General features: G+C 36.9%; 1 protein-coding gene across 1 annotated transcript; it reads right to left on the bottom strand.

Annotated features, from left to right (window-relative positions):
- Window positions 1-53,196: 53,196 nt before the first annotated feature.
- Window positions 53,197-54,696, bottom strand: LOC145117265 (uncharacterized). The gene is made up of 4 exons (XM_079053573.1): window positions 54,615-54,696; window positions 54,141-54,218; window positions 53,934-54,050; window positions 53,197-53,593 (listed from the first exon to the last, which is right to left on the bottom strand). Exons 2-4 carry the CDS (start codon window positions 54,186-54,188, stop codon window positions 53,447-53,449), a joined length of 312 nt encoding a protein of 103 aa, XP_078909699.1. The 5' UTR covers window positions 54,189-54,218; window positions 54,615-54,696; the 3' UTR covers window positions 53,197-53,446.
- Window positions 54,697-72,089: the final 17,393 nt, after the last annotated feature.

Genomic DNA, 72,089 nt, shown 5'->3' with positions numbered 1-72,089 from the left:
TCTTGGTAGTCGGATCTCCAAGGTGGTTGTAATGTATTACAATGAGCCCCCTTAATCAACATTGTTTGACTAGTGATTTCTCCACACGACGCTTCATCAGACGTCGAATAGTAAGTAATAAGAAAGTTAAAATGGCAGGATTGTATCTAGCAATCGCAGGTGGGGGTGTCAAACCCCGTGTATATATATATATATATATATATATATATATATATATATATATATATATATATATATATATATATATATCTTTATGGCTCTCGCAAGATGAACAAACACAGGTTCAAGGTAGCCGACTTTAATCAGGCTGAGGATGAATAATAACAGCTCACTAACGCATTAACCTTAGGCATTTTATCTTTTATCTTTCTTTATTAGTGATTACCTATAACTATCACAATATAAATCCTTTTACTTTTATATTTGATAATTATACCTTTTAGATCTCATAATTATCTAGTGTATATATATATATATATATATATATATATATATATATATATATATATATATATATATATATATATATATATACCCTAACTATGGTTAATTTGAAAACTGGATATTTGGACAGAGTAACGATTAGGAACAATGCATATCCTTATATTAGACCAGCATTACTTCTAGGTACTTTGTTATCGTAGTAAATTGGCCATTATAATATCTAGGTGATATCTCTTCCTAGATTATCAGACATCATAACTCTTAGGTATAATATCATAGCTTATAACTAGGTATAGTATCTATAGCTACATTATCCTAAGGTTTCATGCTTTATATAACGATTGATATTTATAGATATAAATGTATTTTAATATAGAACTTTGATAAACATGTATCCCTCCCCCCCCCCCCCCAAAAAAAAACTTTTAAAATAGTAAAATAGGGTTGTGAACTCACTCTAGTAGCGTAATCTGAAGCATCCATGCTACTGCACCCGAAGCTTTGCGCCATTGGGAGGACTTCCAAAATAGCTCGAGAGATAGAGAGAAAGAGTTTTGGGTGTGAATTAATCAGAAGGTGAGCACCTCTATTTATATTGATTGTGCATGCGACACTTCACACGCAACATGCACTCGACTTGTGGCTCCATCCAGAGTTTTCCACGTGTCACACTTCTGATGGTCCACGTCTCTCTAATCTCGACGAATCTGGGTGTCAGACGTGCGCATCGAGCATGGCGCGCACTTGGCGTGCACCTCTAAATCTTTTATAAAAAATCATATCTTCCTTATATGAATTTTGTTTCTTACCCTCTTTATATATTTGTGTACCTCTCTACTAGTTCTACAACTTTCCTTAAGGTTGTGTTATCAAATTTTAACTTTTATTTTTATCTCGTATTTTATATTTTTCTAAAAATCGTATCTTCATCACACGAACTCCGTTTTTGACATTTTTCTTTTTAAAGTTCTTTTCTCTCGAAGTACTACGGTTTTCCTTTTAGTAACGTTAGCCAAAACTCAACTGATTTCTTTATATCATTTTGACATTAATAACATTATTAACACGGTTGATTTTTGCTTTTTATAAAATCATAACTCCTCCAATCGGAGTCAGATTTTTACAACGTTTATATAATTGGGACCACTTTGTTGTGTACTTTCCAAGTACACTGATCATTATAAAAAGTGGTGTAACTTTTTGGTCACTCACTTTTGACCCTATCATTATTATCATATTTTTCCTGAAATATGAAAAACTCTATTATAATCATTTGTCGATGCTAAAATCTAATGAGGATCGATGACGGGAATTTCCTAATTGTCACATTCTCATCCTTTTTTAAGAATTTCGTCCCGAAATTCAGACCATAGGGTAACCTTATTAGCGGAGGCCGGTTTCTTAATCATGGATCGACCATTTACCTTTTTATTGGGACAACAAAATTTCCTTTTTAAATACTACTTCTAATTCTTCAACTTTATAATTAGAATCTAACATTTGTCTTTTGAAATTCTATTTGATTTTATCCTTATTTTTCACCAATAAGAAACCTAAACTTTTTATCTTTCTATTGGTGTGGATTTATGGAAGGATTTCTATGTTTATTTGCCTATTACTACTTGTACTCAAAATAGATCTTTATATATAATAATGATGAATGCAATTTCAAGGGTTTCCAATTCCCTTGTTAAACATTACATGATTATTTCTATGGGACTTTTCCCTAAATCTCTTATTCTAATATCCAGTATTCCTTTCACTGGCTTGGTTGATTCTTGAAAATGTTTGTGAGGTGGCCTGGTCTTCCGCAGTTGTTACACCTAAACTCCTCACATCTTCCCAGATGATGAAGTCTACAATTACTAAACAAGGGGAGTCTTCCCAAGCATCCCCTTGGTGGAGTGGGTGATCTCTTACGAGGCTTCATTTCCTCTTTTTCCTTCTACAAGTGTAACGCCTGTTTCCTGGTATGCATTTAAATTATTTATTTATTCATTTTTGAAGGGCTACTCGACGAGTTGGAGGCCCTAACTCGTCGAGTAGAAGGAAGAATATGCGCGGGTTTTAAGTGAGCTACTCGACGAGTCGAAGTCTTGACTCGATGAGTAGGAAAGTCTGGATGAAACCCTAATCTTTAGGGCTTGCACCTTATTTAAGCATCATATATGGCATCCACCCCAGCCTCCATCACCTCCAAACCCTAATCTCGAAACCCTAATCAACCTTGAGTGATCTTGAGCTATTTCTTGCAATTTTTGTGATTTAAAGCTAGAAGAAGGAAGCAAGGACTTGGAGTTGCAGAAGGAAGGCTGAAGATCCAGAGCTAGGGACTCAATTCTGTCTTGATAGAGGTATAAAGCTTATACATTGGCTTCTATTCACTTAGATCTTCATTTGATCTTGTATATTGTCACTTTTGGGCCATTTCCAAGGTCATTCTGAGATTTGAACTCTTGGGGATGTAAGGACTTCAGATCTGGGCACTCTTGAGCTTTAGGTACTAAAAGTTGCCACCTTTATTCAACCATGGCCCTATTCCATGACTTAGACCTCCATTTTAGCTTGTAGTGGGTGTTTTAGCTTCATAACACCATGCATGCACGTAAATTTAGCAACTTTACGTGTAATGCTAGTCTAAGGAGTCCAGATCTATGAGTTGGAAGCATTGGAACTGATTAGAATTGATTGTATGGATTTGGCATATGAGGGACTCGACGAGTTGTTCTTGTGACTCGGCAAGTCGGGTCAGGACCCCTAACCCTTTTCTAGTTTGAGCGAAACCGTTGAGTCTAGGAGATGACTCAGTGAGTTGGGCAAGATTAGGACTCGAAAACTGAAGAACTCGACGAGTCCAAGGAAGGACTCGACGAGTTAATACGTTTTGTCCTGATGTTATGACAGGAAGAACTCGACGAGTCTCGGAAGGGACGCGACAAGTTGACTCGGTTGACCACGAGTCTGAGTAGTACATGAACTCGCCGAGTTAGGAGATAACTCGACGAGTTGGGGTTGACTGGGACTTGACCTTGACTTTGAATTTGACCATGATGTTGACTTTGACCAAGGGTAAAATGGTCATTTTACCCTGAGAAGGATTATCAGATTTTGACTAAGTATTATTGTGATATTGATAGCCGAGGAGTCGTTGGAGCAGCTATCAGATATTCCTCACTGCGAGATTTTGCAGACAGCTTTGTGAGGTGAGTATTCTCCTGTAGGAACGGGTCTATGGCACCAAGGCCGGCCCGTTTAGATAGTAGTAGTTCCGGACCACGGTCCGATGCCGGGTGGGGCCTGAAGTAGGTTTATATGTTTTCCGGATTCTGATCCGATGTCGGGGCGGTCCCGAAGAATGCTTGTATGCTTGATGTCTTTGTGATTCTTGCATGTGTTTGTTATGTGTTATGTGTTCCGGGCTTAAGACCGATGTCGGGGCAAGCCCGAGGAATGTCTAGTTAATATGTTATGATAGTATGTTTCATACTCCGGTCCGATGCAGGGGCGGTTCCTGAGGAATGTTAGTATGTTTCCGGAGGGGCCCGAGGAATGTTTACATGTTAGTATTATGTGCTTATGTTATATGTTGGCTGATATGTTTATATGTATGCCGAGATCTGCTCGATGCCGGGCGGAGCTCGATGCCGGGCGGGGCCCGATGCCAGGATAGCCGATGCCAAGTTTGAGTCGATGTAGCAGGGGCGGGGCCCAAGATATGTTATGTGATATGTGTATGGTATGTGGTAGTTAGGGAGACTCACTAAGCTTCGTGCTTACAGTTTTCAGTTTTGGTTTCAGGTACTTCCACTAGCAAGGGGATGGGCTCGGGATTATCGCATGTCACACACCATTGTTTTTAGCGTGGGAGGATTCACTTTGATTTATGATATATGATTTTGATACATTGATAGATTTGATGATGTTTTGAGATACATGACTTGTGGTTTTATTATGATATGGATGGATTATGGTTTTTTATAAATGATTTTAAAAGAAATTTTTGGTCTATGTTTTTGGGATGTTTCAAGTTGTTATCAGATCCTTAGTTTGAGGGATTCGGGCACACTCTTGGGTGTGTCTGAACTCAAACTAAGGACATGGTATGAAAATTTTCAAAAGAAAATCATTTTTACAAAAAAAAATTTAAAAGAGAAAAGAACTTTGAAAAGAGAAAAAGGGTGTGGTGCATGCAATCAGCCGAGCTCAAGTAAGTACTCCCAAATTACCCATACAAGTTATGTTATGATATGTTTATGAGAATTGCATGCTAGATTAGGACTAAGGATCTAGGAAGAATGCCTTATGTGCGTATTATATGTGTAGCAGCTTTATGAGAATTGCATGCTAGATTAGGGCTAAGGATCTAGGAAGGATGCCTTATGTGCATGTTATGTGTATCTCAGATTTATGAACCGCATGCTAGTACAAATTAGTTAGTGATGGCTTGAATGTGATATGCTTGATTATGTGTACTCGATGCTCGAATGCTTCTTGCTTTGTGCTTTTAGGAGTTCTAGTTATCTCTTATTAACTAGTAAATGAATATGTTAAGTTACATATTGCGAGGATTAAATAATTTCAGAAGGTTAGGTTTAGCTCTATTGCGCAGCTCTTGTTTGAGTCCAACCGTTGTAGGGTAGGATCTCTCATTCGAAGAATTATCTAGTCTTAGTGATATGTAATAGTATTCACGAGCTAGTTAGGGGGAGGTAGAAGGGACTTCTTATGCATCTGATAGCGGAGAGTGGGTTGGTGATTACCCTAGGGCAATCCTAGGATGAGTTTAGCATGAGATCAACAGTAGCAGTAGAAGGGACTTGGTGGAGTTGAGGCGGTTCTCGAGGAAAGTACGGATAGATGTGGAAAGTAGTATGGGCCCGTACTACTGAAAGAAGAGGATCCGTACTCGAATCAAGGAAGGCTGAGATGAATCCAGGAAAACTGTAGTATGTTAGATCCCTCGAGATATGATGAGTATACTGATGTTTGTTATGGTGTATTTTCAGTATGGTGACGTTACGCACTAGGCCGATTGGCACTTCAAGCACTGGTGAGGGATCAGGCTCGGGCTCTGGAACTGAGCAGATGGATGAGTAGACGAGGGAGATTATTTCGTCTAAGATCACGCACAACACTTTAGAGTAGACTCCTGTGATCTTTGGTTCGGTCAAGGAGGGTATTCTGGAGCTTCTGGATGAGAAGCTGAGCGCTTTCCGCACGGAGGTGGCGGCCATGATGGGGTCGCGTACACTAACTTTCCGGGAGTTCAGGGCTTGTGGAGCTCCCGAATATCATGGGGCTCGGGACCCCATTGCTAGCACCAGATGGTTGGCGGATGTCGCTAATACATTCCGCACCAGAAGATGTCCCGAGGGGGACAAGGTTAGACTTGCGTCATGTCTTCTGAAGGACAGGACACGTGACTGGTGGGAGGAGGTTGGGAGAGCCATTGGGGATGATACAGTTCTAGATGCTATGACGTGGAGTGATTTCTCGGCCAGGTTCAGGGCCGAGTTTTCACCTGTGATTGAGGTGCAACAGCTAGCGAGGGAGTTCCATGATCTGGAGCAGACGACTGAGACTGTGGCGGAGATCACCGCCAAGTTTAGGGAAAAGGCCCTTCTTGTTCCGCAGTACGTGGTGGACGAGGAGATGAAGAAGGCCCGATATCATGAGATGTTGAAGAGCGACATACGACAGTTTGTGAGCCGTTCCAGCTGCAAGACGCTGGAAGATATGATTGCGAGAGCTCAGGAAAGGGAGCTAGACTTGGAGATGGAGAGGAACAGGAAACCCGAGGGAGTGCAGACAGTGAGCACGGGCAAGAAGCGCAAGGTGTCAAATCACAGATCGAGGAGCCAGCAGGGCCGCAGCCGGTGTGGCATGTGCAGCAAGATACACGAGGGGGCGTGCAGGGCGGGGAGTTCGGGCTGCTTCAAGTGTGGTCAAACTGGTCATATGGGTAGGGACTGTACAACTAAAACCACCACCACATCAGTTTTAGATTTGATTTGATTCCAGTGTAATCAGAGGGGCCACAAGAAGGCCCGATGTCAGAGTCTGGCAGCAGCAGGACAGGTAGCGGCACCCGCTCCTGCCACGTTGAGGATTACAGCTGGCCGTCAGGGTCAGGGCTGTGGAGAGGCGCCCACAGCAAGGAGCACGGATTTTCAGCTGACTGCAGAGGAGGCACGTGCGGCTCCCGATGTTATGACTGGTATGTATTCTCTCCTTATCTCTTTATTTATATTGATTGTCGCTCATGTTTATGTGTTTTATTATAGGGCCGTTCTTAGTGAATGGTATATCTGCTCTGGTATTGTTTGATTTGGGGGCTACCCGATCTTTTGTGTTGCTCGCACTTAGCAAGCGATTCGTTAGAGCTCTGGGGGAGCTAGAGTGTCCATTGGACGTCGAGATAGCAGATGATAGGACGGTTTGGGTCGCGGGGGTTTACCGCAGATGTACGCTACAGTTATTTGATGAGCAGTTTTCAGTGGACCTGGTTCCTATTCCCCTGCGAGGGAATAAGGTTATAGTTGGTATGGACTGGTTGAGCCCCAATGGGGCGGTGATCGACTGAGATCAGCAGCTAGTGAGGGTACGGACTCCTAGTGGGGGAGGATTAGTGATTTAGGGCGAGAGGCCGCAACATGGGTTGACACTATGTTCAACAGCGAGAGCTAGGCGCTACCTTCAACAGGAGTACGCAGGTTATATCGTCTATGTTATGGATACCCGGGATAAGGGTAAGGCAACAGTGGATGATGTACCGGTAGTGCGAGAATACCCGGACGTATTCCCGGAGGATCTGCCTGGGGTACCTCCGGAGAGGCAGGTCGAGTTCAGGATTAACCTAGTCCTTGGTGCGGCTCCGATAGCCAAGGCACCGTATCGGTTGGCTTCTCCCGAGATGCAGGAGTTGTCTACGCAGCTGCAGGAGCTGCTAGACAAGGGATTCATCAGACCGAGCAATTCGCCATGGGGAGCCCCGATCCTGTTCGTGAAGAAGAAGGACGGGTCACATCGCATGTGTATAGATTACCGGGAGCTGAACAAGGTGATGGTGAAGAACCGTTACCCACTTCTGAGGATAGATGATTTGTTTGACCAGCTTCAGGGAGCATCTTGGTTCTCCAAGATCGATCTACGGTCAGGTTATCACCATATGCGAGTCAGGGACGAGGATGTCCAAAAGACAACTTTTAGGACTCGCTATGGGCACTATGAGTTTGTGGTGATGTCGTTCGGGTTCACCAATGCTCCAGCCGCATTCATGACCTCATGAACAGGTGTACAGACCAATGCTGGACCGGTCTGTGATAGTTTTCATTGATGATATCTTGGTCTATTGCAAGACTCAGGAGCAGCATGAAGAGCACCTGAGGGAGGTGCTGGAGACACTGATGAGGGAGAGAGTTTTCGCGAAGTTCTCCAAGTGTGAGTTCTGGTTGCGCGAGGTGCAGTTTCTGGGGCATCTTGTCAACCGGAAGGGAATTCTGGTTGATCCGGACAAGATAGAGGCCGTGATGCAGTAGGAGGTTCTGTGGTCTCCAACTGAGATTCGGAGTTTTCTTGGTCTAGCGGGTTATTACAGGAGATTCATCTAGGTTTTTCCAAGATTGTTGTTCGTTTGACCCGACTGACCAAGAAGTCGGTGATATTCCGCTGGGGGCCTGAGCAGCAGGCGGCCTTCGAGACTCTCAGACAACGGTTGTGCGAGGCACTGATTTTGACTCTGCCCGAGGGAGTTGATGACTTCGTGGTTTATTGTGACGCATAGATTACGGTCATAGGTGCAGTTCTGATGCAGAGGGGTCATTTGATAGCTTACGCATCGAGGCAGCTGAAGCCTCACGAGACTAACTATCTGACGCATGATTTAGAGTCGGGGGCTGTGGTGTTCGCCCTCAAGATTTGGCGAAATTACCTCTATAGGGTCCGTTGTACCATTTACACAACCACAAGAGTTTGAGGTATCTCAGATCAGCCGAATCTGAACATGAGGCAGCGTCGGTGGTTAGATGTGGTAAAGGATTATGATTGTGAGATCCTTTACCACTCGGGCAAGGCCAATGTGGTGGCCGACGCCGTGAGCTGCAAGGCGGTAGCGGCTCCGATTAGAGATATATGTTTGAGGATGACAGTGATCACTCCACTGTTAGAGCAGATTAGAGAGGCGTAGGTTGAGGGCCTAAAGGAAGAGCGCCAAAAGTGTGAGAGGATTGTAGGCTGAGTGGCCTCATTTGATTATGATAGTCGAGAGTTGTTAACCGTGCATGGGAGGGTCTGGGTTCCGTACTTGGGCGGAGTACGACAGGTTCTGATGGATGAGGCCCATAAGTTGAGGTTCTTCATCCATCCTGGGGCGACGAAGATGTACCGGGATCTTCGTCCTGATTACTGGTGGCCCTGCATGAAGCAAGACGTAGCGTGGTATGTGGAGAGGTGCTTGACCTGCGGGAAGGTCAAGGCCGAGCACCAAATACCACACGACAAGATGCATCTCAGGACCGCACGTGGAGTAGATTCGATATGGGTCATCATGGATCGGTTGACCAAGAGCGCTCATTTTATCCCGATCCAGGAGAGCATATCGGCCGAGAGGTTGGCTGAGATATATGTGCGTGAGATAGTGGCACGGTATGTGGTGCCTGTCTTGGTGGTGTCAAACCGAGATGTCCGTTTCACTTCCAGATTTTCAAAGCGGTTTCACGAGGAGATGGGTACTCGTCTCCACTTCAGCACCGCTTTCCATCCTCAGACAGACAGAAAGAGCGAGAGGGCGATACAGACTCTCGAGGACAAACTTCGCGCATGTGTTTTGGATTTTGGGGGCAGTTGGGATACGTATCTTTCGTTAGCGGAATTTTCGTATAACAACAGTTACCACGCTTGCATAGACCGACCTCCCTTTGAGATGCTCTACGGGAGGAAGCATAGGACCCCAAACTGTTGGGATGAGGTCGGTCAGAGAGTCATGGGGAGTATTGAGGTAGTACTCAAGACTACAGAGCGGATCTAGCAGGTCCAGAGCAGGCTTCAGACTGCTTAGAGTCAGCAGAAGAGCTACGCCGACAAGAGGCGTTCAGATTTAGAGTTTCAGGTGGGTGACATGGTCCTCCTGAAGGTGTCACCCTGGAAGGGTGTCATTCGGTTCCGGAAACGGGGCAAGTTGGACCCCAGGTACATCGATCCGTTTAGGGTTTTGGCCTGGGTGGGTCGGGTTGCGTACCGGTTAGACCTTCCAGCACATCTCAGCCAGATCCACAACACCTTCCATGTTTCTCAGTTGCGGAAGTGCTTAGTGGATGATTCAGTAGTGGTACCCTTTGAGGATATTCAGGTTGACGACAGCCTGAACTACATTGAGCGACATGTAGCTGTCCTTGACAAGAAGTCGAAGGATTTGAGGAACAAGAGGGTGGAGATGGTAAAGGTGCAATGGCAGCACCGCAAGGGCTCGGAGTGGACTTGGGAGCCCGAGGAGGAGATGAGGGAGCTTGTGACAACCGTCAAAATTCGAGTCGGTTCTAGATTTGACTAAACTTAGTTGCACGTGTAGGCATGAAACATACTAGACTTAGTAACTAGAAGCTAAGTTATAATCTACTAGAAACTTGGAAACAATTAGAAACGATGGACAGTGTACTTAGGTTTCACATTGTTATGTGAATTCTACAACTACTTAACTGTAGTGAATATCCATATTCGGGTCACTCTTTGACTCAGACACCTTTTCATTAATCATATACACACATCATGCACTTGACCTAGTGGTATAAATTAGGTCCGAGTCTCGTAGGAACTTAAGTTAAAGTTGAAAACTAGGGCTAGTATACTTGATTCTTCAATTTCACTTGAATCTCGAAACCACTACATAGAATGCCAATAAACGGATAAAATAAATTACAAACATTATTTATAACTATAAAAGAGTTATAATACCATAAGATAAATTGAAGTCTCAAAGATTCTATTGATTTTGATATCTAAAGATTTATCAAACTCCAAAACCCTAAAAGCCCTAAAACCTAAATTTTATAAAATTTAACATCAAGAATTCTATAAAAATAGTTATGAAACTTATAATATTATCCTAAAATAATTAAATTTAGGGAAATATAATCAAGGAAAATAAAAATTTAAGTCATTAACATTCACCCTTAATTTAAAAGTCAAAAATCAAGGTTTCATGAATAAAAAGTAGGTTAGGGTGTATATTTTATAAAAAGTTTAATATTTTTATAAAAGAATTGAATTTTATATAAAAGTAAAAGAGAAAGAGGGTATTATACCTCAAAATTTTCGGACCTCTCTCCTATCTCTCTTACTTGAAAACCCTAATACTCTATTTCCCCAAAAATATAAATCATTTCTCCTTTTCTCCACACTTCATTTCCCTCTCACACTCTCACACACATTTTCTCTCTTCCTCCCCCTAAGAACCATGAAATTTTCCAGCAAACAAACCCAAGAACACTCCTCAAACTTGAAATCTTCATCATATTGTGGTGTTCTTGAAGGTAAAATCGATTTTTACTTCACTATTCCTTCAAGTTTTACTATTTCTTCTTCTCCATAAACACTTTTCTTTGAGATTATTCACATGCATGTTCATAACCACGATTTTTATGACTATGGTGATATTATTTCACCGAAAAACCAACATGCATGTGATGATCTTCAAGCTTAGAGGCTTGATCATCAAAGTTTGTTGTTAAAAAGCATTCAAATAGGTTCATAAAGGATTTATTCCCAAAGAAATATCTAAAACTTCTTTTCTGACCAAATCCGATTTTTTCCAGAATTCCATCAACAAAATGAGATGTTCTGCAAATTTTCAAAAAATAATTCATTATTCTCGAATTATTATAATTATTGTATGAAAATAGGGAAATAATTCATATAAAATACTTTCTGAGGTCTATAAATCATAGGTAAATTTGTGGATGACCACTAAAGTGAATGATGACATCTCAGTGAGTTTCATCGATCTTTGCTACTGGTTGCTATGGTTTTGAAATTTTTTTTTGTTTAATTCAAATAAATCATAAAACTACTTTAAAGAATTTGAAAAGTCTATCTAATAATTTTCGCAGCTCCTACCTAATGTGGAGTACTCAGAAAAGTATTTTCAGAATTTTTCATAATGCATTCCTATTTTTCCCCGATTTTTGTATTTATAATGGACTAATAATGGAAAAAATATTTGTACTCATCCAAAATTCATGAAAACTTACCAGAAGACCTTAAATTTAATTAGAACACTAAATACAAATTTTGATGATTTTTCTATTCCGTATACTATTTTTCTCCTATTTTCTAAGATTAAATACACTTAAATCCACAAAATCGGATTACACTGTAAATGAAGTTTACAAAATTTTTGGTAATTTAGTTTAACAGTTTGATAATTATTCACCAATTAATGATTATTCAAGAGAATAAAACAAAGAAAAAATAGAAAAACTAATTGAAAAATATCTTTTATATTTTTCACAGCTTATATGTGTATAACATCAGGGTTACAAGATGTTTGGGCAAGTTTGGAAAGTGTATTCTATTTATTTTCATTTTGTTTAGAAGAAATACCCAAAAAATAATAAAATTGGGTTAAACTGTTTAGAAACCCATTTTTATATTTTTTTTCCAGCTTAAGTATGTTTAATGGAAGTATTATAAAAAGTTTCGGAATTTTTATCATGTGGATACTATTTTTCACGAATTTATATTGTTATGAAGGCTTAAAAATTGGGAAAAATAGTTAATCACATCAAAAATTCAAAGGAAAATTTCTGAAAGACATCTACTGTATTTAGAATGAAAGTTTAAAGTTTGAGATTTTTTGGAAACTGTTTGATAATATTTTAGATTTTTAGGAGTTTAAAACACCTTTAAATGTATTGAAATACCCTCAATTAATATTACAAAAATCTGGAAAATAATATCCAAAATTATCTTAATCACATGAGTTATAAAATTTCACCATTTCAGAAAATATTTGTAACTTAACAATATTAAATTTTGACACAATATTGACATAATTCTATTGTAGTAGCAAGTATACTAGTATTAGCTTTCTATTAGAGACTCATTAGTGTGTAACATCGTGTAGGAATCGATAGTGGGACAAGGGGAATGTAGTTCAACTCATCATATGCAGCATCTCAAAGCATTGTGAGTATTCACCACTCCCCTATTTTCGGTTTTTAAATGTTTTGGGGTGGAAAAGCATGTCCTAAACTATTTATATTTGTTGTATTTATTTGACTCGTATAAACTTGGTTGCTATATTTTGCATTGTGAGTATTCACGACTCCCCCTATTTTCGGTTTTAAATGTTTTGGGGTGGAAAAGCATGTCCTAAACTATTTATGTTCGTTGTATTTAATTTGACTTGTATCAAACTTGGTTGCTATATTTTATTGTGTATGTGTTTGCTATTGTTAATTCATGAGGCCTTATTGCGTTTAAGTCCCTAGAATCAGTTCACACAACTCATTAACTCATTTGAGCCCATGGTTATTATGGATAGCGCTATTAGGAGGTAGACAACTCCTCACTCGCACGATTCGCTTAAGTGCATTTTACCATATTTCCCTATGTTAGCGATAAACATAGAAGAGGACACCCTCAGTCATTAGGCTTGGGTTGTGAACTCATGAATGGAATCTTTATTCACATACGAAACTTTTATTCTCATGTTAGCAACGAAACTTGTATACTCATTTTATCAACGAATCTTGTATACTTATGTTAGCAACAAAACTTATTTACTCATTTTAACAATATACTTTTATTTATGAAAACTTTTATCAAAACTTTGATTTCGATTCATGGAACCAATATTATTTTTTTTATCTATGAGTACTCACCAACTATTTTTATAGTTGACGCTCGTTTTACATGCTTTTTTAGGAATCATCGAGTAAGTGACACTTGGGGACACATCACTTTTAGGAGCATTCGCATGCGTTGTATTTCAATTTACATTGTAATTTCTTTTAAAAGTTGTTCAAACTCATTGTAAATTTGTAATGATTTTTAATACTATGGTTGGTGTTATCTTTAAACTTTTGCTATGAGACCCTTTATACTGCCACGCCTTGTGTTTCCGCTTTAGCGGGGTGTGACAGAAATGGTATCAGAGCCGAAGGTTATAAAGAATACCGGTTTTCCTTTGGAGAAGCACAACTATAGCCAAAAAATTTCAAAATGTTTTTAAAATACTAAACATACTCCTGGTATAACTAATGCGAGTACACATTATTAGACTTTAATTAAGTATAGCCTGGCCAACTATGCTTAATTAAGGAAATTTAATGTGAGGCTTGAGCGGTTATAGTAGAATTATGTTCAAAACAATTTTCAACTTAAACTTTTGAAAAACAAAATTTTTTGGTGTGCGTACAGGCATTGCATATTACAGGCATTCATCTAGATACACTTAGAAACTAAGTGCACGTTTATAACAATGCCATTATTCAGAAATATTCTTATCCCTTATCAAGTGCTAGGTTAACCACTTAGGTTATATCACTAGCCACTCTAGGAGCAATGCACTTAGTACTGAGAATGAGTATTCCTCAGTAGCTTTTGACTTTGGATGTAAGGTTAGCAGCTAGATACACACTAGTAATAATCTTAAGTCGAAACCTATACCACTTATACCTCAGTACCTCTTCATCGTCTTCATACTATAGTTACAACTAGGAAAGCGTTCCGATACCGACACTAATGAAAATTGGAGCATCACGTAAGGAGGTAGATGAGTCGCCACTAAGTAATCACTTGGATACCATTGGCAGGCATTCCAGGTTCGACTCACTAGGAGACACAGAGGTTTAACCCATACGTGAGACTTCTCTACTACGCTACGAATTTAAATTTAGGTTGTTTCCACCTTGAGCTTAAAACTTAACATAGGATATCCCTTTGACCTTTATAAAAGGTCGGAAATTGCATTGACACTTAAAAACGTTTTACAAACAATTTTTCTTGTCCTTTATTTTGGGGAAAAGACATCGTTACTCGCCTTAGTATTTAGGTACGATCAGCTACACTAATCTACCTGTTCCTTCTTAATCTTCCATCAAAAATATATTTCACTTCATCGGTTTTATTTAACTCACTAAAATCTTTTGACAACTTGCTTTAACTTAACACTTTTCTTCAAAACTCAATTTAACCAATATTGGTTTTAACCTTGCTATTTCAATTTCATTTCAAATACATTTCAATGGATAAATGTGCTTTTAAGGACATATAAACCATTTTCAACCTTGCTTACCATTTTATCATGTTTTCGAAAAACTTAGAAACATTTGCTTTTATAAAAGTGTTGAGACTTTATTCTATAAAACTTAAATATATGATATCGATGTTCATGACATGGGTAAAAGCTTCATTGGATCTTTAAACCACTTTTGTTTTGAGTTTTTGACCACTTTCTCATTTAGGCATTGTACTTTACTTAAATGTGTTTTCTTGAAACCCAACATGGTATTTTTACAACTTTCTAATTCAAAAATGTTTATAAGAAACCTCTAATTCCTACATTTCCAACATACCTCATTTGTTTATTTTATTTCAAATTAGTTTTATAATTTGTAAAGTTTCTAAAATTTAAAGAATTGCAAAACTTAGTGTTCACTTTTAAAATTCCAGTGACGCACTTTCGAGAATGCACAATTATTCATCTAAATATGTTAAGTCTTTACCTTATCTGTTTTAACCATTGTTGTACTCCAGTCAAAAAGGTCAAAACTGTCTGATTTTCAATTACAAGTTTTAGTGTTTCTTCTTTTTCACAAATGGAGTTTAACTTAATAGATAACTCATGATTTCTAGCAAACACTTTAAAACTTCCACATGTCTATTTAATCATCAACATACATCAATTATTGAAGATTGAAATATATCTCAACCTAAGTTTTAAATCTACATATAATTATTGATCTTAAAATTTTAACAATAGCAATCGTTGCTACTTCCTTCCTTTTCTCCCCCCCACACTTGATTTCTTGCTCTCCTTCTGATTTCAGATCTCGAACACCCAAAATAATAACATAATATATTGTCTAACTTTGTTTTTGTCTATTTTGCTTCTCTTGGTACCATGTTCTTACACATGCAGACTAGAAGTCTACCCATTCGTTTTGAGCAATTAATACGTGTATAGTCGTGAGACATAATTTTAATTTAGTCAACTTTGATATATTCAATTACGCCTTTTATCACATACATTTTATTTTATTTTTTATTATAAAATCTATAGTAAGTAAGTAATCTGTATTTACATTTGCTATTTCGTTCTAAATTTGGAAACTTGATTTAAAATAAAATTTTCATTGTATTTTTCCTTATAATTAATACACAAGATGAATACCCGTATGCTTATCATTTTCTAAAACCGGAAAGTATATGTGAAGGATAAATTTTCTTATTTTCTTCTTCTTAAAAACATAAATATATATTTTTATAAAATATTACGATTATCTATCCTTCATATGATCGTTTTTGATACAATCACTGAATTGAGAATGCATTATTTTCGATGATCGATATTCTTACTTACTTCTTAAAATAGCATTCTACTTTTCAATTTTCAATGAGTTCCTAAACTCTCAACCTTTTTTTCATAAATATTCTGACTCGTAAGCTTGAATTTGTCCTGACTTAGACAATTAGACAAATTTTCAAAAGAGTAATCAAAATATTTATGTATAAATTCCCTTATTGATGACTTAAATCTGTAACCTTAATTAATCTTCATATTATTTTACTACTTCGTTTGATCGCCACACATGTATGTTTATTATCTTGGAATTACTACACATTATGATCACAGTGAGATTAATTATTATTTCTAAATACTCAAAATGCTAACTACACAATGTGATTTAATTTATCATAAACTTTCACCGCCTTCATTAGAAACAATGACTCTCTAAATATATATATATATATATATATATATATATATATATATATATATATATATATATATATATATATATATATTCTTTGAATACGATTTTATTGTAGAGAGAGTACTAGTAGTAGTATATATAGCTTCAGAAATCTTTGGCCATTTCGTAATTTCTTTGGTAGACGACACTTAAATAGTCTTTACATTTGAGATGTAACAAAACTTCATTGCCTACCCTTAGTACGTATCTTTAGGAACTTATCCTAAATGGCTTCTCTTTCATTCGTGCTACCCTTTCTTATTTTGGAATATATCTTTTCCAGATTTAGTATCCAACCCGGAAGCGAACAAATTGTTCCTAATCTCTTCGTTATTAGGCGGAAAATTTACACGTAGCGATGATTTAGAATGCGACTTAAGGATCAATGCGGACTTAACACTTAATGTAGTTGGTGCTTCAGCAAAACTTATAGCACTCTCTTAAGTTAGAAAATATCTAACTAGATAATCTTTTTCGACTAGGTCGCCATGGTTGGGTCATGATTTCCATGATCCTAATTTCCCACAATCTAGACTGTAGAACTCGAATTAGGGGAACATTAATTTGATTATAGCTAAAGAGTTGGGCTCTTCCCTTGAGGAATTAACCATAAATAATCAAAGAGCTTTTCAAATCACCACCTCTCTAACTATACAATTGTATTCGTCTGAGTTCTAATAGGATTCGTCACGAATTGAATTTCGGGACGAAATTCTTTCAACCGGGGGAGACTGTGACAACCGTCAAAATTCGAGTCGGTTCTAGATTTGACTAAACTTAGTTGCACGTATAGGCACGAAACATACTAGACTTAGTAACTAGAAGCTAAGTTATAATCTACTAGAAACTTGGAAACAATTAGAAACGATGGACAGTGTACTTAGGTTTCATATTGTTATGTGAATTCTACAACTACTTAACGGTAGTGAATATCCATATTCAGGCCACTCTTTGTAACAAACCGCTATTCCAAACCTATGTAATAATGTAGGTCAATTTGTAGTTCTTTTTAAATAATAAAGAGAAATTTTAGCATAGTGTGTATATTTACATAATTGACCCTCAAAAATAAATTATTAAACAATCTCGATTGGGATGAACCAAGTGGTAGAGATTGTAACACGGTTTCCAAAAATATAAAGAACACTAAAATCCGAGTTATAACGAAGAAGTTATGACCAATCGAAGATCCGCGACAAAACCGACAAAACATTGTTCAGTGTAAAAACTGAATTTTCAATAAAAGGCTTTTTAGCCATAACAATCTAAATGAAAGTTGTAGTTTATGATAAACCGAGAACTTTCATAAAAAGAACGGCAAAATCTGAGTTCGTATGAGGAAGTTACGATTTTTCTAAGTTTCAGTTTAGCAGTGTACAACTAAAAACTCAAAAAATAGATCGAGTGATTTTTAGCCGACACAACCTAAATGAGAATTGAAGGTCTCGTCAATAGTAGTACAACGGTAAAAAGACAGACAAAAAAGGACGTCAGATGAAGAAGTTATGAATTTTTAATGGATTTCCTGTCTCGGTCTGTAAAAAATAATAATATTAAAAATAAATTCAAAAATAGCCGACGAAGTCTAAACGAAAGTCGTAGAGCATAATTTTACCTACGCGTGTATATAAAGAACGTCGAAAACGGAGCTCGTATGCGAAAGTTATAATTTTTGCAAGTTTTTGGCACAAAAATCGAGAAATATTGAGAACCGGGCAATTTCGCATGGCTGACCTTCGGCCACGTCACCTTGCATGCGAGGCCTCCACCTGTCACCTTCTGATTGGACCGCAGTTCACCGTGTCGCATTCTGATTGGACCGCAGTCGAGGTCCAATAGGCAGCCGACACCCTCGCAGGAGACACCCCTCGGACCCTTGTGACACCTTCCCATTGGACCGAAGTTCGGTCCAGTCCGAAGCCAACACCTCCGAGCCACCTGTCCGAGCCTCGCCTCCGTATCCCTTTCGCATGTCCGATGCGTGCTGATGACTAAGCTCCTTCGGTCCGAGGCTTCGGCCCTATATAAGGGTGCGAGGTCTTCCGAGAATTTTACACTTTTCACCCCAAATTTCACACACTTTCATATTTTTCACTTCCACAAACTTATATACAACCCCTAAAGCCCTGGTATCAAGTATAAAACCCTAAGCAAGCCTTGAAGCCCCAAGATTCCCGAGAAGTTAACCTCTCTCTAGTCGAAACTGTGCCGATTAAAGCCGGTTTTTCGTCAAATAAACTCCTTTCTGGGAAACGAAACGCTGTCCAAATCACCACCTATCACGTGAGTTCATACCCTCGTATTTTCATAATTTCTACTGTTTTAAGTGGGGGGATACAAGTATAACACACGAACTTTGTGTTATAAATACATGATTCCAAATCATGATAAAACGACATTAAATCATCAAAATATACTCAAAACTTTAAGCTCTTTTGTAAACTTATATTTTTCCCCAAAGTTCATATATATATATATATATATATATATATATATATATATATATATATATATATATATATATATATATATATATATATATAAGATTTAAAAGGCTTAGGACTGATAACTCATTCTGGGTCCTTTTCCTTGTTTGGATGTGGGCTTATAGTACCGGTTATTTGTCCGAGTGTCGTTTAAATTTTACTTATATACAAAATTGTATATGTATATAAATATAAAAGTTATTTTATCAGTTTAACTACCTTTGTAACATGTTGAGCAAGGGGTTACATGCAAAAATAGTTAAATACCGATTCAGAAAGTACATATAAATTATAATAAGTATAATTTATGATACATAGAACAATAATTCATGATTCAAGTATACTAGGATACACTATTTTACAAGAAACAAGGGTTTTGATTCAAAACAAATCAAGGGTTTACAATTGTCAAATACATGTTCGGAATACTAATTCAAGAACATACTATCAATCATTTATTTCAGAACGATTTGGTTTTCATGACTAATATACATGTAACGTTTATATGCTTTTTATGAGTCATTGAATTCAGGTTGTTTAATTCATTTAGACAACCAAGGTAAAGTCCTAACATTATAACCAGAATCTCCAGCCAGGGGATCGAAACAAGTTGTGTGTAGATCTATATTGGGATTGACAACCCCACACTCAGGCTGCTAGCTACAGTCAGGCATTGTTATAAACAGTTTAAACGCCTACAAGCGTTTGTTTCAGGCCATCCAATCATAGTATGGTTATAAGAACTCATTAAAAAGATATTAACAATACGTTAGTGTATAATCAACTAAACGAAAGTACACCTTCAAAGTACTAGTTTAAAGAATACAAACTACAATGGTTCAATAAACTTTTCAATAACATTTGGTGAAGTCAGGTGCACTCTCAGTTACAAGTTTTACAAATACAGAACATTGGTTTACAAATAGAACGGTTTTATGGGAATAAAACTACTTTTCATATACAACAGAAAATATAGGATTTTCTGGAACAGTTTACATATGCAAGATACAGAGACACCCTTTTAAACATAAACACTTATGCACTCACTCAACTTTATGTTGATACTCCGTTTTCAAATTACTTGTATTCTCAGGGAAACGATAAACAGGTACTCCCCGAGTTTTTTGAGAAGATGGAGCTACTTTGAGTCATATCTTCTTCTTTTGTATAACTATTTTGGTTTCAACATACAATGATTGAACACATGTAAATACTTATACTTTTTAAATACAATGGTTGTTTGTACTTTGATTACTATGATGTATGTGTTGTGATACTACAAATGAAGTCCTCCACCCCCGGACGTTTCCGCCGTCTGGTTTGGGGGTGTCACAGATTGGTATCAGAGCATTGTTTATAGTGAACTCAGTATATCAATCCATAAAAGATATACAGACTATAAATACATCGGGGCTAAGAGCTCTGACTACAAGTATACTTTTTAAGAATTCTAAGTATTTTTACAAGAAGTATACTAACACTCATACCTACAATTACAGTATCACAGTCATAAGAACTTAAAAGTATTTGGATGTTGAACACTATAGTCAACCCTGGGCAGTTATGTAATCATATCTGGAATTAATATAGCCTGATCAACTATATTGATTTGAGATATGGCCAACATGTGTTTGGGAGTGATAGTAGTGTTGCGACATTTCTAAAACTTACCCTACATATTTCGAAGAACTATAGAACGAAATACAAAGATTAAAATACTACAGAGAGTATTTTACTAACCTTACTTCTAATACAGAACCTATGGCTGAACACAATTTACCTGGGGACCCCTACAATCCACAAAATGCAGGCTGGATCTCAGACTCAGATGAAGAACCCTTTGAGGACAGCGAATCAAGTGGTACGGATACAGAGCCACAAGTCTGCAACCCTGGGAAGCGTCCCCTGAGACAAGATGAAGCCGAACACATACCGGAGTGGGGCCAATACATAAACCATTGGAGTCGGCAAGACGGTCAATGCCCTCCCTACGGAATGACACGAGGTTTCTATAACGTCTCTAGAGGAGGAACAGCCGATAGAGCTCTTCCAGTTATAGTAAACCGAATAGCCCGGCAAGCCGATCAATCAAGGATGTCGATCAATCGAATCCTAGAAGTGAATACGGTTGCGCAGGCGAACACTGAAAATATCCTTCATCTTGATGAAATGCAGGATGGCACCCAACACCATACAGAAGCTCTTCAGAGGCAAGTCTATGCTGCTCAATCAGAGATAAGAGAATTGAAAGAGCATCAAGCTGCCCAAAAAAGGCGCTAGAAGACGCAGGATGAAGTAGGACCCAACAATCGTCGTAGCAACCGCCGCAAGTAGTGTCTACACTACTTCTACTTTCTAGTTTGAGATACAGAATGTATAGACTACTTTTCACGATATGTACAGAACCGGGTATCAATAAAAGAAAAGCACTTTACTTCAACAAGAGTCATTACAATTCTCATAAACATTCTATTCCAAAGTGTTGGTTTACAGAAATGTTCCAGTGTTATTTTTCATGCTTTCAATATGACCGCGAAAATTTTATTTTCGGTAGGTCGGTTTGATGTCGACACTTTCTCAGTATTGGGGTATATTATAGTCCTGCTTTAAGGTCAAGTTTTCCGGACCTTATGTACTGAATATACCAATACAATCGACATATACATTCATACTCTTTGAAAAATAACCATTCAATTTCATATTATCCTATTGCAAGTTGTACTTGCAGTGGATTTCTATTTCCAATTCTTTACAAGATTCATGTTGAATTAAGTGTTTAGTTCAGAGATATCAAATTCATATTCATTCTTGATATCTCAATATCTTTTTATCTATTGACTTTTATAGCAAGAGATGCCTCCTCGTAGAAATCCAAGACATGTCAATGAAGCACCGACGCCACCACCACCTCCTCAATTCGACCCCGCTATGTTTCAAGCGGCGGTCACGGCAACTGTAGCTGCTACCTTGACTCATATCAATACTCCTGGTGCTAGTGGGTCGGGAGCCGGTGCACGTCCTTCTAACCATGGCGAGGGTCATGAGCACTCGCGAGAGTGCACTTATAAAGAATTCTCGAATGCCAAACCCAGGACCTTTAATGGAACTGAGGGTATGATGGTTTTAAGGTAATGGATTGAGAAGACAGAAGCAATATTTGAAATTTGCTCCTGTTCGGAGGGTAGCAAAGTTAAATTTGCTGCCTGTACTTTTTCAGATAGGGCCCTAACATGGTGGAATGGCCATGTTAAGTCACTAACTTTGATAGTGGCTAATACGATGAGCTGGGAGAACTTAAAAGCCATGCTAATGCGGGAATAAAAGCCATGCTAATGCGGGAATACTGTCCGCACGGAGAAATTCAAAAACTTGAGCAAGAGCTCTGGGGTCTTACCATGGCCGGTGCAGACATAACAACTTACATGAATCGGTTCTGTGACTTGGCGATTCTGTGTCCTGAAATGGTTGCTCTGGAGAGCAAAAAGATTGAAAGGTATATTTGGGGACTGTCGCCCCAGATACAGGCAAGTGTCATTGCTTCTAGGCCTGTCACCCTTGACAGTGCCAAGGAATTGGCACAATCACTTATTGACCATGGAAATCGTCAAAATTCTATGGTTACTACTCCAGAACAACCTAAGGAGAACAACAACAACAACAAGAAGAAGGGTTGGAACAAGAGGAAGGGCAAATATCCTCTGGAACCTTCAAAGAAGCAACAAGTAGTAGCAGTCCATGCCATTACTGTACCTGCTACCATACCTACCATTGTAGCTGCTGTTGCCCCTAATAACCTTGCACCAACTAAGCCCTATGCTGGTAACCTCCCTAAATGCAACAAGTGCAATTTTCACCACAACGGAAATTTCCAAGAAATGCAGTGCCGTAACTGCAACAGGAAAAGGCATAGTGCCCGATTCTGTCGAATACCACCTCAACCACTCAACCAAGTACCTGCCGCTGGAGTAGGCCGAGCATGCTACCAATGCGGTGATGTGGGGCATTTCAAGAAAGATTGTCCAAAAGCTGGAAATGCCGATGGAGTTGGGAGGATTCTAGCACTGGGTCATGAAGAAGCGGTGGCAGACCCTGCAGTGGTCACGAGTACATTCCTTCTCAACAATACTTATGCATGCATTCTATTTTATTTTGGTGCTGAGAGGAGCTTCGTGAGCCATAATTTTAAATATCTACTAAATAAAAACTCCCAACCACTAAAAGAAACATTCACAGTAGAAATGGCTAACGGGAAATCCGAATCCACCAACAATATATACATAGGATGTATCCTTACCTTGAATGACTTGTGTTTTCCAATAGACCTTATGTCGGTCTCTATCAAAAGTTTTGACATCATAATAGGTATGGATTGGTTGTGCCCCAACCATGCCGACATCCTATGTTATGAAAGAGCTATTCGTTTGAACTTGCCAACTAATGAAACTCTTATTATCTATGGCGACAAACCTGGAACGAACCTTCAGATCATTTCTTGCATCAAGGCACATAAATACCTTTGCAAGGAGTACTATGCTTTCTTAGCTCACGTGGTAGACAAAAAGCAAGAGGTGAAAGACATTGCGAGCATTCCTGAGGTCTAAAACTTTCTCGATATTTTTCCCGATGATCTTCCAGGAGTACCTCCCGAACGACAAGTCGAATTCCGATTCGACTTAATCCCTGGAGCTACCCCTGTAGCCAAATCCCCCTATCGTCTTGCACCTTCTGAAATGCAAGAATTATCCAGCCAGCTTAACGAACTCCTTAGCAAAGGTTTCATAAGACGAAGCTTCTCACCTTGGGGAGCACCGGTTTTGTTCGTAAAGAAGAAGGATGGATCATTCCGCATGTGCATAGACTACCGCGAGCTGAATAAACTTACCATCAAGAACCGATATCCTCTGCCTCGCATTGACGATCTGTTCGACCAACTTCAAGGTGCGAACTACTTCTCGAAAATAGACTTAAGATCCGGGTATCACCAGTTACGGATTTTGGAGGAAGACATTCCCAAGACCGCGTTTAGAACTCGTTATGGTCATTACGAGTTTATAGTGATGCCATTCGGATTGACGAATGCACCTACTGTGTTCATGGATCTAATGAACAGAGTGTGTCATCCATTCCTGGACAAATTCGTCATAGTCTTCATCGACGACATCCTTATCTACTCAAGAAGCAAAGATGAACATGGCCAACATCTTCGTCAAGTATTACAAACCCTTAGGACAGAAAAACTCTATGCGAAGTTTTCAAAGTGCGAGTTTTGGATTAGGAAGGTTGAATTCCTAGGTCACGTGGTCAGTTCAGAAGGAATACACGTGGACCCTTCCAAAATCAAGGCAATTGAAACCTGGCCAGCACCCAAAACACCTACAGAAATCCGTCAATTCTTAGGTCTTGCTGGCTACTATCGCAGATTTATCCAAAATTTCTCCGGAATCGCTAAACCGCTTACCACCCTGACGCAAAAGGGTGTAACTTTTAGTTGGGGAGAGAAGCAAGAAACAGCATTCCAAACGCTCAAACAAGCCTTGTGCAGTGCACCGATCTTGTCTCTACCCGAAGGGACAGAGGACTTTGTAGTGTACTGTGATGCTTCAAATCAAGGGCTTGGGTGTGTACTTATGCAAAGAGGAAAGGTTATCTCCTACGCCTCAAGACAACTTAAGACGCATGAAGTCAACTATACAACACACGACCTTGAGCTAAGAGCGGTGGTGTTTGCTCTGAAGATCTGGAGACATTACTTATATGGCACGAAATGCACAATATTCACGGACCATAAAAGTGTCCAGCATATCTTCGATCAGAAAGAGCTGAACATGAGACAACGACGATAGGTGGAGCTACTGAAAGACTACGATTGTCAGATTCTTTATCACCCTGGTAAAGCAAACGTAGTAGCTGACGCCCTTAGCAGAAAAGAATACTCGAGACGCCGGGTAAAGTCGTTGACCATGACAATCCATTCACATCTGTCCACACAGATCATAGAGGCTCAACTTGAAGCCTTGAAAACCGAAAACGTGGCAGGTGAAACCCTGAGAGGAATGGATAAGAACTTCGAAGTTAGGGATGATGGAGTCTATTATTTCATGAACCGGATCTGGACACCGAAGTTCGGGGGTTACAGAGACGTGGTTATGAATGAAGCATACAAAACCCGATACTCCATTCATCCAGGTTCAGACAAGATGTATCTAGAACTTAAGAAACTATACTGGTGGCCTAACGTGAAGGCCGAAATCGCTAACTTTGTCGGCAAGTGCCTTACTTGTGCCAAAGTCAAGGTAGAGTACCAGAAACCTTCAGGTTTATTACAACAACCTAAAATCCCTGAATGGAAGTGGGAGCGGATTACAATGGATTTCATAACCAAATTACCCAAGACTTCGGGTGGTTATGATACTATTTGGGTAATCATCGACAGATTAACCAAATCCGCACACTTCTTGCCAATAAAAGAAGCCGATAAGATGGAGAAGCTAACCGGAACTTACCTCAGGGATATTGTTAGACTGCATGGTGTACCAATATCTATTATTTTGGACCGAGATAGTAGATTCACCTCTCGTTTCTGGCAGTCTTTACAAAACTCTTTGGGAACTAGGTTGGACATGAGTACAGCCTACCGTCCACAAACCGACGGACAAAGTGAGAGGACGATTCAAACATTGGAAGACATGTTGCGAGCTTGCGTGATAGACTTTGGGAAAGCATGGGATATTCATTTACCCCTTGTTGAATTCTCTTATAACAACAGTTATCACACTAGCATAAAAACTGCTACATTCGAAGCTCTCTTTAGTCGCAAGTGCAGATCCCCTCTGTGTTGGGCTGAAGTGGGTGACACGCAGCTAGCTAGGGGTCAAACTCCTGACAGTGCTCTCACTGGTCCGGAAATTATTCAAGAAACTACCGAGAAGATCGTACAAATTCAGGAGCGACTTAAAGCTTCCAGAGATAGACAGAAAAGCTACGCTGACAAAAGGAGAAAACCCTTGGAATTCCAGGTTGGTGACCGCGTCTTGTTAAAGGTCTCACCCTGGAAGGGCATGATACGCTTTGGAAAGCGTGAAAAATTAAATCCAAGGTACATAGGACCATTCGAGATTCTTGCCAGAATCGGTCCTGTAGCTTACAAACTTCGACTACCCCAAGAACTAAGTAACATTCATCCTACCTTCCACGTTTCGAACTTGAAAAAGTGTCTATCCGACGAGACTCTTGTGATCCCACTCGAGGAAATCGAGTTAAACGAGAGCCTCAACTTTGTGGAAGAACCCGTAGAGATTCTAGACAAGGAAGTTAAGAAAACCAAACAAAGCCGTATCCCGATAGTGAAGGTTCGCTGGAATGCAAAACGGGGACCTGAATTCACTTGGGAACGGGAGGATCAAATGCAACAGAAATATCCACATCTTTTTTCCTAGTCTATCTGTAATAGTAATTTCGGGACGAAATTCTCTCTAACGGGGGGATAATGTAACAAATCGTTATTTCAAACCTATGTAATAATGTAGGTCAATTTGTAGTTTTTCTAAAATAATAAAGAGAAATTTTAGCATACTGTGTATATTTACATAATTGACCTCAAAAATAAATTATTAAACAATCTCGATTGGGAAGAACCAAGTGGTAGAGATTGTAACAAGGTTTCCAAAAATATAAAGAACACTAAAATCCGAGTTATAACGAAGAAGTTATGACCAATCGAAGATCCGCGACATAACCGGCAAAACACTGTTCAATGTAAAAACTGAATTTTCAATAAAAGGCTTTTTAGCCATAACAATCTAAATGAAAGTTGTAGTTTATGATAAACCGAGAACTTTCACAAAAAGAACGGCAAAATCTGACTTCGTGTGAGGAAGTTACGATTTTTCTAAGTTTTAGTATAACAGTATACAGCTAAAAACTCGAAAAATAGATCGAGTGATTTTTATCCAACACAACCAAAACGAGAATTGAAGGTCTCGTCAATAGTAGTACAACGGTAAAAAGACAGACAAAAACGGACGTCGGATGAAGAAGTTATGAATTTTTAACGGATTTCCTGTCCCGGTCTGTTAAAAATAATAATATTAAAAATAAAGTCAAAACTAGCCGACGAATTCTAAACGAAAGTCGTAGAGTATAACTTTACCTACACGTGCATATAAAGAACGTCGAAAACCGAGCTCGTATGCGAACGTAATGATTTTCGCAAGTTTTTAGCAAAAAAATCGAGAAATATTGAGAACCGGGCAATTTCGCATGGCTGACCTTCGGCCACGTCACCTCGCATGCGATGCCTCCACCTGTCACCTTCTAATTCGACCGCAATTCACCGTTTCGCATTCTGATTGGACCGCAGCCGAGGTTCAATAGGCAGCCGACACCCTCGCAGGAGACACCCCTCGGACCCTCGTGACACCTTCCCATTGGACCGAAGTTCGGTCCAGTCCGAAGCCAACACCTCTGAGCCACCTGTCCGAGCCTTGCCTCCGTGTCCCCCTCGCATGTCCGACGCGTGCTGATGACTAAGCTCCTTCGGTCTGAGGCTTCGACCCTATATAAGGGTGCGAGGTCTTCCAAGAATTTTACACTTTTCACCCCAAATTTCACACACTTTCATATTTTTCACTTCCACAAACTTATATACAACCCCTAAAGCCCCGGTATCAAGTCTAAAACCCTAAGCAAGCCTCGAAGCCCCGAGATTCTCGAGAAGTTAACCTCTCTCCAGTCGAAACTCTGCCCAATTAAAGCCGGTTTTTCGTCAAATAAACTCCTTTCCGGGAAACGGAACGCTGTCTAAATCACCACCTATCACGTGAGTTCATACCCCCGTATTTTCATAATTTCTACTATTTTAAGGGGGTGGGGGGGAATACAAGTATAACACTAGAACTTTGTGTTATAAATACATGATTCCAAATCATGATAAAACGACATTAAATCATCAAAATATACTCAAAACTTTAAACTCTTTTGTAAACTTATACTTTTCCCCAAAGTTCATATATATATATATATATATATATATATATATATATATATATATATATATATATATATATATATAAGATTTAAAAGGCTTAGGACCGATAACTCATTTTGGGTCCTTTTCCTTGTTTGGATGTGGGCTTATAGTACCGGTTATTTGTCCGAGTGTCGTTTATATTTTACTTATATATAGAATTGTATATGTATATAAATATAAAAGTTATTTCATCAGTTTAACTACCTTTGTAACATGTTGAGCAAGGGGTTACATGCAAAAATAGTTAAATACCGATTCAAAAAGTACATATAAATTATAATAAGTATAATTTATGATACATAGAACAATAATTCATGATTCAAGTATACTAGGATACACTGTTTTACAAGAAACAAGGGTTTTGACTCAAAACAAATCAAGGGTTTACAATTGTCAAATACATGTTCGAAATACTAATTCAAGAACATACTATCAATCATTTATTTCAGAATGATTGGGTTTTCATGACTAATATACATGTAACGTTTATATGCTTTTTATGAGTCATTCAATTCAGGTTGTTTAATTCATTTAGACAACCAAGGTAAAGTCCTAACATTATAACCAGAATCTCCAGCCAGGGGATCGAAACAAGTTGTGTGTAGATCTATATTGGGATTGACAACCCCACACTCAGGCTGCTAGCTACAGTCAGGCATTGTTATCAACAGTTTAAAAGCCTACAAGCGTTTGTTTCAGACCATCCAGTCATAGTATGGTTATAAGAACTCATTAAAAAGATATTAACAATACGTTAGTGTATAATCAACTAAACGAACGTACACCTTCAAAGTACTAGTTTACAGAATACAAACTACAATGGTTCAATACACTTTTCAATAACATCTGGTGAAGCCAGGCACACTCTTAGTTACAAGTTTTACAAATACAGAACATTGGTTTACAAATAGAACGGTTTTATGGGAATAAAACTACTTTTCATATACAACAGAAAATATAGGATTTTCTGGAACAGTTTACATATGCAAGATACAGAGACACCCTTTTAAACATAAACACTTATGCACTCACTCAACTTTATGTTGATACTCCGTTTTCAAATTACTTGTATTCTCAGGGAAACGATAAACAGATACTCCCCGAGCTTTTTGAGAAGATGGAGCTACTTTAAGTTATATCTTCTTCTTTTGTATAACTATTTTGGTTTCAATATACAATGATTGAACACATGTAAATATTTATACTTTTTAAATACAATGGTTGTTTGTACTTTGATTACTATGATGCATGTGTTGTGATACTACAAATGAAGTCCTCCACCCCCGGACGTTTCCGCCGTCTGGTTTGGGGGTGTGACACTCTTTGACTCAGACACCTTTTCATGAATCATATACACACTACTTAACTGTAGTGAATATCCATATTCGGGTCACTCTTTGACTCAGACACCTTTTCATGAATCATGTACACACATCATGCACTTGACCTAGTGGTATAAATTAGGTCCGAGTCTCGTAGGAACTTAAGTTAAAGTTGAAAACTAGGGCTAGTATACTTGATTCTTCGATTTCACTTGAATCTCGAAACCACTACATAGAATGCCAATAAACGGATAAAATAAATTACAAACATTATTTATAACTATAAAAGAGTTATAATACCATAAGATAAATTGAAGTCTCAAAGATTCTATTGATTTTGATATCTAAAGATTTATCAAACTCCAAAACCCTAAAAGCCCTAAAACCTAAATTTTATAAAATTTAACATCAAGAATTCTATAAAAATAGTTATGAAACTTATAATATTATCCTAAAATAATTAAAGTTAGGGAAATATAATCAAGGAAAATAAAAATTTAAGTCATTAACATTCACTCTTAATTTAAAAGTCAAAAATCAAGGTTTCATGAATAAAAAGTAGGTTAGGGTGTATATTTTATAAAAAGTTTAATATTTTTATAAAAGAATTGAATTTTTTATAAAAGTAAAAGAGAAAGAGGGTATTATACCTCAAAATTTTCGGACCTCTCTCCTATCTCTCTTACTTGAAAACCCTAATACTCTATTTCCCCAAAAATATAAATCATTTCTCCTTTTCTCCACACTTCATTTCCCTCTCACACTCTCACACACATTTTCTCTCTTCCTCCCCCTAAGAACCATGAAATTTTCCAGCAAACAAACCCAAGAACACTCCTCAAACTTGAAATCTTCATCATATTGTGGTGTTCTTGAAGGTAAAATCGATTTTTACTTCACTATTCCTTCAAGTTTTACTATTTCTTCTTCTCCATAAACACTTTTCTTTGAGATTATTCACATGCATGTTCATAACCACGATTTTTATGATTATGGTGATATTATTTCACCGAAAAACCAACATGCATGTGATGATCTTCAAGCTTAGAGGCTTGATCATCAAAGTTTGTTGTTAAAAAGCATTCAAATAGGTTCATAAAGGATTTATTCCCAAAGAAATATCTAAAACTTCTTTTCTGACCAAATCCGATTTTTTCCAGAATTCCATCAACAAAATGAGATGTTCTGCAAATTTTCAGAAAATAATTCATTATTCTCGAATTATTATAATTATTGTATGAAAATAGGGAAATAATTCATATAAAATACTTTCTGAGGTCTATAAATCATAGGTAAATTCGTGGATGACCACTAAAGTGAATGATGACATCTCGGTGAGTTTCATCGATCTTTGCTACTGGTTGCTATGGTTTTGAAATTTTTTTTGTTTAATTCAAATAAATCATAAAACCACTTTAAAGAATTTGAAAAGTCTATCTAATAATTTTCGCAGCTCCTACCTAATGTGGAGTACTCAGGAAAGTATTTTTAGAATTTTTGATAATGCATTCCTATGTTTCCCCGATTTTTGTATGTATAATGGACTAATAATGGGAAAAATATTAGTACTCATCCAAAATTCATGAAAATTTACCCGAAGACCTTAAATTTAATTAAAACACTAAATACAAATTTTGATGATTTTTCTATTCCGTATACTATTTTTCTCCTATTTTCTAAGATTAAATACACTTAAATCCACAAAATCGGATTACACTGTAAATGAAGTCTACAAAAATTTTGGTAATTTAGTTTAACAGTTTGATAATTATTCACCACTTAATGATTATTGAAGAGAATAAAACAAAGAAAAAATAGACAAACTAATTGAAAAATATCTTTTATATTTTTCAAAGCTTATATATGTATAACATCAGGGTTACAAGAAGTTTGGGCAAGTTTGGAAACTGTATTCTATTTATTTCCATTTTTGTTAGAATAAATATAAAAAAAATAATAAAATCGGGTTAAACTGTTTAGAAACCCATTTTTATATTTTTTCCAGCTTAAGTATGTTTAATGGAAGTATTATAAAAAGTTTGGGAATTTTTATCATCTGGATACTATTTTTCACGAATTTATATTGTTATGATGGCTTAAAAATTGGGAAAAATAGTTTATCACATCAAAAATTCAAAGGAGAATTTCTGGAAGACCACTATTGTATTTAGAATGAAAGTTTAAAGTTTGAGATTTTTTGGAAACTGTTTGATAATATTTTGGATTTTTAGGAGTTTAAAACACCTTTAAATGTATTGAAATACCCTCAATTAATATTACAAAAATCTGGAAAATAATATCCAAAATTATCTTAATCACATGAGTTATAAAATTTCACCATTTCAGAAAATATTTGTAACTTAACAATATTAAATTTTGACACAATATCGGCATAATTCTATTGTAGTAGCAAGTATACTAGTATTAGCTTTCTATTAGAGACTCATTAGCGTGTAACATCGTATAGGAATCGATAGTGGTACAAGGGGAATGTAGTTCAAGTCATCATATGCAGCATCTCAAAGCATTGTGAGTATTCACCACTCCCCTATTTTCGGTTTTTAAATGTTTTGGGGTGGAAAAGCATGTCCTAAACTATTTATATTTGTTGTATTTATTTGACTCATATAAACTTGGTTGCTATATTTAGCATTGTGAGTATTCACGACTCCCCCTATTTTCGGTTTTAAATGTTTTGGGGTGGAAAAGCATGTCCTAAACTATTTATGTTCGTTGTATTTAATTTGACTTGTATCAAACTTGGTTGCTATATTTTATTGTGTATGTGTTTGCTATTGTTAATTCATGAGGCCTTATCGCGTTTAAGTCCCTGGAATCAGTTCACACAACTCATTAACTCATTTGAGCCCATGGTTATTATGGATAGCGCTATTAGGAGGTAGACAACTCCTCACTCGCACGATTCGCTTGAGTGCATTTTACCATATTTCCCTATGTTAGCGATAGACATAGAAGAAGACACCCTCGGTCATTAGGCTTGGGTTGTGAACTCATGAATGGAATCTTTATTCACATACGAAACTTGTATTCTCATGTTAGCAACGAAACTTGTATACTCATTTTATCAACGAAACTTGTATACTTATGTTAGAAACAAAATTTATTTACTCATTTTAACAATATACTTTTATTTATGAAAGCTTTTATCAAAACTTTGATTTCGATTCATGGAACCAATATTTTTTTTTTATCTGTGAGTACTCACCAACTATTTTTATAGTTGACGCTCGTTTTACATGCTTTTTCAGGAATCATCGAGTAAGTGACACTTAGGGACACATCACTTTTAGGAGCATTCGCATGCATTGTATTTCAATTTACATTGTAATTTCTTTTAAAAGTTGTTCAAACTCATTGTAAATTTGTAATGATTTTTAATAGTACGGGTGGTGTTATCTTTAAACTTTTGCTATGAGACCCTTTATACTGCCACGCCTTGTGTTTCCGTTTTAGCGGGGTGTGACAGAGCTGTACCCAGATTTGTTTTCAGATGCAGTAGACTTCGAGGACGAAGTCTAAGACAAGTGGGGAAGAATTGTAATGTCTGGTTCCTGGTATGCATTTAAATTATTTATTTATTCATTTTGGAAGGGCTACTCGACGAGTTGGTGGCCCTAACTCGTCGAGTAGAAGGCAGAATATGCATGGGTTTTAAGTGAGCTACTCGACGAGTCGAAGTCTTGACTCGATGAGTAGGACAGTCTGGATGAAACCCTAATCTTTAGAGCTTGCACCCTGTTTAAGCATCATATCTGGCCTCCACCCCAGCCTCCATCACCTCCAAACCCTAATCTCGAAACCCTAATCAACCTTGAGTGATTTTGAGCTATTTCTTGCAATTTTTGTGATTGAAAGCTAGAAGAAGGAAGCAAGGACTTGGAATTGCAGAAGGAAGGCTGAAGATCCAGAGCTAGGGACTCATTTATAACACCCCCAAACTGGAACGGCGGAAACGTTCGGGGGTGCATAACGTCATATGTAATATCATAACAATTGAATCATAGTAATCATAGTAAACACAACCATTACATTGAATACATATACGAAAAGGTATTACATCTGTTTGATTCATGTTTTTATACATCAATAGTATATACAAAAGAAAAAGATGTGACTCTATACGCTCCGTCTTCTCAAAACTCCAGAAGGCACCTGTCTCCTAATTTCCTGAGAATACAAGCAGTTTTGAAAGAGTATTAGCATAAAGCTGGTGAGTTCATAAGCGATGTTTTTGTAAAGGAAAACCTATTGATGACTCTGTAAAATGTTCGCATGTTTCCAAGAAAATCTAATATTTTCTTTAGTAAAAGTGATAATATCATTTCTATCTATGACTACTTAGTTCATGCTGGCCATGTATAAACCAATATCGAACAGACAGCTGACTATGTGGATCTGCCCTAAGCCCACAACCAAACAAGGAACAGAAAATGAGGTGGAAACCACACATTCCACAGTCTATCGAATATTCTCCATACGTAGCCCTGATGCCTAAACTAAGTAATTATAGAATTAACTCTGAATATTGGTTATTGTATCCTGTTGTAGTATAGGAAAACGTAAGTTTGTATGTTTAGTTACTATCAATCATAGTATGAGTGTATTCTTGTACAAAAAACTTTGTATAGTATGTTCTGTTTGAAAACCCTGGCTACCACTAGTATGTATAGTAGTTTCATTACTTAAAATAAAACTAATGAATAATGAAATTCTGTATGCAAATGATTATTTTATACTATTGTGAGTCGTATAATCATGCTTGATATGACCTAGTGACCTTTACGACGTTCTTCAAGTGTCGGTTAAATGACATTTGTCACCCCAGGCAAGCCTGCCTAACTGTAGCTAGCAGTTCAGGTGTGGGATTGTCAGTCCCGAATAGATCTATTCACAAATCTCACGCTCTCCCTCCAGGAGACTCCTGTTATACTATGATAGGATTTAATTCAGTACACCTAAGGGTACATTTTTGAAGTTGAGTCTCACAATTTTGTATAATCTAGTTTCTGTAGTATTCTCTTGTATTTGAATCCGTTGTACACTGTATAAGGTAATAATTATACTTAAATAATTATTAAATGTTGTACTATTATAGTAATGTATATCATAAACTACATCTATCATAGTTTATATGTTTACCCATGTATGTAATCTGAATCGGTAAGAGCTGTGTAATGAATTCCCTAAACTATACCCATTATAGTTTGCTTGAAATGTTATGTACTTGATTTGTAAATTGTTCTGAAAACTATGCAATTAGGTTTCCAAGATAAAAGTGTCCCTTATGCTCAACATAGTACAAAAGGGATAAAATGTCTAAATATTTTATAAAACGTGGAAATCGTTTGACTATATCAATTGCATAAATTTTAAACTTGTTAAAATCATTTGTTTTTGGCTTGTATTCCCCCTGAAAACATTAAAAATCATAAAAGCATAGGGGTATGAACTCACTGTTAGTTGTGCACAAGCGTCGAATCAACGGACTGAAATGAAGACCCTCGAGTTGTAGTGTGGCACTTAACGGAATCCTAATAACAATTAAATACATAAATGTATCTAAATTAGCGATTTTGTTGGATAAAGTGTTAGGAAAACACTCTCTTTCTGTTAAGGAATGTTACCGGGACTTGATTGAGTCGAGGAAAGTGGGTTTTCAGTCTAATTCACTGCTTAGGAAGTGTGTATGGTCGTGAATGGGGTTTACGGCCATGAACAGGTGTACGGCCGTAAACTGGTGTACGACCGTGAACTGTCTCTTGAAGGGTGTACGGCCTTTGAAGGTTTGAAGTGTGTACGGCCGTAAACTAGTGTGCGGTCAATGAAGATTTTTAGATTTGAAGGGTATACGACCGTACACTCAAGAACGAGGATGCTGGATTCGACGAGAAACGTGTTCTAGATGCTTCGAAATGACTCCCAATGACGATTATTGATGATTTTCGGAAGGTTAAGAGTGTTTTGGGAGTGTACGGCCACGAGTTTAGAGAGAGAATGAGTGAGTATTCGGCCAGAAAAGTATAAATGAGGGGTAGGGTTTCGTATTTATAGGGATTTTCGTGGTCGGTGGTGGGGTCCACCAGATGCTGGCCGTTAACGAGTGTACGGCCGTACACGGGTTTACGACCGTAAACTCAGTCAGGCCGAAAACCGACGTTTTGATCGAAGGAAAATTTCGAGATTTCGTGAAGTTTTGGTTCGGACTCATATACGAATTTAATTATATAAAACTAGATGATTTTCTAAACCACGAAGTTTGACGGAAACTTAATAAAATTCAAATTTTATTAACGGAAATAGGTTAATGGAAACAGAAAAAGGTTCAGGTTGTCACATCATCCCCCCATTAGAGGGAATGTCGTCCCAAAATTCAAACACTAAATACAAATCATGGACTCGGAAATAGTTGAAGGTATTTCTGTTTCATTGAATCTTCGCGCTCCCAAGTGAATTCAGGTCCCCGCTTGGCATTCCAGCGAACCTTCACTATCGGGATACGACTTTATTTCGTTCGCTTGACTTCCCGATCCATGATTTCTACGGGTTCCTCTACGAAGTGTAAGCTCTCGTGTAGTTCGATCTCATCGAGGGTTATCACAAGTGTCTCATTGGACAGACACTTCTTTAGGTTCGACACGTGGAAGACGGGGTGTACGTTGCTAAGTTCTCGTGGTTGGCGAAGCTTGTATGCTACGGGACCGATCCTAGCGAGGATCTCGAATGGTCCTATGTATCTTGGATTCAGCTTTCCACGCTTTCCGAAGCGTATCATGCCCTTCCAGGGTGAGACCTTCAATAGGACACGGTTACCAACCTGGAACTCCAAGGGTTTTCGTCTCTTATCGGTGTAGCTCTTTTGTCTATCTTTTGAAGCTTTTAGACGTTCTCGGATTTGTACGATCTTCTATGTCGTCTCTCGGATGATTTATGGGCCTGTGAGAGTGCTATCGGGGATTTGACCCTTGACTAGCTGCGTGTCACCCACCTCATCCCGGCACATAGGGGATCTACACTTACGGCCATAGAGGGCTTCGAACGGCGCAACCTTGATGCTAGTATGGTAGCTGTTGTTGTAGGAAAATTCGACCAAGGGTAAATGAGTGTCCCATGACATGCCAAAGTCGATGACGCAGGCTCTCAACATATCTTGCAATGTTTCAATGGTTCTCTCATTCTGCCCATCTGTTTGTGGATGGTAAGTTGTGCTCATATCCAGCTTAGTTCCAAGAGCCTTCTGCAGTGACTACCAAAATATCGAGGTAAACCTGCTATCTCAATCGGAGATAATGGACACAGGTACACCATGCAGACAGACTATATCTCGAATGTAGATTCGTGTCAGTCTCTCCATTTTAAATTTTCCTTGATTGGCAGGAAGTGGGCGGATTTAGTTAGTCGATCGACAATTACCCAATTGGTGTCGAGCCCACTCGGAGACTTGGGTAATTTAGTGATGAAATCCATTGTAATCCTTTCCCACTTCCACTCAGGTATTTCTGGCTGCTGGAGTTGACCCGAGGGCTTTTGATATTCCACCTTCACCTTGGTGCAAGTCAGACACTTGCCCATGAAGGTAGCGATCTCTGTTTTCATGTTCGGCCACCAATAGAGTTGTTTGAGATCCAGATACATCTTATCTGGACTTGGGTGAACAGAGTATCTAGTCTTGTGAGCTTCGTTCATGACAACCTCCCTGTAATCGCCGTAGTTTGGGTTCCAGCTCCGGTTCATGAAATAGTACACTCCATCTCCCTTGACCTCTAAGTTCTTTTCCATTCCTCTCAAGACTTCATCCGATATGTTCTCTGGTTTTAGGGCTTCCAGCTGAGCCTCTTTGATTTGAGCGGATAAATGGGAATGGATGGTCATTGTTAGTGCTTTCACTCTACGACCTGAATACCCTTTTCGGCTGAGGGCATCCGCTACTACATTGGCCTTACCGGGATGGTAGCGTATTTCGCACTCGTAATCGCTGAGTAGCTCTACCCATCGCCACTGTCTCATGTTCAAATCTTTCTGATCAAAGATATGCTGTAGACTCTTATGGTCGGTGAAGACAGTGCATTTGGTTCCATAGAGATAATGTCTCCATATCTTTAACGCAAAGACCATTGCTCCCAACTCTATATTGTGAGTTGTGTAATTGACTTCGTGTGTTTTTAGCTGTCTCGAGGCATAAGCAATAACCTTTCCTCCCTGCATGAGCACACATCCTAGGCCCTGATTGGATGCATCACAGTAGACAACGAAGTCCTCCGTCCCTTCGGACAGAGACAAGATAGGTGCGCTGCATAGGTCCTGCTTCAATGTTTGAAATGCAGAGTCTTTCTTTTCTCCCCAACTAAAGGTTACACCTTTCTGTGTCAGGGTGGTTAAAGGCTTAGCAATTCTGGAGAAATTCTGGATAAATCTGCGATAGTAGCCAGCGAGACCTAAGAATTGACAGATTTCTGTGGGCGTCTTCGGTGCTGACTAATTCTCAATCGCTTTGATCTTGGAAGGGTCCACGTGTATGCCTTCCTCGCTAACAACGTGACCAAGGAATGTTACTTTTCTGATCCAGAATTCGCACTTAGAGAATTTTGGATAGAGCTTCTTTGCCCTTAGAGTTTCTAGCACTAGTCTCAAGTGTTGTCTATGGTCTTCCTCACTCCGAGAATAGACAAGTATATCGTCAATGAACACGATTACAAACTTGTCTAGGTAAGGGGGGCACACCTGATTCATCAGATCCATGAATATAGTCGGTGCGTTGGTTAGACCAAAGGGCATTACTACAAACTCGTAGTGTCCATAACGAGTTCGGAATGTCGTATTGGGAACATCATTCTCATGAACTCGCAACTGATGGTACCCTGATCTTAGGTCTATTTTTGAGAAGTAGCTGGCTCCCTGAAGTTGATCGAAGAGGTCGTCGATTCTGGGTAAGGGATAACGGTTCTTGATGGTAAGCTTGTTCAGTTCTTGATAATCAATGCACATTCGAAAGGATCCACACTTCTTTTTCACGAATAAGATCGGGGCTCCCCAGGGTGAGGAACTTGGTCTTATGAGTCCCTTGTTGAGCAGCTCATTGAGCTGGTTGGATAGTTTTTGCATTTCTGCCGGCGCTAAACGATATGGGGATTTAGCTACGAGAGTAGCTCCGGGGATTAAGTCGATACAGAACTCGACTTGGCGCTCGGGAGGAATTCCGGGAAGATCTTCGGGGAAGACATCAGGAAAGTTGCAGACTTCGGGGATGCTCTCAAGGTCTTTAACTTCCCGCTTTTCGTTAACAACATGAGCTAGGAATGCATGGCATTCCTTTCGCATATATTTCTGAGCCTTGAATGCATGAAATGATACGAAGGTTTGAGCTGAGTTTATCGCCGTAAACTATGAGGGTTTCGCTCGAGGGCAGATTGAGACGGATGGCTTTTTCGTAGCAAAGGATATCAGCATGATTGGGGCTCAGCCAATCCATGCCGATGATAACGTCGAAGCTCTTTATGGAAACTGGCATAAGGTCGATGGGGAAGGAATGATCGTTTAGGGTAAGGGTACAGCCTATGAATATGTCGTTAGTGCTCTCTTTCTTTCCGTTATCCATCTCGACGGTAAATGTTTTGGTTAAAGGTTGGGATTTATGTTTGAGTAGATGTTTAAATGCATGACTAACAAAGCTTCTCTCCGCACCAGAATCGAAAAGAATGCATGCATAAGAGTTGTCGAGGAGGAACGTACCCGTAACAACTGTGGGATTAGCAACTGCCTCCTCCTGGCCCATCGCTAGCACTCTCCCTATGTTGCCAGCTGTTGTTGCCTTGGGGCAATTTCTCTTGAAATGCCCAACCTCCCCACAACCATAACAAGCTTGACCAGCGCCCGCTCCAGGAACCTGATTGGTTGGTTGGACTGGTGCCTTGCAGAATCGAGCTGTGTGTCCCTTCTTACCACAGCTGTTGCACAACAACTCCCGGCACTGCCCATGATGATGGAAGTTGCACTTGTCACACTTCGGAAGGGTACCAGCATACCTACTGGCAGGTGCTTGGGTGGTTGGAACAGCAGCAGGATTAGTAGCAACGTAGAATGCCACTGTTTTTTGTTTCTTGGAGGGCTCCTGCGAAGACTGCCCCTTTCGTTTGTTCCATAACTTTTTCTTCCCACCGCTTGCCGTTGGTGGTTCGGGAGCGGCTGTCACTTCATCCAGACCAACCCCGTAATCTATTAGGGTCTGCACCAGGCACTTGGCGCTGTCAAATGTAGAAGGCTTAGCAGCCAAGACATTCCCTTGAGTTGGGGGCGTCAATCCCCAAATGTATCTTTCTATCTTTTTGCTCTCCGGGGTGACCATTCCTGGGCATAGAAGAGCTAGATCGCAGAAACTAGTTATGTAGGCAGCAATATCGAAACCCTTCATCTTCAGGTTCTAGAGCTCGTGCTCTAACTTCTGCATTTCGCCCCTTGGGCAGTACTCAGAAAGCATGAGTTCCTTTAAGCTTTCCCAACCCATGACATTCGCTACTGGCAGGGTTAGGGATTTGACTCAACCATTCCACCAGGTCAGTGCTCTGTCAGTGAAGGTGGAGGCGGTGAACTTCACCTTGTTTGCCTCGGAACAAGCGCAAATCTCGAAGATGGATTCGATCTTCTCGAACCATCTGGTTAAGGGAATGAATCCTCCATTGACGTTGAAGGGTTTGGGTTTCACGTTCATGAAGTCCTTATAGGAAAACTCCTTTTGATATCCCTGATCGCCAGGATTCTGGGGATAAGTACCACCTCGGGATCTACTAGCCCCACCATGGTTTATTTGCGCCATTACTGCAGTCACGGCGGCTGTAACTGCTGCCTGGAACATGACAGGATCGAACTGAGGAGGTGGTGGTGGCGGAGGGTCGTTGTTCTTCCTGTTAGGTCTCTTTCTGGGAGGCATCTTTTTCTAAAAGTAATCAGGAAGAAGAGGATGGTAAGTCCCCTAGGTCTTATATTAAGAGATATGAAACAAGATATATCTCATCCTGATAAGATAAAGTGTTCTACTAAGCGATAAATAAAGAAAGGTTACTAATGCAAGTAAACTATCGCTAAGAAGAAATAAGTAGCAACACTTGGAATGAATCTCTACACTGTATTCGGCTCTAGCTAAAATACTCCTATAGTATTTTAAGTTGTATGCTCTGTTCTATTGATATCTTGATGTATATAGCTTGGTAAGTTTTAGGCTTGCTGCAACACCATGATCACTCCCAGACACATGTTGGTCATGTCTTAAATAAATATAGTTGATCAGGCTATATTGATCCCAGACATGATTACATAACTATCCAGGTTTAACCACAGTGTTCAACATCCAAATACTTTTGTTTTGTTCTACTTATGATATTGTTTCTGGTATGTATGTATACTTGTATACTTCTTATAAAATACTTATATTTTAAAAGTATACCTTTAGTTCAGAGCACTTCGGCCCCCTAGTGTTTATAGTTGTATACCATGTAAGGTTCTATATACTTATTTCACTATAAACAAGAGCTCTGATACCAATCTGTCACACCCCAAACCGGAACAGTGGAAACGTTCAGGGGTGGATGACGTTATATGTAGTATCATAACAATTGCATCATAGTAATCATAGTAAACACAACCATTACATTGAATACATATATGAAAAGGTATTACATCTGTTTGATTCATGTTTTTATACATCAATAGTATAAACAAAAGAAAAAGACGTGACTCTATACGCTCCGTCTTCTCAAAACTCCAAAAGGTACCTGTCTACTGATTTCCTGATAATACAAGCAGTTTTAAAAGTGTGTCAGCATAAAGCTGGTGAGTTCATAAGCGATGTTTTTGTAAAGGAAAACCTCTTGATGACTCTGTAAAATGTTCGCATGTTTCCAAGAAAATCCAATATTTTCTTTTGTAAAAGTGATAATATCAGTTCTATCTATGATTCATGTTGGCCATGTATAAACCAATATCGAACAGACAGTTGACTATGTGGATCTGCCCTAAGCCCACAACCAAACAAGGAACGGGAAATGAGGCGGAAACTACACATTCCACAGTCTATCGAATATTCTCCATACGTAGCCCTGAAGCCTAAACTAAGTAATTATAGAATTAACTCTGAATATTGGTTATTGTATTCTGTTGTAGTATAGGAAAACGTTAGTTTGTATGTTTAGTTACTATCAATCATAGTATGAGTGTATTCTTGTACAAAAACCTTTGTATAGTATGTTCTGTTTGAAAACCCTGGCTACCACTAGTATGTATAGTAGTTTCATTACTTAAATAATTATTAAATGTTGTACTATTGTAGTAATGTGTCACACCCCCGAACCAGACGGCGGAAACGTCCGAGGGCTCGCATGACTTAAATTAAAATATCATCACAATGAATATACATGAAACATAACACATTCATCACCAAACATTACATAGTACAACTGGCATTGTTTACATCAAGTACATGGTTTACATTACATGATCGCAAAATATAAAGTGTTTGGTGATTAGCAAGTACAAAAGAAACTTTCAGCACACTGGATGCTTCCTCGTTCTAACGATTACCTGAGAATACAAGTTATTTTGAAAACGGTCAACATATATAATGTTGGTGAGTTCATAAGTATGTTTGATGTAAAATAGTTTATGTCGTTCGTAAAACCCAGAAAATCCGATATTTTCTGTAATAAGACTTTTCATGAAAATGCTGTGATGATCCTGTAAGTATATGCGTGAATGATTTCAAAACGTGTATAAATGAGAAGTTTTGCATTATAGTTTTTGAAAGTACAAGTGAGTAAGATTGGTTTCCCCGGAAAACCCGATGTTTTCCGATAAAATATTATGATTGTTTTGTATTATTGTATCGTCACAGCGAATGAATATGATTTCCCCTGATTACTTAGATGGTATTGGATCTCTATGTGAGTCGTTATAACCATGCATGATAATGACTAGTTCGTCTGTCTTGGCATTCTAATGAACACCGGAATTGATCTTAAGATTTTGTCACCCTAGACTGGCCGAGTCTAACTGTAGCGAACAACTTAGGTGTGGGGGAGTCACCCCCGTATAGATCTATACACAAACTCTCGCTCTCCCTCCAGGAGACTTTGATTACAACTACAGACTACGAACGACACTTATTGGTGTCGCCCGTTATTACTCACTTAATCCAAATGAATTTGATTAACCTTGATTAATGACCTGATTTTAGTTTACTTGAAGAGAAGGTAAGCCTAACAGACGAGGAGAAGAGGACTACTAGGCCCTACTAATTACGTATGTTATTTAAGGCTGTCGAGTATACGAAAGGCGCGTTGGCCCATTTCGCATAAGATTTATTTGGACCTTACTAGCAATGCTAATGGGCCACTGAGGCCCAATAGCATGTAAAAGCCATTGAGGGTCCCTTAAGCATGTAATTGGGTCACAGGAGGCCCAATAACATGTATTATTTATGTTGGGCCCAAAAGTCATGTTAATGGGTCACGAAGGCCCAATAAGCATGATTAGAATCTCTCCAGCCCAACAATTAGAATGTTTACTTGTTTTGTATAGTACTAGTGTTGCGAAGTTGTTTAATCGATATGTCGTAATAATCACCAATTTGTTTTATAACGATTCATAGATTTATAAAAAAAATAGTTATTTTTCTATTTAAAACCCATAAGTTATAAAGTTTTGTATATTTTGACCCAATTATTTTATTATTAACATAATTGACTAAAAATATTAGTTTGACCAATTCAGCCTCTTATTTTGGTAAAGTTGGCAATTTTTAGCCCTTTTTATGAAAAATGTCATATTAGGTCCTTGAACTATTTTTCTTGACATTTTTGACCTAAACACTTAATTAAATGATGTTTTAAGCCCAAATCTTTATTTAGGACAGTTTCAGCCCGTTAGTTAAAAGATTTGCATTTAAATCCACACTTTTCGCAATTTTTACAATTTCTACCCAAAATCCAAAATCTTTGCATTTTTAGTCCCTTTTGATAAATAAGTTACGAGTTTACAGTAGATAATGTTTACAAGAGTACAGAATTTCCTAGCTAGAATGCTAGTTGTGACATAATGTATATCATAAAATAAATCTGTCATAGTTTATATGTTTACCCATGTATGTAATCGGAATCGGTAAGAGCTGTGTAATGAATTTCCCAAACTATACCCATTATAGTTTGATTGAAATGTTATGTACTTGGTTTGTAAATTGTTCTGAAAACTATGCAATTAGGTTTCCAAGATAAAAGTGTCCCTTATGCTCAACATAGTATAAAAGGGATAACATGTCTAAATATTTTATAAAACGTGGAAATCGTTTGACTGTATCAATTGCATAAATTTTAAACTTGTTAAAGTCATTTGTTTTTGGCTTGCATTCCCCCCTGAAAACATTAAAAATCATAAAAGCATAGGGGTATGAACTCACTGTAGTTGTGCACAAGCGTCGAATCAACGGACTGAAAAGAAGACCCTCGAGTTGTAGTGTGGCACTTAACAGAATCCTAATAACAATTAAATACATAAATGTATCTAAATTAGCGATTTTGTTGGATAAAGTGTTAGGAAAATACGTGCTTTCGGTTAAGGAATGTTACCGGGACTTGATTGAGTCGAGGAAAGTGGGTTTTCAGTCTAATTCACTGCTTAGGAAGTGTGTATGGTCGTGAATGGGGTTTACGACCATGAACAAGTGTACGGCCGCAAAACTGGTGTACGGCCGTGAACTGTCTCTTGAAGGGTGTACGGCCTTTGAAGGTTTGAAGTGTGTACGGCCGTAAACTAGTGTGCGGTCAATGAAGATTTTCATATTTGAAGGGTGTACGGCCGTACACTCAAGAACGAGGATGCTGGATTCGACGAGAAACGTGTTCTAGATGCTCCGAAATGACTCCCAATGACGATTCTTGATGATTTTCGGAAGGTTAAGAGTGTTTTGGGAGTGTACGATCACGAGTTTAGAGAGAGAAGGAGTGAGTATTCGACCAGAAAAGTGTAAATGAGGGGTAGGGTCTCGTATTTATAGGGGTTTTCGTGGTCGGTGGTGGGGTCCACCAGATGCTGGCCGTAAACGAGTGTACGACCGTACACGGGTTTACGGCCATAAACTCAGTCAGGCCGAAAATCGACGTTTTGATCGAAGGAAAATTTCGAGTTTTGGTGAAGGTTTGGTTCCGACTCATATACGAATTTAATTATATAAAACTAGATGATTTTCTAAACCACGAAGTTTGACGGAAAATTAATAAAATTCAAATTTTATTAACGGAAATAGGTTAATGGAAACAGAAAAAGGTTCGGGTTGTTACATCATTTCTGTCTTGATAGAGGTATAAAGCTTATACCTTGGCTTCTATTCACTTAGATCTTCATTTGAGCTTGTATATTGTCACTTTTAGGCCATTTCCAAGGTCATTTCGATATTTGAACTCTTGGGGATGTAAGGACTTCATATCTAGGCACTCTTGAGCTTTAGGAGCTCAAAGTTGACACCTTTATTCATCCATGGCCCTATTCCATGACTTAGACCTCCATTTTAGCTTGTGGTGGCCTGGTGGATGTTTTAGCTTCATAACACCATGCATGCTTGTAAAGTTAGCAACTTTACGTGTAAGGGTAGTCTAAGGAGTCCAGATCTATGAGTTGGAAGCATTAGAACTCATTAGAATCGATTGTATGGATTTGGCAAATGAGGGACTCGACGAGTTGACTCGGTTGACCACGAGTCTGAGTAGTACATGAACTCGCCGAGTTAGGAGACAACTCGATGAGTTGGAGTTGACTGGGAGTTGATCTTGACTTTGACTTTGACCAGGATGTTGACTTTAACCAAGGGTAAAATGGTCATTTTACCCTAAGAAGGATTATCAGATTTTGACTAAGTATTATTGTGATATTGATAGTCGGGGAGTCGTTGGAGCAGCTATCAGATATTCCTCACCGCGAGATTTTGCAAACAGCTTTGCGAGGTAATTTTCTCCTGTAGGAACGGGTCTAAGGCACCATGGCCGGCACATTTAGATAGTAGTAGTTCCGGACCATGGTCCGATGACGAGTGGGGCCCGAAGTATGTGTATATATTTTCGGGATTCCGATCTGATGTCGGGGCGGTCCCGAAGAATGCTTGTATGCTTGTATGCTTGAGTTTGTTATGGGTTATGTGTTCCGGGCTTAAGACCGATGCCGGGGAAAGCCCGAGGAATGTCTAGTTAATATGTTATGATAGTATGTTCCGGACTCCGGTCCGATGCCAGGGCGGTTCCCGAGGAATGTTAGTATGATTCCGGATCTCGGTCCGATGTCGGGCGGTGCCCGAGGAATGTTTACATGTTAGTATTATGTGCTTATGTTATATGTTGGTTGATATGTTTATATGTATGCTGAGATCTGCTCGATGCCGGGTAGGGCTCGATGTCGGGCGGGGCCCGATGCCGGGATAGCCAATGCCGATCGTGACTTGATGTAGCAGGGGCAGGGCCCAAGATATGTTATGTGATATGTGTATGGTATGTGGTAGTTGGGGAGACGCACTAAGCTTCATGCTTACAGTTTTCAGTTTTGGTTTCAGGTACTTCCACTAGCAAGGGGAAGGGCTCGGGATGATCGTATGGCACACACCATTGTTTTTAGCCTGGGAGGATTCACTCTGATTTATGATATATGATTTTGATACATTGAAAGATTTGATGATGTTTTGAGATACATGACTTGTGGTTTTATTATGATATGGATAGATTCTGGTTTTTTATAAATGATTTTAAAAGAAATTTTTGGTCTATATTTTTGGGATGTTTCAATAAGGGTTGACTAGATTTGGCTTTGTCGATTCCTTCCCACTTGTTCTTAAGTTATTTGTGTTGGGTTTTTGTATATTACAACATCCTATGGTGCATATACAACCCTAAATGCTTTGGATTTATGTTTTCTCTAATTATACATGCAATATTGTTTCAAAAGCATTCAGCCTATAACTGGCATACAATAGACATAAACAACATAAGAATGAGTTATAGGATTACCTCTTGATGTAGTATTTTGTGTTTGGCCTTTAAGAACTTAGCACCCCAAGTGTGATGCCTCAAATGGTTCACAACACACCTAGGACAAAGGAGAACTTGAGTGAGATGTTGCTAGCTTCAAAATCGGCTCTAATGAACTCCAAGAACTCTAGTGTACGATTTTGAGTGCTAAGGGAGTCCTTTTATAGTGTGGCAAAGTCTAGGGTTATATCCATGCAAACCCTAATTCCCATGACCGTTCATATTACTTAGGCTCCATGGGTTAAACCTCCATGGACTACCATATTGGTTTAGCCCATCCTAAATAACAATTGGCCCACACTATAAGAATCATTGATTTACCAAATCAATCCCCATATATTTAATTAGTCTCTTTTGATCACATAATTAATTCCAAATTAATTCTTGATCAATACTAATTAAATAATATGATCTCATATCAATATAGTAGAACTTATAATATATTAATAAATCATAAGTAACCTCTTACTCAAGTATCCATCCTATCAAATTGTCCTGGTGATATGCAACCCGAAATGGACCATGCTACTCTTGGGTCAAGTACATACCAATTATAGTTATGGGATTAGACACCTAATCCTACAGTCTCCCACTTGGATAAGTCTAATAACTATTATTGCAAGTACGACTCCAAAATCTCGACTAGCAATCGTAGCTCTTAAAAGCCGTTGTCGAACTCTGACCTAGTCAATGACGCATCCATTGGATAAGGGATCATATATTCCTCCATTCTAGATATCATATGGACATGGGACATGGATTATAATCATTCTCTTTGTCCATCTGTTGTTTCCGGATTTCCGATTTATGAAAACCGACTAATTGGACAAATCAAATCAGTCCAGGCTTGGCCAAGCACTTAGGGTTGTCATCACTAAATCATCGAGGGGCCCACAAATATCGCTTTTATCGCTCTAAGGGTAAAAGGAATGGACAAACTTCGACTCAAATGTTTGCTTGTATTTACTCATCAAATCACACACAACAATATGTTTTATAACACCAAGTTACTGGTGCGTTTACATACGTCAATGTGCAACCGACTTGTAAACTACAACTCACATGTATTGGTTTCAAGAATATAAGATATTATCATCTCATGATCACTCGTGTTGAAATCCTTGAAGTGATACAAATGAGCGTGGGTTGAATCCAATACTCAAATCTTATTACAGGAGTACTCTTGAATATTTCAGCAAACTTGTGTTATGTCTAACACCTTATACAATCCTACAGACCCATTCATGACAGTCTTGCCTCAATACCTACTTCCAAAGTATGATCGACTGTGGATGGTTTAAATAACCTAGTTGTTCAGGAAGTCAAAACATGCAAAGTGAAACACAAGAATAATACTAATCCTATATGGCCCCAAAACTTTTGAGTGTAAATAAAACACCTTTTATCTAATCGCCATATTGATTACTCATTATTCATTGTATAATGTTTTGAATAATCAACTTAATACTTGAATTAAAACAATAGTTATCCCATGCTCCAAGCATGCACACTATGTTTGCCTATGGTCCTTTCTTTGTGAAATGGATCAATTGACAACATTTCAATGATGCTCATTTCACAATTCCAAATCCTTGTGATAAATGTAAGAATACCAAATTCTTGCCATTTACTGAAATCTGTTTGATTCTAAAATTATATGCATTGATCCTCTTGTAATGACTATGCACAAAAGTCACAGAGACTTGGCAACACACCTTACAAAGAATTCCAATGGAGAGCAATTCCATGGAAACGAAGTCTCATATTCAAAGTACATTCCTTTGAACATCCTTCTTGCATTAAGTTCTCTAATCTTACACAGATTTAAAGAATAACTTCCACTTATGAAAACATTTCCATATTCCTATTTTGACTATCACTTCTGAACAAGAGTTACCTCTTCTCAGAGTATGTCAATATGGTCCTTTCCAAAATTTACAATATACTTCCAACTGTCCATAAGCAACCAATATTTGGTAAACCTCAGATTGTCCTTGACAATTGCTTATCCATTTTAGTCATATCTCGTTCTAGTCCCTTTTCCCTCTTAATGCCCTAGGCATTTGGAAAATTAGAACGGATTAATATTATAGTATATGTAATCGATCCTATATCTGAAGCATATGGAGCACGATTCATAAAGACATGATACTTTGCCAGTCTCTTGCTATAATATTTCCATATATAGAATTTCCTTATGTTGAATCATTTCAACATAACATTCACATATGTCCATGACTAAATTCGATTAAAATCTCAATCTAAGCTTTTACATTCGAAATGAAGTATGAATTCCTCTCCCTTAATTATAGAAAAACAACTTTTCAATCCCTGCAACTTTGCGAATTGAAACTTTTTGTTTTCTATAATTAACATTGCTAACTCGCAACACTTACCATAATAATTATGCTTCCACTAGCATAATAATTATTATCTTACTAGCATAACACTTATGCTCCCACTAGCTTTGACATGTACCCAGAAATCAACTGGACTTCTAGAAATCAATACTTATTGACTTTCTTACAAAAGTTCAGATTTCTGATACGAGATGCTTCGATAATACTTTATCTAGGCTTCTCAAATTCATACACCATTCCTTAGATAGCTCACATGTGTATCTAAACAATTTTAGAACTTACATCCATAAGTCTGAAATGTTTAGACCTTTGCCATTTCTCACAATTCGAACTATGAAGAGGGATGTCGTAATCATAATCGAATTTGAGAATGCAAATGACACAATTGCTATCTCTTTAAATCTACTTAGTGAAAGCGTTTCCTCACAATCATTTTCATGAATTTGAGAGAAACCTTATGACACTTAGATTTTTATGGTGTATGTGTTCCTATCCATGTAAATTCATCATAACCATAATCACAAGACAAGGTTAGTGACAAATCCAATCTCATATGGACTGAACTTGTTCAATCTTAATTTCATGCCACCTGGCAGCACAAGGGCCTACCATTGCTTCCAGGTTGTTATGCAAACAAATGCGAACTCATAGAACTCACATGCATAGTCAACTTAACTGGAATGGGCAAAGAAACAAGAATATGTCAACACGATAGGTTCCAAACGTCAAGTCGTGTGCTAGTGATAAACAATAGGGTTACTCTTGATCAGTTCTTGAAACTTTTCAAGATCTTTAATACTCCCACTGACCTCTTGACATACAAGATTCCCTTTGTCAAGGAACATTACTTGACAAACAAATATTCAAGAGTTAGTGCGGTTTCTTATCAAGACAAACACTTCACATAATTGGTCTTAGTTGGTCTTTGTCTTATCCAAGACATCACAACTTACCAATTTCAAATGTACAAGAGTAAGAAACATTTTACTCTACATTTGATAACTGTTATAAACCTTTCTTAAGATTATGTCACTCAAGGCACAATCTTGGAGTGCAACTCTAAGACTTGATTTTGGAAGGAAGTATGATTCATCTATTTGATTTAACCATTTGTACAATCCACGATTCCTCTTCTTAGCCATACAAATGCACTAAGATTTCCTTAGAGGATTAATTGTTATATGGTTTTCATAATCATTAAGATGATCATAAAACACGATACTAAAGTACTCTCCCTTCTTCTCAGATTGGAGAAACTTTTATCTTTCTGCCTAATTTGATTCTTCTTATTCGTTCTGCTATACATTGAAATGTTTCCAATGATTCAGAATTACACTTAATCTTGTAAGCATAACCATATTTACTAAACTTGTAGTAAATCATAACGAATAGTCTTATTGCTCTTTGTGGTGGACGTGACCAGCGCACAACCAAGTGTACCTGATCCCCTAGTCCTTCCCTTGACTCACATATACATGTGAACAAGGAACCAGTCTAAATTTCCCAAAGACGAAGTTCTCATTCATCACACAATACAAGTTGCATGATTCCAAGTTTCTATCCAACTGAAACTTAGGTGATGAGAATCTTTCCTTATTTGGTAAATCTTGACACTACCACAAACGAAAGAATCAAATCCATTTTCCAATATTGCTATCAATGGATACATATTAGCAACAATTTTCACAAATGCCATTGTAAGGAAACTTAAAATAAGATAAATTTCAAAAATTTTCTTAATTTATAAAAATTGCAGAAAACTTATCCTTACAATGGAAATACATATGAAAACTATGTTGTTATCTATTCCTAAGCAATCTATCATAACTCTTAAGCAGCAGCTCAAAATTTTGATCATCGAACCATGCGATCGAAATCCATATCTTCACGATTAGAATCAGCTTACTCTTCCTTTAAGCTTCCTTTCATTTCTTCGATTCTACAAAACATCAAATGGAATTACATTACATCATGTATTAGGAATCTCCAAATAGGAACTTAATAGAGTTATATAGTGGACTTACCTGAAGCAGAGTCAAACTTTTTGACTTTACCATCCTTGCGATCTTTCAGGTGAATGTGGTAGCTTCGCAACTAGTGCCCGTTCTCTTGGCAATAGAAACATATGGACTATTTGGGAATGGTAAATGGGACTATCTCAAACTTAGCCTTTCTCTTTACCATTTGGTCAAATGACTTGACCATGGCCGATCCCTTTCCATTGGGAAGAGAAAGCTTTTCTGGACTTCCAATGTTGCCATTGTCAATGTCCATGGAAGTTTGGGGAGTAGACCTTCCAATCAAATTTGCTTTACCAGTGCAGCAAATCATTGCTGATTCAGCAGCAACAAGCAAATAAGTAAGATCGATAAGGGTCATGTCGTGGTCTGTCATATAGTAGTCCTTCATGAACCCGCTATATTACTCAGGAAGTGATTGAAGAACCCAGTCAACAACCAACTTCCTTGAGACTTCGACACCCAACTCTCCCAGCCTGTCAATATGTAACTGCATCTCCAAGATGTTGGCACATACAGACTTCCATCTTTGTGTTTGCTTGCTAATAGGGCTTGAGTGACCTTAAAATTTTCAAGTCTTTGAACTTGTGGTTAGGGAGAATAATTGGAGGAGGTGGAGGAAGTGAAGTATGATTTCCAGTCCCATTAATGCACGACAAAGGGATTAATCTTTCACCTTAATCGCCATGTGGGATATCATCTTCGTTAGAAAGCTTTTTCCAAAAAAAGATAAGGAAGACCATAGTTGTCAGAACTAGACATCTATGAGGGATAAATTCAAGTTAGTTGATTTAACTCCTTAATATATCAGCCAAAACGAAATATTAAGGCTAGGAACCTACACAATATTCTACAATTACGAAAAGGGATGCCGTAATCCAATTGTAGAATATTTGAAGGTAGGTAAATGACGATTTACCAATTTCCACCATGAAAAACGAATGGATTATTATGTTTTAATTGGATTTGAAATTCCTAGATCCTTTGAGATTCACTAAACTTTTTAATGGCATGTTTAGATCTCGATTGTGCCCTTCAAGTTTGTGACTGGGATGCCGAGGATCACAAACAAGGAACCAACACAATATTCTACAATTACGAAAAGGGATGCCGTAATCCAATCGTAGAATATTTGAAGGTAGGTAAATGACGATTTACCAATTTCCACCATGAAAAACGAAATGAATTATTAAGTTTTAATTGGATTTGAAATTCCTAGATCCTTTGAGATTCACTAAACTTTTCAATGGCATGTTTAAATCTCGATTGTGCCCTTCAAGTTTGTGACTGGGATGCCGATGATCACAAACAACGTGTGAATAACCATGCAAATTACCTTGGTACACCCAATGTTACATATCACCTAATCAATGTGTCGGTTAACCACACACACTCCATTTATCTATGATTAACATCAAGTTACCCTTTGCCACACATTGTCAGTCCCAGATTAGTGTGCCGGTTAACCACACACGCTCCACTAATGACATAACAAGGTGCAAAGTGTAATTTTATGGATTAGCACCATTTTCACATTTTTCCTAAGTAACTAAGATTGGGAATTTATAAGTGTTTAGTTACTTGGTATTTTCATTATACTTTTAATGAGAATTAATGTCCTATCCTACCCGTTCGGCTAACGACCCTCCACCAGTCAAGGAAGCGGTGAGTGAGAGTGGACACCCATTAAACCACCATTTTATAGGCAGTAACCTTATACCCCCCTTATAGATCGGCTTCGTAAATGAGGCCTACTAACGGTAATACCGACTTTTTACTTATACATATAATATATTAAACTCACTACAACAAAATGAGGCTAATGCAAGACCTCTAAAAGGTTGCATTAGGCCTTAAAAAAGTTGCATAATGCCTAAGCAACCTTTTATCAAAGGTTGCATTAGGTAAAGTTGCATTAGATCTAAAGCAACTTTTTTCTTCGAAAATGCAACCTTTTTTGAGAAGTTGCAAATCTTTTTTAAATGCAACTTTTTTTATTGCAGCGTGTGTTAGGCAAAAGCAATCTTTTTAATACTCATATGCAACTTTTTTACACTCAGATGCAACTTTTTTAACTGTTTTAGTTACTAAAATGCAACTTTTTTTATAATCAAATGCAACCTTAATTATGTTTTCTAATAAAGAATTGCAACCTTTCTATATGACATATGCAACTTTTGTTATGTCTTTAATTGCAAAAAATGCAAGTTTGTTTATAGTCAAATGCAACTTTCTTTTTGTGATTTTTCTAATTTCAATGCGACATTTTTCCCTAATCATAATCATAATCATATAGACGTCACATATGTTTACTACATTGCTACAAATATTCATTACTACTAAAATTACACCATAACAATAATAACAAAAATATATTATATAATTTTTTGGTCTCTTTTGACATGTCTAAATTCAAAATAACCATAAATAAAAGTCAACAAAAAATTGTCAACTATAGTTACAAAAAAAAGTATTAAAAACATTCTAGACGTGTATTGAACATAGACGATAAATCATATTAGCAACTATCGACCTTCTCGAGGTTGTTGTTCCGCTAACTTTCGCATCATGGCTTCAAGGTTTTGTTGTTGGTTTTTAATATCTATTCGCATAGCTTCTAATTCGGCCTGTTTTTTTTCATGGTCCTCTTGAATCTCTTTCCGCATTTCAATCAACTCATTTCTTTCAACTTCATTTGCTTTGAATGATTCCATAAGTCCTGCCGGAATCATGTATGATGCATCACTACCACCCACTTTTTTTTATCAATCTATTAGTAACGCCTCTACCATAAAGTCGACGGTATCCATCATTCTCTTTTTTCATCACAATCATATAAGGATCTACGGCATCACTTTCGTCTTCTAGATGTTCGTACTTCTTCATTAGTTCCTACAAGATTAATAAGATGAATAGGATAATTTTACTAAAGCATCTACCATTAAAAAGTTGTTTATATTGTAAAAAACTGCATTTAAATGTAGAAAAAACAGTTTTTTATTGTGTAAAAGACAGTTATTTGATGTCCAAAAATCTGCTATCAAAAGACTATTTTTATGTAAAAAAAACTGCATTTTAACATCTAAAAAAACTGCATTTTAACATAAAAAAAAACTGCATTTTACCATATAAAAATTTGCAATTTAACGTCTAAAAACAGCAATTTAACGTCTAAAAATATAGTTTACTATCAAAAGGAATATTCTCTTGTAAAATTGAAATACAAACTTACAATTTTATTTGCCGTGTCATCATATGTATCGACATATACACGCCCATCTGTCCTTTTACGTGTACGTTCAAACATTTGACTTAGAGTTGGGAATTCCTTGTTTGGATCTTCATTTTTCTATATTCATGATAACATAGATATCAACAAGAAAGTATCAAAGTGTGGGAAAAAAAACACAAATCACAAGCAAAAGAAGACATTAATTACCATCTCGTCACGAATTCTAGCAAAACGTTTTGGACCAGCCGTGTGCATATTTTTTAGAGACTTGCGTATTTCTTTTGCCTGCAAATAACGCTTCTACAAACACATTAATATATAAAACTCAACTGACCAAATACACCTAAAGAGAAATCAAATGTTAACAAACACTAGTAATAAAGAAAATGTTTTTGAAATTACCGCCACATCTTTTTTATTCCATAACACTAATAGTTTTGAGAACTCTTCTTAAGGAATGCATTCAGGTCGATTCTTCCATCTTGTTTTATTGTCCTTAAATTGATAGAAGTGTTTTTTCTTGAACCTACATTTGTATACCTTATACAAATTTCCAATTGTCCTAAGAACCCAAGTTTTAGCATCATCGGGCACATCGTATTTTCGCTTAAAAAAATAGCAATTAGTAAAATGAAAGGAAAATAAAAGTAGATGGAAGAATAAATCTACTTAAAAACTTACCAAGACATACTCCCATATCTTATCTTTATGTGGAACTTTGTGCCATGAAGTACATGTCAATGGTGCATAACTATGGGTACGAGCTATTGTACCAAAAAACGAGAGAATTTTCCTACTACGTCCTTCCCCTCTATTATCGGTCCAACGGGTTGTCCATATTCATTACATATAATGACCTCACGTTGTTTAACTTTCCGTGTGTGAACAACATGTAACATTGTTGGTCCTCTTTTCTTGGGTGTAGAAATTACTACATTCCAATATAGAATTATATATATATATATATATATATATATATATATATATATATATATATATATATAATTTATGACAAACCAAAAGCATGATCAAGTAATGAAGTTGAACCTCTTTCCTTTTCTAATTAGGGTTCTTCTAATTGTTCTTCAAAAAGTACATCATCCTCATTTCCCAAATCTTCATCGTTTTCATCAACTTCAATCTCATTTTCACTATTTGCATATGTCAAATGGTTCATGTCTTCATAGTCATCATTTTGATCAACATCATCTTCTAACTAATGAGTAAATATAACACCAATAATAAATAGCAATTACCAAAAAATGTAACAAAAAAATGAAATATTCATTAAACTAAACAAAAGTACCTTCACATTGCACAATATGACCTTTATTGACATCATCTTTCAACCCAAATTGCTCCATATCAGCTGCAATAACATCAAAAATCGTAGAAATGTAAATTAATATAACATGTAGTTTTATGAGGTGACTTTGTTATTTCTCATTAATTAAATAAACATTTAGATTGACAAGAGACTACCTTGAGATATCTCATCATCCTCATCCTCATCAACAAGAGCCAATTGTCTCTTTGGTCCGCTTCTGATACAATTATGCTTTTCCGCTTTTTGTTTGAATACCTCCCTTCCCCTTTGCGGTCCTTTATTCCTCAAGATTAAGTCACCCATACTAGTCTTTAATCTAGATTGTTTTTCTTTTGTTGCATTCTAATGGATACTTATTCAAGACATTTGGAGCAATCACCCGACGTTGCCTTGTTAAATTAGCAAGTCTATTAATGGACATTGGTGCAATATATTGTGGACGATGTTGCTGTAACAAATTTACTTTTCATTATTGAAGATCAGCATCAAATAAAACAATTAAAGATTTGCTAATCTAATTACCTTTTTGGATACTTCAACACTTCTAGAAACTTCGTGGTAATCTCCATCATTATCATCACCCAAATCAAGAATATAGTCTGAATCTCAAGCACTGGTAGACGTTGGTTTCACTTGTTTTTTCTTTGGTTTTTGACTTTCTACCAAACTTGTCAAAGAATTTGCAATGCTTTTAACTCCTAAATCTTTTAGTCTGGCTTGGTTTTCTTGAATCCTCAAAAGTCTAATCTTCTCATAATCATTCATTTCTTTTTGTGCACTTTGATCTTGCTTGTTTTGTTTTCCCATTACCGGCCTGCTCAAAAGTGAAATTATCAATTCAAGTTCAAAATACATAATACTAGCATTGTAGTATCACTTACATGTAATTTTTTCCTACAATCATAAAATTAAATCAAAAAAAGAAACAAGAACCTGAAAAGTAAGGCACAATGCAACTCCGGTACTTACGATTAAACTGAATCGAAAGGAACCTGCAAAACAACCACACATGCACCTTTTGCTCAGAATCTAAAAATAAAATAAAAAATAAAAAACATGAAAATTATTCCACCAAGATAAACATCACATAATAAAATAAAATCTATCAAATATAGAAAAAATCTTTTTTTTTTCAGTTACCTTCAAAACTAAACTTTCACAAAGTATTGACTTATTATCACTTGCTTATTATTCAATGCATAAAATGACATGAAATAATTTAGGTAAACACAAAAAGTTTTAAGCATTAAAGTAACTTATTACTAAAATATAAAAAAAAAGTAAATATTAATACTATTGTTAGTATCTCAATGAGCCTCGTCTTCATCTGCTTCCATCCAATCCCATAATGTATCGTCATAATCAGAATCGCCTCCACTATCACTATTAGCTTCATCAGCCTCATCTAAATTTGTATTTGCATCAACTACAAGAGGAGGCATATCGTTTCTTGACAACTGAATCTCATGTTCACTAACTTGTGCAAAAGAATTGAACCTATCTTCATTAGGCTCGGACCAATACGAGCCACCAATAGTTTCACTGCTTTCATCTTCGAGGTCATAGATATCTCTAGGAACCCTATTGAGAACATAATGCAAAAAATCTTCTATAGGGTCTGCTACATAGAACACCTGGTTTACTTGGGAAGGCATGACAAAAGGATCGTCTGAAGAGCAAAACTTGTTGAAATTAACACATGTTTATCCATAATCATCTTTCTCTACTTGGTACCACTCACAATGAAACAAAACAACTTTGAACTGCAACCAATAGTCGAGTTCAAGTATATCCAAAATTCTACCATAGTAGTCAACATCCCCCACAGCTGGATTTTTGTCTCTAGAACTTGCAAAGCTAGGAGTTAAAGCTGTAATAGAAACACCACTATTTTGAGTATGGCATTTAGCATCTCGTGATTTGGTATGAAACCTATATCCATTGACATAATACCCGTGATATCTCTTTGAAGTAGGACTAGGACCTTTAGCAAGACAAAAAATATGATCCGGAACATTATTACTTTTAACTTTCTCTTTTAACCAATCGGCAAAGTCATGACTATGGTTTTGGGCGCGTGCCCATCGACTTTCTCGTGGTTGAGTGTCAATATAAACTTTATGCTCACTGCATCATTACGTAGACAAAAGAAAATTAAATGTGAATTAAGTTATATAATACATTTAATTTGAAGAAATGTTAGCTATAAATTGGTTACTTACTTGATATATTCATCAACTTGTGCACAATTAGAATTGAGTAAGGCATAACGATGTGCTTATTCCCTTAAAATAAGATCTAAAGTTATAAGCTTTCCTTTTCTTCGCTTTTTACCTCCAATAGGATGACCCTTATTGACAAATATTGGTCCACCAGACTCATTTTCTTCACCCATATCATCGACATCTTTTGAACCCCTATTAAGTCTTGTTTTTTACTCCATCATGCATATAAAGTGAGAAAAAAGTCAAGCATTCTTCAATCAAATATCCTTCTGCTATGGAACCCTCTGGACGACTCTTGTTTCGCGCATATGACGTCAACTTGCACAGGTATCTTTCCATAAAATACATCCATCTATATTGAACGGGTCCTCCAAGTCTAACTTCATTTACTAAGTGGATAGGTAAGTGCACCATTATGTTAAAAAATGTTGGCACAAATATTTTCTCAAATTCACACAATATTTGAGTTATTTCTAATTGTAATCTGTCAAGTTCCTCGGGCCTAATTACCTTGCTACACAAACTACGAAAAAAACCACCTAGCCTAATCAATGGGATTGCAACATGCTTTGGTAATGATTTTCTCACTGTAACTTGAAGCAAGTAATGCAAAAAGATATGAGCATCATGACACTTGTAACCCGAAAATTTCTTTTCTGAAGAATTAACACATCGGGAAATATTAGATGCACATCCATAAGGCAACTTTGCTTCCTTCAAAACACGACAAAAAATTTCTTTCTCCTTTGATGACATTGAAAAACATGCATTGTGGAATATAACATTCTCACCGTCTTCAGAAAGTTCTGGTTGGAGTCCTTCTTTAATGCCCAACTCCAAAAGGTTAAATCAGGCTTATACATGATCCTTCGACTTTCCACTAATATCCAACACAGTCCCTACCACATTATCAGTTATATTTTTTCGATATGCATCGGATCAAGATTATGTCGGGATTCAATAAATTTCCAATAGGGCAATTCAAAAAATATTGACCTCTTTTTCCATGGGCAATTGCTATCATTTTTTTCTTTTGTGTCTTCCCAAAGATATTTTGAAAGTTAGACAACTCTCTCAAAGCTGCATCTCCTGATAGGGGTTTTGGAGAAGGTCTCTTTTCAGTTTTACCATTGAAAGCACTCTTATTACGTCGCCATGGATGCTGAGCATCTAAAAACCTGCGATGATCCATATAGCATGTCTTCTTACTATGCTTCAGTTGGAGTGAACTGGTTTCATGATTACAACATGGACATGCAAAATTTCCTTTAGTTTTCCACCCTGACAACATGGAATAAGCTGGAAAATCACTAATTGTCCATGTTAAGGTTGCATACATTCTAAAGCTTTCACCTTTATATTTATCATATGTCTCTAGCCCATCAACCCATAATTCTTTCAGCTCCTCAATTAAAGGTTGCAAATAAACATCAATGTTATTACCTGGTGAGTCGGGTCCTAGAATTAACAAAGACAACATAAAGTATTCGGGTTTCAGTAACATCCATGGAGGCAAATTATAGTTAACTAATACCACATGCCAAGTGCTATGAGCAATGCTCATTATTCGAAATGGATTAAATCCATCACTTGACAACCCTAACCTTACATTTCTAGTTTCTTTTGCAAATTGAGGATACAAAGAATCAAATTTCTTCCAACTTTCCCCATCTGTAGGATGTCGTAAGTTTCCATCATTAGGACGTCCTTTGTCATGCCATGTCATATATTTAGCTGTTTCAGAGCACATGAAAAGTCTTTGGAGCCTTGGTTTTAAAGGAAAATGCAACACAACCTTAGCAGGAACATTTGAAGATTTTTTGGAATGCTCATTGACATGCTTACTCGCTTGTTTCTCATCAAATTGTTTTCACTTAGAGGTATGACAGATGTGGCAGGTATAATCTTGTTCATGATCCTTCCAGTATAGCATGCAATCATTCGGATACGCATGAATCTTTTTGTAGTCAAGCCCCAAATCCTTCACGATATTTTTAGCTTGTGTAAAACTAGTAGGAAGTTTTGCCTCTGGAATCACCTCTTGAAAAAGTTGTAATAGATCATTAAATGCTACATTACTTAGCCCATGAAGCATCTTGTAGAGAAAAAGTTAGATGATGAAAGATAGCTTTGTGAAATTTTTACAACCAGGGAACAACTCTTGCTTTCCTTCTTCCACCAGTTTATAGAACTTTTTGGCCTCTTCATTTAAGCCTTCTCGCACCATACTTACTTCTTCTCCCACATCTCTAAACCTATCATGCAATAATTCATCAATATTGTCATGCATACCAGCTCCATCATCGTCTATGACGACATTAGACATGGATTGTGAGGAGTTTTCTCCATGAAAAACCCATACATAGTAGTTTTCTACAAACCCGTATCCTTTTAAATGATCGAATACTTTATCCCTTCGATACCAATAACAGTTATTACACCGTTTGCAAGGACAACAAATTTGACCACCCTTTGCCACCTTAGCAAACGAGGCATTAAGAAATTCAATGACACCAGATTCAAACTCAGGTAACCGTCTAGGTAAGTACATCCAATCTCTAACATTCCCCATGTCTCTCATACCCTGAAGTTAATAGCAACATTAAACTATAGTGAAGAATAAAGATCTACTAGTTAGAAGCCAAATTGTTTTTGGGTAAGAAACATCAGAAGAACCTAGACGGTTACATAGCATTATATATGAGTTAAAGAATATTTATAGGCAAATATCGTGAGGTATTTGGAGACGACATTTTGAGTATGACCAAAAATGAGGTTTAAAGGCTTATTACACTTATAATTAGATGATACTATAAGCACTGATACTATTATGAACAATAAAGTTATCTAGAGGGTTGACTGAACTAATACTTTATGTAAAGCAAGAAATTTTGAGCTTATAACAGGTAGTAAAACCATCAATGCATGGATTGTTTGGTAGTTTTTTAAATGTAAGAGTAGTTTGGTACTTTTTTAAATGCATGGGTTGTTTGGTACTTTTATAAATGTAGGGGCTGTTTGGTACGTTGTTATGATGAGTTTTAGAGAGATGTTGCTTGGGATATGTTGAAGATTTATACAAGTTTCATTGATCCACAAGAACGTCAAAGGTATTTGGTTTTTTGATCTTTATATTTATAAAAAAAATGTGTTTAAATTGTGAATGTATTTAAGAAGCTTTTGGTTTTTGGTTTGTTATTTTTTTTTAGTTAATTAGGATTGAACTATTGGAATTGTTTGATGAGTTCGAAGAATGGTACATGATGCATGCAAGTTTGTTAAATTTTCGATTTTAAATTGTATTGTGTTTGACTTTTGAAAGTCAAACTAACGTTGAAAGTTTTTTTTTCTTCAAGAGCACTATTGTATTATCAGTTTTTGTTGCTTCTCAGGAAAGTTGGTGAACTTTTAATCTTGCATTTACATGATCTCTCAGCTTTAGCACCAATGTAGGTTTTCAAAACAGAGCGAGTATATTTATGATAGTCATTCGGTGCAGCCATTTTACACCTTCCACTGCTGTATAGAAGCGATTGAATTAGATATTCATGTTTTCTTTCTTTGTTTCCTAATTTCGTTGTATATGAGTTTTTCCATGACAATAATTTATCAATACTAAAATTGCAACCCTTTCATCAATCTTACTATCTTTATAATTGGTTGCTTTATACTGCAGGTTGGAAACATGCTTATCAATAATAAGATTTGTCTCAGAATTGACCATGTGATGTCATCAAGGTGCAGTGAGGATTTCAATCAAAGGGTAAAGAAGAATGATGTCTTAAAAGAAAAATCAAGGGTCTGTTAGAAAACTTTATAACATATAAAGATGCCGAATTTGGTTCTAATGTTTTATTTTGCTTAAAATCTTGGGGTTTCTTAGGGTTTTACAGAACCCTTATCAGGACGTCATTAATGAAAAAAAAAGAGACTCCTTTGAGTCAATCGGGTAGTATTAAAACCTCAACCCCTAAATAAATTTAACAACCTATGCTCTGAAGCAAAAATCTATTGAATTATAATGAGCAGAAGAGAAAATTATGAAAAAAAGGTACAGGGTCATACTTGGTTTGCATAAACAGACTTGAAGAATTTTTGATGAAATTGGCAACTAGATGAGGGCAGTCCACCTCATGGCACCTGTGGAAGATCAACGATAGGTGAGATGTATAAGTAATACATGGGATGTGTAATTAATACCATGGAGTCGATTAGGTTGAAAACTACCGCGAGTAGACAATAGATTTAGCGAACGAGTAAAATCGTAGAGACAGCAAAGCTTGGAATCGATTAGGTTTACTACGCCTTGGAGTGGGGCTACCTTCGATGGTGTTAATCGGCAACTGTAGAATGGAGATGAATGGCACCCTGAGGCCTAAGCGTGCTACCTTCAATGACAATGAGTACGAGTTAGGGTTGAGAGGAGTACGTCCATTTACAATTAGTTACTTCCCAAACCCGAGCCTTTTGGTTGAAAAGTAAATATTAGAAGCTATCCGATTTAGTTAGAGGGAAATAAAAAAAATTAGCGGGACATTGAAACAAAAGTTAATTTATTGAGAGTAAAATTGAAATCAGTAAAAATAAATAAAAAAATATTATATTCAAAAGAAAATTAAAGTTTAATTGATAATATAATAATAAAGAACTTGAATATTATATTTAAGTAATATATAGTAGTGTTTTAATTAAATTTTGTTTCTTTTATTCTATAATTTATATTGTATAATTATAAAATATGGAGCTTTACGATAAAAGTTGCATTCTTGTTTTAACAATGCAACCTTTGTAATAAAAATTCCAACTTTTAATAAAATTTGCAACCTTTTAGAAAAAAAGTTGCAATGTTAAATATAATTTGCAACTTTTTTTTAAAAAGGTTTCAATTTTTAATATAACTTGTAACTTCTATATAAAAAAAAGTTGCAATAGATCTTTTAATGCAACCTTTTTGTTGGACATGACATTCTTTATAATTAAATGCAACTATTGTTAAAAGATTGCATCTAAAAGGTTGCATTAGACTCATTTTGTAGTAGTGACTTTTAATATTATAATAGTATAAGGGTTTATTTTAATCTTTTAAAATACTAAGTGGTTTAATCTATTAACTAAACTATACTCTTAATTTAATTAAACTTAAACCATGTCATTATGGAATTATTAATTCTCTTTTAATTAAACACTTTAATTAACTATTAATAAAGTCCATAAAGATGTAATATAAATTATTCAAAACATCAAGATGCTAAAACAAAATTAAAACTATTTAGTTTATTATTAAGTTATGAACCCATGAGTTACACTTTTGAAAACTTTTCAAATAACTTTAGTTTTAGAATTCAATGTCTCATAAAAAAAAACTTTTCAAATTCCAAAACTTGAGGTCAAGTTTTGTAATTCTTGAAAAACTTTTAGAATTCCATAAAATAGACTTTCCAAGTTCCATAACTTGAGGGCAAGTTATGAAACTCTTCAAAGCCATTTACAACAAATTTTGTAACATTTGAAGACTTTTGGAATTCATAACTTAAAGAGTTAATGAATGACACTTTTCACATCCATAACTTATGGAAGTTTCAAAACTCTTAAGATCATAACTTTTAAAAAAGACTTTTGAGTTCCAAAATTTTATGACAATATTTGTAAATCCTTAAAAACATTTAGATCAAACTTTTAAAACAAATAAAATAATCATATCATTCTATCTTTTAATAAATTGACATAGTTCAACTCTTGTAGTAAAATGACTCAAATTTTACAAATAATTAGTTTTTCAAAAAATCAAGTAAATATCTTAAAATTTGACAAACTTCATGTTTTTTTTTCTTTTTTTTTTCAACTTTGAAAATCAAACATTTGCATCAATATAACAGAAAACAACCCATGACCCTGATACCACTGTTGGGTTTTTGTATACTACAACATCCTATGGTGCACATACAACCATAAATGCTTTGGATCTATGTTTTCTCTAATTATACATGCAATATTGTTTCCAAAGAATTAAGCCTACAACTAGCATACAATAGACATAAACAACATAAGAATGAGTTATAGGATTGCCTCTTGATGTAGCTTGTTGTGTTTGGCCTTTAAGAACTTAGCACCCCAAGTGTGATGCCTCAAACGGTTCACAACACACCTATGACAAAGGAGAACTTGAGTGAGATGTTTCTAGCTTCTAAATCGGCTCTAATGAACTCCAAGAACTCTAGTGTACGATTTTGGGTGCTAAGGGAGTCCTTTTATAGTGTGTCAAAGTCTAGGGTTACATCAATGAAAACCCTAATGCCCATGACCTTTCATATTACTTAGGCTCCATGGGTTAAACCTCCATGGACTATCCATGGACTACCATATTGGTTTAGCCCATCCTAAATAACAGTTGGCCCGCACTATAAGAATCATTGATTTACCAAATCAATCCCCATATATTTAATTAGTCTCTTTTGATCACATAATTAATTCCAAATTAATTTTTGATCAATACTAATTAAATAATATGATCTCATATTAATATATTAGAACTTATAATATATTAATAAATCATAAGTAACCTCTTACTCAAGTATCCGTCCTATCAAATTGTCCTGGTGATATGCAACCCGAAATGGACCATGCTACTCTCGGGTCAAGTACATACCAATTATAGTTATGGGCTTAGACACCTAATACAACAATTTGGACTTCTTCTTACTCCTTCTTGAGTTTTGGGTCACCGGTTTCTGTAGACTAAAGGCTAAATATTTAGCTTCCTCATAGGTATTGGGCTGGTGTGCTTGAACCTCGATCCTAATATGGGGAACTAACCCTTGGAGATATGCATTGATCTTCTGGATCTTCAAGTTAACCAATTCAGGGCATATTGTGACTAGGTACTCAAAGCGTACCGTATAGAAGGCCATGCTTGATTTCTTGCAGCTAAGATGACTGAATTCCTGCTCCGCTCGTGCCACGTCTTTTCCATAATGGAATTCCTTTATCATCTGCTTCTTTAACTCTTCCCGGGAGTAGCATAGGATCCGTCTATGCCTAAAGACTTGACCTGGATACTCCACCAGAGGAGAGCTCTTCCCATAAACGTGCATGTTGCAAACTTAACTCTATGCTCACCAGCACACTTGTTATCTATCTCTTTTATCTAGTGGATCAAACTATCTAATCCTCTATCTCCATAAAAGATATTGGCTTACTATTAATAAAATCATGATAGGTTCTTGTCACTTGAATACCTTCCTTATTGCTTCCCTCATCCTTACTAGCTTTGAGATTCCCTAATCCATCAGAGACTTGACACTGAATCACGGTCTGAGTGGTGGTCATTATATCCATCAGAGACTTAGAATTGAAGGATTGTTATCCTGAAACGACCGTAATAATGTTACTCATTTTTCTTATGTTTAACTAATGGGGTTGTCATTATATCTTTGATTTACTGGGATAACACCAATTTTTCCATTTGTAAGGTACTATATTTTCTTTCCTAGCAACTTGTCTCCTTATCGCTTGTTAAATAAAGACTTTACTTCTATCATATGTATCTTTTCTTTTATTTTTGTTTTCTCTCTTATTACGACATGCTATTGTTGTTTTCTAAGCAACTTTTATTATGAAAGAAGTTTCCTTATTATGGTATGTTACTGTTGCTTCCCAAGCAACTTATATTATGAATGGAAATTTCTTATTATTCCAAGGTAATCTCTCTTCATTTCCCTTAGTCTTCTAAATAGTTAAAACTCCTAAAGGCTTTGGTATCAAAAGTTTTTGAGGATGAAAAGTGTCAATTTTTAGAAATTTTGAACATGCGCATCGGGTACATGACGTGCGTCACACGCACCTGCATCAGATCAGCATTAAAGTTGATTTTTAGCCTCATTAGACTTTTCCAACATTCCTCTGGTCCCCCCCCCCCCTTCTGTCTCGACCGGGTCCCACACACACGACACAAGCATCGTGCGCCTGCTCCCAAGCTTTGATTTTTGCATCTCTTTTGACTCCTCTACCTCCAGGTATAATCCATACTTAATCCTAGCTTCTATTTAGGCTGAATATCATGTTTTTAGGGATTTTTGAGGTTTTTGTCAATCGATGAATTTTGGTTAAATTTCATGAAATGGATGAGTAATTTAGCTAACCATACTATCGATTTTACTTCCTTGGTACTCAATTTCATGTTTATTTCAACCATTGATCCTCATTTTGAGTATTTAGAATTCGAAATTTTTTCTAAACTTTTAACTAAATCCTTAACTTTGTAATGTTTTAGACGAAATGAACTACTTATTTTTATTCTAGAAGGTTATTCGAACATCCCTATATGATTATTGTGTTGAAAATTGGACGAGATAACGGTTTTCCAAACCTGATGTTCTTTGTGTTCTTGAAGCACGCCACACAGAGGCATGTGCGACACATGCACTCGCATGCAGCGCGCACCTTTACGCGTTTGGTCCTTTTCAACACCTTTTGCATCACTTTAATTAGTCTAACTCATCCCTAACTTCATTTTGTCTATTTTTCTACAAATATGTCGAGACGAGGTCAAAAAGTTACAGGTCAGTTACCTCCTAATTGGTCATCGCATCCATTCCTACAGTTCCCCGATGATATTGCTAATCGGAGTTCCTTCTTCTCTCACCTTATTGTTCTTCTATCCAAGAAGATCGGCGTTCCTTAGGCTATTTCCTAGAGGGATGTGAACGAGTCTGGGTTGACGGATCGTGTGGAGCCATTCCATACATGTGTATTGCAGGATGATAGCGGTATTGAGGTTTTTGTCTGCCATGGATGGCGACGAGCTGTTGGTGTTTGGGAGGTGATTTACAAGGAGCTCTGTTGGCATTTCTTTTCAACAGTCTGCTTCAACAAGACGTCGATGAGATGGGCTGACAAATCAGTCTTTACTTTTTGCCTGGGATGTGTATACCGCTCCTACAGCCTAATCGAGTTGGGGAGACATCTAGGGATTTATACATTAGAAGAGACTGCAAGTCCTCATTTTTATGCTTATCTTGACAGCTGTATTACTGAGCCACCACAGTAGTACGGGCACATGCACAACTGGGATCACGCTAGGGGGACCTATGCTTCTAGTACGACCAAGGAGAGTGCCTTCAGATATCCTATTTATCAGTTGATCCACCGATTGGTCGCTTCTACTATTTGTCACCGCGAGGAGTGTAACAAGGTTCCTTCTGGAGACCTCTTCTATATGTGGTGTCTGACCCAGACTGAGGCTTGTCTCCATCGTCCCTCTGCCCTGGCTCTATATTTATCTTGTATGGCTCTAGGTTCTATGCCTTCGAGTAGGATTTGCGGGGGTCATTGGGTCACTTGGTTGGTCCTATCTTATGAGGTTGAAACTAGCGGGACGGTTCCTATTCCTACCAGATACATGGGTACTACCGCTCTAGGGAAGATGCGGTTGTTGGTTCGGGGAGTTGGGAGGCAGTAGAGGGTTCTGAATGACGATATTGTGGAGTCGATTAGACAGGTGGAGCCAGTTCACATCCCTGAGTCTTCCTTTGATAGACGTCAGAGACCTAGGCATGTAGAGCCAAATCTACACGATGTGATGCAGCGTTTGGATGATTCATAGGAGGAGCGTCATTGGATCATGGCTTCGATTGTTGGGGTGATGCAACATTTGGGGATGGTCCATCCACCTTTTACTCAGGTGGGTCCTGCTGTTCCACCACCTGCTCATCCTGGTCATGATGATGTTGGTCCTTCAGGCACACATCATGGGGATACCGATGATGAGAGTGAGGAGGGTAAGGAGGACGAGGAGGGTGAGTATGAGAGCAGTGGCGATTAGGTGGGAGGGTTGATGCTTTGTATTTTGATACTTATTTCTTCTTATTTTCAGGGATATTTTTCACACACTTATGTATGCTTTTGATTTGTGTTTGTATATATATGGTTTCTGTTTTATCATTTATCGAGCCCGTTTTCAGTCGATGTATTGGTTCAGTTAAGACTAAACATATGTGATCAGGCTACGTTTAGGAGTGACTCAACCTTTACATACAGAACCAGCTTAGATAATTGACTTCTATATATTGCATTCTTGATTTGTATACTTTATATAAGGTTGGTGGCTATTATTGTTTTGAAATTCTAGACTAAGAAAATAAGTATTGGCCAGATGAAAAGTGCTAGAGGGCAGTACCGGTTTAGCATATAGCTGTTCTGAAATCTAGCAACCCAAGCGACAGTTCAAACTAGTCACCTCTCTCGTAAGTAGTCTATCAGTAGGGTATTTAATTGTAAGACTTCTATTTATAGGTTTGAGGGAAAACCTAATCGGAGTATATGTCCTAAGCTATAGTCGTAGTTCCTAAGGAAATACTAATTAGCAATAGCAAGTAGCTCTGACAACATTTTGTCACACCTTCCCCGGCCGTTGGCAGAAATGCTGAGTGGTGACGGTATTTACATAGATTACCCAAATCACATAGTGCAAACCATAACTATCTATTAAATGAAACTCATCTATCTTCGAGCAGATAGTCCTTCCTTGCCTTGATCCTTACTCCATCAACTTGATGTTGGTGAGTTCACAGGTTTTGATATAAACATATGATAAACTTTCTTTGAAAACTTTCTAGAAATTTTTATAATCATTATAATCATTTTTCTTAAATTTCAGGTTTCCTATGCTTTAATATAATATCTCTTATCTTATTATCTTTTTAGGACATTATGTTAATCCTATCTTATTATCTTTATAGGATGCTTTACCAATCCTAACTTCCTATCTTTGTAGGAATTTTACCGATCCTATCTTATTATCTTTATATTTTAGGATATTCTATTAATCCTGTCTTGTTATCTTTATATGATGCTTTACCATTCCTAACTTACTATCTTTGTAGGATTTTTACCGATCCTATCTTATTATCTTTATATTTAGGATATTCTATTAATCCTAACATATTTTATCTACCACTCTAAGGCGTCCCTCTTGGTAGTTGGATCTCTAAGGTGGTTGTAATGTATTACAATGAACCCCATAATCGACACTTTTTAACTAGTGATTTCCTTGCATGACGCTTCATCTGACGTCGAATAGTGAGTAATAAGAAAGTTATCATGTCAGTATTGTAGCTAGTAATCATAGGTAGGGGTGTCAAACCTCGTATAGATCTATACATATCTTTCTAGCTCCCGCAAGATTAACGATTACAGGTTCGGGGTAGCCGAATTTAATCAGGCTAAGGATGAATAACAACAGCTCAGTAACGCATTAACCTTAGGTATTTTATCTTTTTATCTTTCTTTCTTAGTGATTTCCTATATCTATCATAATGTAAACCCTTTAACTTTTATATTTGATAATTATACCTTTTAAATCTCATAATTATGTAGTATATATATATATATATATATATATATATATATATATATATATATATATATATATATATATATATATATATAATTTGCCATACATATATACCCTAATTATGGTTAATTTGAAAACTGGATATTTGGGCAGAGTAACAATTAGGTACAATGCATATCCCTATATTTGACCAACATTACTTCTAGGTACTATGTTATCGTAGGAAATTGGTCATTATAACATCTAGGTAATATCTCTTCCTAGATTATCGGACATCATAACTCTTAAGCATAATATCATAGCATATAACTAAGTAGAGTATATATATAGCTACATTATCCTAAGGTTTCATGCTTTATATAACGATTGATATTTATATATATATATATATATATATATATATATATATATATTAATAAATCATTTTGATAAGCATGTATCCCCCCCCCCACGTAAAACTTTTAAAATAGTAAAATGGGACCATGAACTCACTCTAGTAGTGTAATCTGAAGCATCCATGCTACTACACCCGAAGCTTCGCGTCATTGGGAGGACTTCCAATATAGCTCCAGAGATAAAGAGAAATCGTTTTGGGTGTGAATAAATCAGTAAGTGAGCACCTCTATTTATAGTGCTTGTGCGCGTGGCGCACTTCACGCGCGACGTGCACTCGACTCGTGGCTCCATCCAGAGTTTGCCACGTGTCACACTTCTGATGATCCACGTCTCTCTAATCTCGACGAATCTGGGTGTCAGACGTGTGCGTCGAGCATGGCACGCACTTGGCATGCACCTTTATATCTTTTATAAAAATTCATATATTCCTTATATGAATCTTGTTTCTTACCCTCTTTATATATTTGTGTGGCTCTCTACTAGTACTACAACTTTTCTTAAGGTTGCGTTGTCAAATTTTAACTTTTATTTTTATCTTGTATTTTATATTTTTCTAAAAATCATATATTCTTCATACGAACTACGTTTTGACATTTTTCTTTTTAAAGTTCTTATCTCTCGGAGTACTACGATTTTCCTTTTAGTGACGTTAGCCAAAACTCAACTGATTCTTTAAAACATTTTGACGTTAATAGCGTTATTACCACGATTGATTTTTACTTTTTACAAGACTATAACTCCTCCAATCGGAGTCATATTTTTACAACATTTATATCATTGGGACCAATATGTTGTGTACTTTCCAAGTACACTGACCATTATAAAAAGTGGTGTAACTTTTTGGTCACTCGCTTATGACCCTATCATTATTATCATATTTTTCCTAAAATATGAAAAGCTCTATTATCATCATTTGTCGATACGAATCTCTAATGACGGTCGATGAGGGGAATTTCTCAATTGTCACATGTTGTTTATATTGATGTTGATATTATGTTATAATTCGTAAATTAGATTTTACATGCTAAATAATATTTTGAACATAAATAACATCACATGCAGTTTGGTTTTAATAAGATTTGTCTTTTACGTAATATGTAACAAATTGTGGTTTAAAATAAAAACGGTTCCTTTAGAAAAACCTTAATTACGGAAAATTTTGATGATTAAACCTTAATACATGATATTAATTTTAAAATTTGATCGCTTCGAAAATATAAATTTGGATTTTATAAATGGAACATGGCTATAAAATTTTATTTTAATCAAATGGTACCATGACTTATTAGTTGCATTCAATATTCATTATATCATATGTTTTTAAACTTAGAATTATAAAACATATAAAAACCTGTCACACCCCAGAACCGGAACGCCGGAAACGTTCTGGGGCAGAGGACGTCATGTATAGTATCACAACAAAGCATAATAGTAAACAAGCAACCACATCCATTGCATTAATAGAATAATTTTAATACAAGAGTGTTCTGTACAGTTTATAAGACACCAAAAATATGAAATTCAAATAAGATGAGTCTTGAAGTATGCTCCATCTTCTCAAAAGCTGGTCTTTGTACCTGTCTACTGATGACCTGAGAATACAAGTTATTTTGAAAGAGTTTATCAGCATTAAAGCTGGTGAGTTCATAAGTATTTTAGTGTCATTGCTTGCATGAAAAGTTTGTAAGTGGTTGAGTGTGTAAGTTTGTAAAAATGTTTGTAACTCTTAGAAAATCCTATATTTTCTATTGAAAGTAGTCTTCTACCAAGACATCAAATACTGTATGTGTATTGTAAAAGTGAGTATTTCTCCCAAAAGTGACTATCATTTAATAAATTATAGTTATTGTATTACTGTTCTAGTGATAAGATCACAAAGTAGATGTAATGGGAAAATAACGAAGTACCGTAGTATTATGCTATAGTGACTACTACTGTATTAACTACCTTAAATCAATTGTTAATTAAGGTATAATGTGATATAATTGTAACCATACTTGATCGACCTTAGTAAAACACGACGCTCGAAGACGTCGAGATGGTATGACATTCATCACCCGAAGACCTGCAGGTCCCACTGTAGCTAGCAGCAAGATGTAGGACGGTCAGTCCAGTATAGATCTATACACGAATTCACGCTCTTCCTTCAGAAGACTCTTGTTACAAGTCGAGCCATGACAGATTTGCCATGCCCCGAAGTAGTGCCTCACATTTAAGTTATAGTGTGTATGTATTCCTTGTACTAGTGTAGTGTATGTTCTCTCCTGATCCTCATCATAGTGGGTTCTTTAGTATAGAGTTTAGTGTGTATGAATAGTATGTATTAGTTATATAGTGTAGTCTATGTATTGTTTACAGTATGTATTGACTCATGTATGAACTGACTCCTTGTATTTTCATAGTATTAGAGATAGTGAGTAGTATACTCCTAAACTATACCTATTATAGTCTACTAGTAATGTTATTTAAGTAACTTAGCATATACACCCTTGTTACCCAAAGGGTTGGAACTGAAGTAAAAGCTTTATATCTACACATATATACATGATATATAACTAAGGATCAAACGACAGTTGGACAAACAACAGGGTACTCTAAGTCCACAACCAAACAAGGAACACGAAATAAAGTGAGTTATCAGTCCTAAGTCCTTCAAACCTTACTTATATAACTATATATGGATTAGACATGGTTTGGCAACATATAAGTTTAAAGAGTTGAAAGTAAAGATTTGATAATCAAGAATAAGTTTTATAAACAGTTTAACATGTAAAAGAGTTTGATAACCGTTTTGAAGTAGTTTTGTTGATAAAGCAGTTAAAAGTATAGAAAATCCATTTGTTTGCAAGTTATAAATC

Source organism: Lactuca virosa, chromosome 5, assembly GCF_052849685.1.
Source record: "Lactuca virosa cultivar CGN04683 chromosome 5, Lactuca_virosa_CGN04683_v6, whole genome shotgun sequence".
Classification (NCBI taxonomy): Eukaryota; Viridiplantae; Streptophyta; class Magnoliopsida; order Asterales; family Asteraceae; genus Lactuca; species Lactuca virosa.
The sequence above is the reverse complement of the archived record's forward strand: the minus strand, read 5'-3'. Positions and strand labels throughout refer to the sequence as shown.

Bases quoted from the DNA above. Each gene is read 5' to 3' on its own strand.
- LOC145117265 (XM_079053573.1), bottom strand. From the start codon at position 54,188: ATGCACACGGCTGGTCCAAAACGTTTTGCTAGAATTCGTGACGAGATG. The intron at 54,051-54,140 runs GTAATTAATGTC...TCATGAATATAG, and splicing joins CTAGAATTCGTGACGAGATG to AAAAATGAAGATCCAAACAA. The intron at 53,594-53,933 runs GTAAGTTTGTAT...TTAATCTTGTAG, and splicing joins ATGACACGGCAAATAAAATT to GAACTAATGAAGAAGTACGA.